The sequence below is a fragment of the Gastrolobium bilobum genome, unplaced genomic scaffold, assembly GCF_033153095.1.
Source record: "Gastrolobium bilobum isolate Gb01-03AN ecotype WA unplaced genomic scaffold, APGP_CSIRO_Gbil_v1 utg2525, whole genome shotgun sequence".
Taxonomy (NCBI): domain Eukaryota; kingdom Viridiplantae; phylum Streptophyta; class Magnoliopsida; order Fabales; family Fabaceae; genus Gastrolobium; species Gastrolobium bilobum.
Genome location: NW_026899536.1, coordinates 1 through 72,089, shown reverse-complemented (window position 1 = coordinate 72,089; position 72,089 = coordinate 1). Strand labels below are relative to the sequence as shown.

Genomic DNA, 72,089 nt, shown 5'->3' with positions numbered 1-72,089 from the left:
ACCCAAACTTTTAAGAATTGATTATATATGTTTATTATGGATATAATTTGATACGTATAGAAAATTATGAAATTACATAGCTAAGTCCGTAACGCCCGAAGAAAACTGTCTACTAGCCAGAGACACGATACATCCTATATACCCAATATATATACTTATGCAAGATCATGTTATAACACATCATTAACATACACCTCCAACCACTACCCCCGAGGGGCATGGTGGAGCACAAACGGGAATTAACCCCAGTACCAAAGGATTACCTTGTTGAAGCTCCCTCTTTAGGTAACTCCAATGCAAGGTACAACTGAGTTTGGTCCAACCAGAAATGCCTACACATAGGTCATTCACATATCAATTAGAACCACATACACTTGATTATTCAAGTATTCATGCAATTTGCCATAAACACTTACCACAATTCTTTTGGTCAATGACCAAAGGTAATCCACAAAGCTTACTGCTCAAAGCTCACGTCCGTGGGAGGCAACCTACAATGATCACACAAGGATCATCAACTCACTTGTAAAATATGTTGAATTACAAAGCAAACACACACACCCCCACACATATAGGTTCGGCCATTTGGTCCCAAATACCTAACCATGTTGTTAATTTTCTTTCATGGTTCCTATGGCTTCACAAGCTCAACACCACACTAATTCAAGCCCTTAATTTCATTCAATCACATCTTAGCACCATTTTCTCTAAAATTCCTCATTATGGCCGAAATTGCATACACACACAATCCAACGATTTTTCTTCCAATCCAAGTGCATCACACCAACACACAACCTATTTAAACTTAGCTCACAACCACACAACACCAATTACATGATTTTTGAATCATCCATCCTTTTTTCTCCTCACTTGGCCGAAATTCACATGCATGTATACCAAGGGATTTTTAATTCAATTCAACACTTCCACATATCATACAATCCTATAATTAACTGATACAATTACTCCACAACTCAATTATACAATCCCACAATAATTCCATTTCACAAAGTCTTGCATACTCATAAATTTTTTGCCTAAGTTATCAAACTTTTCATCAATAATTTTTATGAGCTCAATCAACATAAAACATCATATTAAGACACTTTTATCTAATACACATTTTCAATTTGAAGTCCTCAACCACATCAATTCATACAAGCATACTCTAGGGTTCATAAATCAAATCCAACAAATCAACCAATGAAATGTGTTGAAACTTACCCACAATCAAGGCTTAGGACTCCTCCACACAATACCCAAGCAATGGAGGATCAAACAACTCCAAGAACACCAACTTTTTCACACAAATTCGTGGCAATGGGTTAAGGTTTTCTCCCAATCTAGTGAGTTTCAAGGGTTAGAAATAGCATGGTTGGGTTTAGAATGCATTTTACTTGAAGTTTGGTGTGGTGGAACTTTGATTTTGGTTGAATTTTGATGGAGAAAATCAAAGGAGAAAAACTTGCACAAAGAATATGCAAGGCCGTGAGTTAGAGAGGAATGGAGGAGGGAAGGAGAGAGTGAATAGTGACTATGCACATGTGGCTTTGTCCACTTAACTGGGGTGGGTCCCACTGCCATCTCACGCGATCCAAATTAAATCAAATCTCCCACTTAATCCACTAAATGTCCATTAATTCCTAAAATATTTAGAAACTTCAAATTTTAACATTCACCAATATCCTTTAATTTCCCTTGATCAGATGAATCCATAATTTTTTTGTCGTTCGATGAAATCACAGTTTTAAGCTGTTATGTGCACCGTGAGCACGCTTCCCCAAAAGCCCTAATTTCCATCAATTTTCATCAAAAATCATAATTTCTAGTCCTATGTACCATTTATAACTTATTTTCAAACCTAGAGCTCAAAATTCATTCGGAACGTTTTTCGGTGCAATTGTACCGCTATATATTTTACCCCGTAAAAACATTATTAATCATTTTTTCCAGAAACTAGACTAACCACTTAATTTTTCGTTTTGAATCCATTTCCAGGGTTAGTTTTCTCATTTGAGGCCTTCTACTCATATTTCATTTCCTAGGGTTGCGTGTTTGGAAATTTACCGTTTTACCCTTTTTACGTATTTTGGTTATGAATTCAGGATTTTCACAAATCCTACCATTTAATCCATATTTTAATTATAATTATATATTTTAGAAATACGAGGTGTTATATTCACCCTTCTTTTTGAAATTTTGTCCGCAAAATTAAATCATACTTGTATGTTAACTCAAGATACTGCCCGAGAATCTCATCCTCCCGCTCCCAAGTAGCCTCCTCAGGTATGCGTCCTTCCCACTGAATCTTTAACATTGGAATTATGTTTCTTCTCAGCCTCTTTTCATTGCGGTCAAGTACCTCAATAAGATCTACAAGGGTCTTCAGGTTCTCTCGAATTTCAATATCATCCGGTATCACCACATGTGATTCATTCGGAACATAACACCGCAACTGTGATGCATGGAAAATGTCGTGTAGATTCGACAATTGTGGACGTAAGGCAAACTGATAGGCCACTAATCCCACTCTTTTCATAATCTGATACGGCCCAATAAACCGAGAACTCAGCTTCCTTACTCCTAATGCACAGCCAACACCCGTGACCGGAGACAACCGCACAAATACATGGTATCCTTCTTCAAATTCAAGCGGTCTATGTTTATTTTCATAATAACTTTTCTGCCGATTCTGTGCTTGTTTAAGTTTGTCTCTGATCATCTCAATCTACACTGTAGTCTCATGCACAAAATCCAGACCAAATATTTCTTTATCACCTACCTCAGTCCAACAAGTATGAGTCCGACATCTCTGTCCACATAATGCCTTATACGGTGCCATGCCCAGATGGGAATGAAAACTGTTATTATACGAGAATTCCACCAATGACAAGTACCTATCCCAAGCAGTACCCTGCTCTAGTGTGCAAGCTCTCAGCATATCCTCAAGTGTCTGTATGATCCTCTCAGTCTGACCATCAGTCTGCGACTGATACGCAGTGCTCAGCCTAAGCTGAGTGCCAAAAGCTTGTTGCAAGGCTCCCCAAAAGCGTGAAGTAAACTTCGGGTCCCGATCACTTACAATACTAACCGGAATCCCGTGAAGCCTTACAATCTCATTCATATAAAGTTTTGCTAATCTCTCCGTAGAGAAATCCACTCGAACTGGCAGAAAATGTGCAGACTTCATAAGTCTATCCACAATCACCCAAATAGAATCGTAACCAGCCTGAGTCCGAGGCAAACCAACAAAAAAATACATAGAGATGCTCTCCCATTTTCTCTCTGGTATATCCAGTGGCTGAAGTAAACCAGCAGGTTTCTGATGCTCTATCTTCACTTTCTGATAAACTAAACATTTGATACATACTCCACAATATCCTTTTTCATCCCAGGCCACAAGAATTTAACTTTTAGATCTTGATACATTTTTGTAGCACCGGATGAATAGCATACTGACCCTTATGGGCCTCAACCATAACCTCCTATGCTAACTCCTTGGGCACAACAATCCTGCCCTGATGCAACAATAACCCCTGTTTATTCACAGATATGCCACTCTGGCCTTTCAAATTTTAACACTATCATTCCCATTTGAGTTTCTTTAATTTTCTCATGCAACTCATTCTCAATCCGTGTCAATTCAATATCACAAACTCTACCTGCAAAGAAATTCGTTATTTTTAAATCCCTGAACTGCTCAATCACTTTATTATCCACATCATCGTATGAGACAAACTAACAGACTTCCTACTGAAAGCATCTGCCACCACATTAGCTTTACCCGGATGGTATTTTAGTTCAAAATCATAATCTTTTAAGAATTCAACCCACCTCCGCTATCTCATGTTCAGCTCTTTCTGATCAAACAAATATTTCATGTTTTTGTGATAACTGAACATAGCAAACTTTATCCCATATAGAAAATGCCTCCAGATTTTCAAGGCAAACACAATAGCAGCAAGCTCTAAGTCGTGCGTCGGATAATTTTCCTCGTGAGGCTTCAACTGCCTAGACGCATAAGTAACCACTCTCCTTTGTTGCATCAGAACACTCCCCGAACCTTTCTTGGAAGCATCACAATATAATTCAAACTCACCTTCCGGATCGGGAAGAGTCAACACAGGAGCAGTAGTCAATTTCTCTTTAAGAGTCAAAAAGCACTCCTCACATTCCTGGGTCCACACAAAAGGAGTATCCTTTCGTGTCAATCGGGTCAACGACAGTACCATTGCAGAAAATCCCTGTATAAACCTGCAATAATAACCAGCAAGATCCAGAAAGCTCCTGATCTCAGTCATAGTCTTAGGTCATTCCCAGTCACTTTCCACTTCAATCTTACTCGGATCCACAACAGCACCACTAGAAGAAATAACATGACCTAGAAATTGCACCTCAAATAGCCAGAATTCACATTTAAATGGCTTAGCATAAAACTTATTTTCTTTCAACACCTGCAACATAGTCCTCAGATGATCCGTATGCTCATCTTTACTCTTGGAATAGATTAAAATATCATCAATGAACACAGTAACGAACTGGTCCAGATATGGTTTAAAAATGCGATTCATATAGTCTATGAACACCGCCGGGCATTAGTAAGCCCAAAAGGAATCACCTGGTATTCAAAATGTCTGTATCTGGATCGGAACGCTGTTTTAGGAACATCCTCCAGCTTAATTCGGATCTGATGGTATCCGGACTGGAGATCAATCTTAGAGAACACACAAGCACCCCTCAACTAGTCCAGAAGATCATCAATTCGCGGCAAAGGGTACCTGTTCTTAAGCGTAACCTTATTCAACTGCCGGTAGTCAGTACACAATCTCATGCTACCATCCTTCTTCTTCACAAATATTACAGGTGCTCCCCATGGAGACACACTAGGTCTGATAAAATTCTTTGCAGATAGCTCTTCAATATGCTTCCTCAACTCAGCCAACTCTAGTGGTGACATCCGATATAGAGCCAAAGAGATAGGTCCCAAACCAGGCAACAAGTCTACGGAGAACTCAATCTCCCTCTCAGGTGGAAATTCTGGTATCTCATCAAGAAATACGTTCGCAAATTCATTAACCACCGGAATACATGAAATTTCTTCTTCTTTATCACCAACAAGTCCACCCAAGAATACATAACCCAGATCACCAGCCTTTAAGGTCTTAACAGTTTGACAGACAGACAGATAAGGAGACAAACAAACAGCGGGCTTCTCAGAAGATAATATCAACCTCTTTCCGCAGCAATTAATCATTGCGCAGTTTTGAGACAACCAGTCCATACCCAAAATCAGATTAACAGAGGCCAGGGGCAAGATAATCAAATCAATAGTATAACCCCTGCCTTCATATACAAATTCAACATCTCTACAAATAAAGGAGGAATCACTAACATCTCCTGTAGCAGTAGTAATATGCATGGGGGAATCATCTGTGTTACCTTTAAATTCAACCCCTTAGCCACATATTCCGCAACGAACGAGTGTGTCACTCCTGAATCAAACAAGATAGATAAATCAATGTTAGAAATAAAAATTATACCTTTAACCAGATTCGGTGCCTTCTCTGTCTGTTGTACATTGGTAGTATAAACACGTCCCACAATAGGAACAGATGGCAAGGCCTGCAGATTCGCAGCCTGCCCCGTATTGCTATAACATTCCCGAGAATAATGTCCAACCTTACCACACTTGAAACAAGAATTTGGAGCTGCAGTACAAGGACCCATGTGGTATCTCTTGCATTTTTCACACTGAGGAGCAGAATTCCTGTCATTGAATCCACCCCTCTGACCACCACCTCTCTTGTATTGACTAGGAGGCTACCTTACCTGCAACCCCCTATCTCTGTTATTATTATTATTATGACCACCTATGTATTTAGAACCAGAAAGACCAACCGTCATCTTAATCTCTTGATCATTAGAAGAATTATACTTAGGATACCTGCCATAGACAGTCTCAACCCTCTTACACTGGGTCACCAAGTCAGCAAAGATCTTCATCGCGGTGTTTGACATGCGTTTGGCAATTTTCTCGCTTAATCCCCTTTGAAACTTTTCAGATAGAAATTCAGAGTAGACAGAGTACCCCCATAATTATCAAATTTCACCAATTCATTAAACTTGGCCAAGTAAGCATCCACAGACATAGAACCCTGTACCAATTTATCAAACTCTCCCTGTTTAGCTTCCCGGACATTCCTTGAAAAATACTCTTTATGGAATAAGCTCTCAAATAAAGCCCAAGTAAGCTCTTCACCTTGAATAACAAAAGGGGCGAGATACATTGCACCACCACTCGTGGGCATCACCCTCTGGCATATATACAGAATACATCAACTTATGAGGATCCTGACACCTCATAACCTGAAATATTTTATCCATCCCCATCAGCCAGGTAGTAACAACCTTCGGGTCCTTTGACCCCTGAAATGCCGGAGGTTTATGTTTTCTAAAAGAAATAAGTCTCCGCTCATCAGTAGCACAAGCATCAAACTACTCAGCAACCCCAGAAGTCTGAGCAATAGAAGTAGGATCCGCAGTGGGCTGACTAGCCTCACCAGAATGATGACTAGCCCTACTCTCCTCCTGCTAGGGTGTAAAAGATGGCGTAGGTGTAGGAGTCACTGTAGCCATGTGAGGAGGAGAATAACCCCTCCAATGCTGATCCCTCTCAGCCCTCATCTCAGTTATGAAAGCCTGCATCATATCCTGATTATTTTTCATCATGTTCTCAGTCATTGTTCTATTTGCAGCCACTCCGCCTGCAGAGCATTCAGAACTGCAGTAATCAGATCAGGCGGTGGAGGATCTGCACCTCTTGTCCCACGGACGCCACGAATCCTCCTCATGATAACTGTACATATAACACAAAGGAATGAGCTGATCAGACACACACTAAGAAATCATATATACATTAATCATAAAGAGTTTACATACAGCTATGCAACATAAAATACATTCATACATAATCAGGGTTCCCTAGTAAACTGCTCTGATACCATAAAATGTAATAGCCCGTTGTACATCAGTATTGTTAACATTGATTATGATATTATGTGTAGTTACAATTGCAGCAGTTTATTTAAAATGCGAGTAAACTTTTTTCATTTCATTATATAAGCATTTAAAAACAACAAAAGAACGTAATGATAAAAGCTGCGATCATAACAGAAATCTAAATTCAGAATAATTAAAACAATTGTCTAACTATCATATAATGCTTCTCTTAAGTCACTAAGGGGTTCCCATAAACCCACTTAGCATAAATCTCAATATTTTATGGTTTTTACATAACCGAACATGGTTCAATCATCTAGACATTGCGAGAGGTTTAGTGGTTACAAGCCTCTCATATTTTATTATGTTATTCTAGACTCAATTACCTTTCCAACAAGGTATCACCTGCCCCATAAAGTTCTCATTTGCTCCGGTTATCACCGTTTGAAGTTGGACAAGCAAAGCTGTCAGCCAACCCCAAACAGGATACCAAACATACCTCACCATTTCTGCGATTCTGAACAAACTAATACACCAATTCCTCTCAAATTTTCATATAGTAAACTACCTTAAGATTAATTTGACATATCATGGGCCTAATTTGACTAAGAATTGAGGGAGAAATAAATTTTCCAAAACTTCCACCCGACAGCCCCCAAGTGCAGGGCATTCTGGACAATCCTCACTCAAACGCGTTTCCAGGTCTGCGCACAGGTCCAATGTCTACCAAATTTTAACACAACATAGTTGACATCTCAAGCTTAAAAATGGTGTATGGGACATCCCTCTTGGACATTAGTGAAGGAAAATATGCTCTCCCAAAGTTCACACAAAAACTGCCATTTTATATAAGTTTCGACGACACCTCCTTTGTTTATTCAACCTATTCCACTTTATCAAAAGTGTGTTATTATCATCAAATAGTACCTAATAGGCAAGGGTGGCACTCAAGGACCAAAAATTCCTTGGTGCTCTTACAACACACAACAATTTATGTCATTTTCCTTAATTTACAATTTAATACTTAACTTTGTCAAAACTTAAATCATTTCAATCACATTATTCCATTTGCATGCATTCTTTCAACATACACATAATCATCACCTAAAATAGGCCTATTGCCCTTTCATCACATACATGCTTTAAATATTACAAAAGGTCCATAATTTACAAATTTACAATCCTCCAAATGGTAAGCTTAAACACAATTAAATCCTCGAAGTGCAATATGATAAAACCTCAAAATACAACATGATAAATCAACAACTAGACTTAGCCAAAATAAGACATGAACAAAGATAACATGATACGTAATCATAATGCACTATACAATGTTCATACTCTAAGTCTAGCCTATGCCAAATGTGGCCTCAAAATACAAAAAGTCCTCTAATCTCCAAGTGCTCATCCTATGGGCCTCTTGCCCACAGTTCCAACCCCACTGCAACTCCCTGAAATCATGCCCCAAATGCGAGGTGAGATATACAAATATATCTCAGTAACCTAGAGGTTCAGGAGATCACTCCGCCAAATGCTCACTCAGATGTAAATCAACAATGCATCTTAACAATGAAAGAGGGATAAATCAAGGGATTTAGTGAAGTAGGGAATAATAGGGAGTAAACATATGATGAAGCTGGAATGGTCATTGCCAAAACCACGCAACATCCAGTCTATTAGCCTTGGCATATAGCCTACGGGTTCTTATCCAAGGAAGTGTTTCCATAACATCAACCAAGGCACCCACCACCAATACACCCGAGACATTCCTAGAGTGCTCCTCAACGGATAACAACTCCATAACCCCAAGTCAACTAGAACTCCCCCATGGAGACCTATCCAGTGGAAGTCCGTAACGCCCGAAGGCAATTACCTACTAGCCAGAGATACGGTACATCCTATGTACCCAATATATATACTTATGCTTGAGCATGGTATAACACATCATTAATATACACCTTTAACCACTACCCCCAAGGGGCATGGCACAAACGGAGATTAACCCCAGTGCCAAAGGATTACCTTGTTGAAGCTACCTCTCTAGGTAACTCCAACACAAGGTACAACCGAGCTTGGTCCAACCAGAAACGCCTACACACACGTCATTCCCATATCAATTAGAATCACATACACTTTATTATTCAAGTATTCATGCAATTTGCCATAAACACTTACCACAATTCTTTTGGTCAAGGACCAAAGGCAATCCACCAAGCTCACTGCTCAAAGCTCACATCCATGGGAGACAATCTACAACGATCACACAAGGATCATCAACTCACTTGTAAAATATGTTGAATTACAAAGCAAACACACACCCCCCACACACATAGGTTCGGCCATTTGGTCCCAAATACCTAACCATGTTGTTAATTTTCTTTTAAGGTTTCTATGGCTTCACAAGCTCAACACCACACTAATTCAAGCCCTTAATTTCATTCAATCATATCTTAGCACCATTTTCCCTAAAATTCCTCATTATGGCCGAAATTGCATACACACACAATCCAACGGTTTTGCTTCCAATCCAAGTGCATCACACCAACACACAACCTATTTAAACTTAGCTCACAACCAAACAACACCAATTACATGATTTTTGAATCATCCATCCTTATTTCTTCTCACTTGGCCGAAATTCACATGCATGTATACCAAGGGATTTTTAATTCAATTCAACACTTCCACACATCATACAATCCTATAATTAACTCATACAATTACTCCACAACTCAATTATACAATCCCACAATAATTCCATTTCACAAAGTCTTGCATACTCATCAAAATTTTGCCTAAGTTATCAAACTTTTCATCAATAATTTTTATGAGCTCAATCATCACAAAACATCATTCTAAGACAATTTTATCTAACACACATTTTCAATTTGAAGTCCCCAACCACATCAATCCATACAAGCATGGTCTAGGGTTCATAAATCAAATCCAACAAATAAACCAAATGGTGGTAGCTCAGTTGGCGCATGGGAGCTAAGCAGGTAGAAGTGAGAGCATGTGTTCGAATCTCCCCAGTACCACATTTGGGAGGGGTTTAAAGCCTTAATCCTGGGACCACTCCAAATCGGATTAGTTGCGAAGTAATGAACCGATTGGAATATTTTCAAAAAAAAAAAACAAATCAACCAATGAAAAGTGTTGAAACTTACCCACAATCAAAACCTAGGACTCCTCCACACAATACCTAAGCAATGGAGAATCAAACAACTCCAAGAACACTAGCTTTTCCACACAAAATCTGAAAGAAACTGACCTTGAAGGTCGAGGCATGTGAGAGGGAAAAACAAAATTTTTCGAGCGGAATAACACATACCATATCAAGAAACATGCTTTAGGGCATGGATGTTACCTTGTTTGCTTTCCAAAACTTGAGGATGATCTAGATGAGGCTTGAAGATGCAAGCCCTCTAATGTTGATCCACACCACCCTTTGTCAAGACGGAAGAACTCTTCTTCAAGGCCACCAACGAAAACACCAATGGAGGCAAGCTATGCGCCCAATGTGTGAAGGAGGAGGCTAGGTCAAGGTGTTTAGAAGAGTGAATATTCAGCAAGAATAGACTCAAAAGTGGCGCATGGTTTTACTTTGAAAAGGGCTAGGTTATTTCGAAACTCTCTTAAGAAAAACCTCAAAAGGAACCCACAAGAAGATGAGAGAATGAGTTAATTAAAAATCTTATTTTCTTCACTCAAATAAGGCCATATATATAGCGCACACTAGGGGGATGAATTGAGTTGTTGCAAAATTCAAATCTTGTCAACAACCTCCTCTCACATCCTCATGATATCAAGTGAATATCTCAACAAGAATCTGACTCAACAACCATCATATGGCCAGCCATATGGTGCGCCCCACTTGGCCTCATAACAGTCCAGATACGTTGAGCAGTTGCATTCAAACTTGAACCAACTGTCTCACTTATTCTCTCAACAAACCAAATCTGACTGGAGCTCATTTGGTTGATCCTATGACCATCATCAGATACCTAAATCAGCGCCCCATATCCTCACTAGAAGATTCTCAAAGATCTCCTCTTGATATTTGGAATTTATTCCAACAAGATCTTATCTTATCATTTTGTTATGAAACAACTTTTCATAGCCAATTCAAATTCGAATTCAAACATTTGAATTCAAACGTTCAAATATTTAAATTTTAAATTCAAATTCAAATTTCAAATTTCAAATTTCAAATTTCAAATTTCAAAATTCAAAATTCGAATTTCAAAATTCAAATTCAAAATTCAAATTTCAAATTTCAAATTCAAAATTCAAAATTTAAACATTTGATAATTAATTTAACTAATTAAATTAATTAGTAATGTCTTGGACCATCCAAGCCCATTAACTAACCATGCGCCCTTTTTTCCTTTTGGTGGGCTTCCAAACTTCTTCTTGGGCTAACAACCATTATTAGGCCCAATACCTTTAATGCTATATTGTCAGACAATAAAGTGTTAGTATGTGACCCATTAGGCCCAACATAGCCACTGACATAAATGGGCTTGGGCCCAATAAGCCCACAACCCATCTAATGACAACACAGAGCACTAGCAATGCTTTGTTGCCCCAGAGCTAGTTAGGTTAATGACATAATCATCCTATTACACATATTTGGTTGCCGTATGTATTTCCTTTCGTCTCGGTTACCTTCCCATAAAACCTAGGGTAAGGAAACGTATCAACCCTTGCGGTTTATGGTAAGGTTTATTCGAAATAGGGAATCTTCAATTTACTGACTCTAAAGGCATATCATCTCATGATCTCTTTTACTATGCATAGATTCCCGAGTCCCTGTAAATGTCATCCCGATTTCTCCGGTTTACAGATAACCTAATCTCTCACAGAGATTTGACGAATTCCTTCAGCTTATCACCCTAGCCCTGTGCTCTTTCAAGACAAGCCCAACAGTATACCTATGAGTCTCCATGTTTCAGGCAGACGAGGTATACAGTCAAAGTATGCCTTCTAGAACACAGTCTATGTAATAACTTCTGGTCTAAGGAAAGACATACCCAAATATAAAGAGACTACTCTAATGATACTCTCTGTGAGATTTCCTCATAGAGTCTCTTTTGTGGGTCTGTTCAGTGCGAACTATACCCTTATAGATCCACCCACGACTTTAGCTAAGACATCTCCATATCTGTAGCTCATGAGGTCTTTACCTTGCATCCGAATACAAGTAGATAAGTCGTGCTAGTCTTACCCGAGATCACTGATCCCCATTCTCAGTGTCTCTAAACTAGGAACATAAAATTAGGAATAAACATCCAGTATCCTTGAATCCTCATGATCGTGATCTCATCACAGATACTCAAGAGATACCTATTTTATTCCAAGGGGTTTATCCAGTTACTCATATATAATATTAACAGTAATATCGAGACAAAATATGAAACAGGATAAAGAATGCTTTTATTTATTTGCGACAATACAAAGGTCCACTTATGTCATAATCTAATCAAAAGATTGTCTCTAGGACATCCATATACTAACAAATTCGTGGAAATAGGTCAATGTTTTCTCCTAATCTAGTGAGTTTCAAGGGTTGGGAGTAGCATGGTTGAGTTTAAAATACATTTCACTTGAAGTTTGGTGTGGTGGAACTTTGATTTTGGTTGAGATTTGATGGAGAAAATCAAAGGAGAAAACTTGCACAAAGAACATGCAAGGCAGCGGGTTGGAGAGGAAGGGAGGAGGGAATGAGAGAATGAATAGTGACTATGCACGTGTGGCTTTGTCCACTTAAGTGGGGTGAGTCCCACTGCCACCTCACGCGATTCAAATTAATTCAAATCTCCTACTTAATTCACTAAACGTCTATTAATTTCTAGACTATTTAGAAACTTTAAATTTTAACATTCACCAATGTCCTTTAATTGCCCTTGATCAGATGAATTCAGAGTTTTCCGGTCGTTTGGTGAAATCACAGTTTTAAGTTGTTATGTGCACTGCGGGCATGCTTCCCCAAAAGCCCTAATTTCCATCAATTTTCATCAGAAATCATAATTCCTAGTCCTATGTACCATTTATAAATTATTTCCAAATCTAGAGCTCAAAATTCATTCGGCACGTTTTTCAGTGCAACTGTACTGTTGTATTTTTACCTGGTAAAAATACTATTCATAATTTTTCCTAAAACTTGCCTAACCACTCAATTTTTCATTCTGAATCCATTTCCAGGGTTATTTTTCTCATTTGAGGCCTTTTACTCACATTTCATTTCCTGGGTTGCGTGTTTGGAAATTTACTGTTTTACCCTTTTTATGTATTTTGGTTATGAATTCAGGATTTCCACTACCTTTAATCCATATTTTAATTTTATTTGTATGTTTTAGAAATACGAGGTGTTATACTATGCATGAAAAATTATGAAGACTAAGTATTTGTTGTAATGTCAAGATGAAATTAGAGTTATAAATTGGTTTATTGAAGGTTCAAGCAAAGAAAAATGTAAAGGATTGTGAAAGAAAATAAATGAAACATAAAAAGCCAAATCTGTCCTGTTTTTGAAAAATTCATATATGGAGTTATAAAACTCCAAATTGGGTGTGGTTTGTTTCAAATTAAATCTGCACGTTTCTCGTATAACACACTAAAAATTCATTGTAATCAAATAAGAAATGTATTTTTCGTGAATTAAATGGTACAGATTGTCGAGATTGGAAACTATGTTACTATTTTGACCATAATGAGTAAAAAGGGCTTGGAAGCTTGTTGGCTTATGTTTGATGCTAAATGAATGTGTTAGAAGGAAATGAATTATTTGATTCATTAATTGAAAGCATAGAATTGTTATTGACACTTTATGTGGTCATTTAGTTTAATAATGGAAAATAAAATTAAGAGTTGTTTTGAGTAGTTTTTAATGAAGAATGGAATGTATGAAATGTATCGTAACTTTACTAGTACCATTCAGCCACTATGTGGTCATGTGACCTAGGTATGGTTTTTAATTTAATTAAGTGCTTGGTTGAATAAATAAAGTAAAATCAAATGTAGGTTATGTATGATGAAAGTGTGAAAATCTAAGTTAACCTATATGTTAAGTGAATTAGGTTATGTGTTAATATATAAGACTTTAAGTATATGTCTAAGTTTGAGTATTGACTTGTGAATGGATATGAATTGGCATGAATTGGTACGTAAGAATATGTTAAGAATTATGTGAACTAACATGAAGAAGAATTTTGAAATATGCATGTAAGAGGATTCTTCAAGTGTAAGTAATTATGTATTGACATAAAGATCGTGTTTGAATAAGTGATCTTGACAGTTATGGATATACGGATAACTTTAGTGACGTACGAGCAGGGTTTATAGAAAAATTAGTTTCAGGTAAGCTCTTGGTTTCAGAATTTTCTCTGGTATGTTGTTCGACCATAGTCCGTTTGGATGATGGTTCATATAGGACTGTATAGATGATGTTATATTGAAAAATAAAATTATGCACGACGATATGTAAAGATAAATTAAAAGAAAAAAATTAAGTCACTTTGTTACTCGGTGTAACGGTGATACTTTTACGTTAAGTCTTCCGCTAAAATAATTAATTATGACAAGTTTTGTAACCATATGTATGTTAACAAACCGGCTGCAGACGAGGTGTTACATCTCACTTGCTCAGCTCCTATGCGGCAACCGATCTACCATCGTTAAGTTTCTTCTATTTTTTCTGTTCTTATTCTATTTTCTTTTCTTTTCTTATTTTGACACATTTGATTTTTTCATTATTTTTTTTTAGTCTTTTATTAAGTGTTCTAAATTTTCATAACGTCTTATTTTTTATATTTTTTTAAGAAGAGTAAAAGAGATATACTTAATTAATTTTTTAATAATATTAAGGAGAGGTGTGGAATGAAAAATATGGGAAATTAAGTGATAAAAAAAAACACAGTGGAAATAATTCAAAACAATACAACAGGCATTTTTTAATTTTTCCCCTAATTTATATATACATTAAGGGGGCGTTTGGTACAGGAGAAATTTTTATTTATCCGGAAATCTCGATTTTCAAAAATATAATTTTTACATTCAGTTTATGATAATATTTAAAAATTTAAAATTTAAAAAAATTCAGTTTCCCGGTAATCTTCAAAATCCCGCGTACCAAACGATCCTGAGATTAATCCTAATCCTAATATTAAATATTTATTCATATAAACCTAATCCTTGGTCCAACAATGTCAATTTTCCTAGGAGAGATCGAGGTAGAAGAAGGATGAGCAAAACAGCGCTTTCACCAGCAAACCATTGGCAACAACCCACAACGCAATCACACAGTAGACACAGTGACAGGTTCATCCCTACGAACCCAATTCAATTCCTTCCATTCCACAAGGGAAGGCACAAGCAGAATCACAAGCTTCCAATTCTGTGTTTCTCAGCAAACCCATCATCACAACCACCGTTGGTGGTGGTTGGATCCGCCAATGCAGACATCTACGTGGAGATCGAGCGGTTGCCGATGGAGGGTGAGACGGTGATAGCCAAGACCGGCCAGACCCTCGCCGGTGGGAAGGGTGCCAACCAGGCTGTGTGTGGTGCCAAGCTTTCATACCCAACCTACTTTGTGGGTCAAGTTGGGGATGATGCTAATGGGAAGCTCATAGTAGATGCTCTTAAGAATGGTGGGGTTTGTGTTGATAGTGTCAATGTTGTTGGGTCTGTTCCATCTGGGCATGCTGTGGTGATGCTTCAGTCTGATGGGCAGAACTCCATCATCGTTGTTGGAGGTACCAACATGAGTTCTTGGCCTCACACTCTTCCTCATGAGAATTTGGAGCTTGTGAGCTCTGCTGGGATCGTTTTGTTACAGAGGGAGATACCTGACTCTGTCAATGTTCAAGTAGCAAAGGTTGGGCTTTTACAATTATATATATTTTTTTAAATGATGATATCTTTCTTCATTTAGCATTGACTCTTGAGCATTGCTTTGAAGTCCTAATCTGGCATTCATGTGGGTAGATGTTAAGAATCCCCATAGTTCAGAAAGTTGAAGGTGATTGCAATGTCAAGGATTATTTATTTTTTTCTTGGAGTGCTAAAAATGATTTAAAAGTTTTAACCTAAGTGTGAATGACATTGCCACAATTTGAACCCAGATATGACTGACGCTCTAAACTCCAACTATGTATGTTTACATATCCTGTTCCAAGTCAGAATAAAGGAGGAGGGTTGCGTCATGCCTAGTGAGCCGATTGTTAAAAAGAGCTATATTTTTGCGATGAACCCATATGATATTTCAGTAGAGCGTTCTCTTCTTAGCAATGTGTTACATTGGCACCCCGGTGTAGCAAAAACTGAGCACAATGGTCCTTTCACCAAGATAGGTGGGTGTTTTGGGGGGCGGTGTAAGGAAGCTAGCCTCGAGCCATCATTCCCAAGTGATGCGCCACATCAGTGCTAGTATGTGGTGAGAAGTAAGCAAGGGTCCTCACACTTTCATGGGCGAGTGTGTAGGGCAAGAAAGCTCATCCAGGGTGTAGGGACTCACTTGGATATTTGAAACATAAGAACTTTAATAGGTAAGTTGAGGGAGTTAGCAAATATTCTAATAAACATGTCAATCTTCAGAGCAATCCCTACTGGAATTCTAAAGAATAGAAGAAGCAGAGATAAACAAGCTTGAGTCAGCATTATTTGACTCCTTAATGAGAAAAAAGGGTGCCTTTCCAATTAACCTTTTGGTCAGAGATCTTTTGAATAATTGAATCACAGGGTCGAGGGTTCCAAAATGAACCTTCAGGATCCCCCTAGGAGACCCCTTGATAAAGTAAAAGGCCATTTGGACCTAGATTATTTGTTAACTGGTGGCAGTGTTATCAATAAATTTGTACTATGTTTGCTTCAGATATCAATGCCAGAGCATTGGTTAGCTGGTCATTTTCTTATGTTGTTTGATTGCAATCTAGCGGAGATACTTATCTGTTATGTACCTTGTCCTTATGATATTGTTGTCATGGTTCTTGTGAACATGGCATGAATATCTTCTCCATCCATAAGATTCTTAACTAGTCAATTTTTTATTTAGTTTTTCCTTTTCTCTTCTTCCTTTCTTCAAGTTTCTAGTGAGAGACTTTGGTTAAACATTACTTGTTTCCTGGATATTCCATTATGTATTATGCTCTTGCATACAGGCTGCAAAGAGTGCTGGTGTCCCAGTAATATTGGACGCCGGGGGCATGGATGCACCAATTCCGCAAGAATTACTGAATTTTGTTGATATTCTGAGCCCTAATGAAACTGAACTTGGTCGCCTTACAGGAATGCCAACTGAAAGTTTTGAAGAAATTACACAGGCTGCTATAAAATGCCATAAATTGGTGAGTTCAACAAGTACCTTAGGAATAGCAATGAAATGCTTTGAACATTATGCTACTTGAATTCCATATTCATTACCTAAGGATATCTTAAGAATTAACAAATTTTTAAATATAATATTTGAAAATCTTATGTAACTTTGAGATTTTCTGTTTTTAATAATCCTTCAAATTATAGCATGTACATGCATACATAAATGACATCAATAGTGTCAGTGCAGAAAGTAATGAACATCATGTAGATATTCATTTGAGATCCTTCTACCGAATTGTCATATATTCTAATACCACCGGTTATCTGTGTCTCACTGCCTTTCTTTGGTGGCCTTATCTCCTAAACTAGGTTTTGAACTTTTAGTCCTTTATATTGAGGCAAATGGAACTGTTTAATCTTCTTGATGTTTACAACCTGCCTGGGAAAAATATAAAAAAAGGGGGGAGGGGGTGGTTATAATTTTTATTTGCTTCTCTTTTCCTTAAATCCAATTAAATGTACCATAAGGGGGGAACATGGGGAAAAAAAGCCCATTTATGACCAATAAATTATTGAATTTGCTACTTGTTCTTTTTTTTTTCTCTTTATTGTCTCTCAATAACTTGATCGTGCAATGGATTTGAAATTGTCTTAGAATTTATCTTCAAATGTCTTGGTTGAAACCTGAAGGCTGATAGATGAATGATTGCTTTTGTCACCGTGCCATTACAAGAGTCTCAGTGTTTCTAGTTATGGTGTTTATTTATATTCCTTAAATTTCAGGGAGTTAAGCAAGTTCTTGTGAAACTTGGGGCAAAAGGATCTGCCCTTTTCGTAGAAGGAGAAGAACCAATTCAGCAACCTGCCATATTTGCTAAAACAGTCATTGATTCAACTGGAGCTGGTGATACTTTTACTGCTGCTTTTGCTGTGGCCTTAGTTGAGGGCAAGTCCAAAAATGAATGCCTCCGATTTTCTGGTATGTATGGCAGAATGCATTTCCTTTTTCTTCTCGGAATTTGTTCTTCGGAGACATGTGCCTAACTATTCTATGATAATCTTACCACAACAGCTGCTGCAGCTTCTCTTTGTGTTCAAGTGAAGGGAGCCATTCCCAGCATGCCTGATAGGAAATCTGTTCAGGATCTTCTTAATTACTGTTGAGAATACTTCATAAGGTCAATTTTTGCTTAACACTTTTTCTTTGTTTCGTTCTTTGGATCTACTCCTTTGTTCTTGTTTAGTAAAGAAGAACCGTAATTTAGACTTCTCCAGAGAAAGTGCATGGTGTCAGTATCTTTATATGCTATTGAACTGTTGTTTTCCTTGCTATTCGGAATCAATTTTCTAATGTTCCTGACTGTAAATATTAAATAATGGTCTACATTCATTCCATTTTCCTGCATGATTCTCAATTAAATAATTGTTAGTAAATTTCTTTAGATGCACTCCTTGTATAATTCACATGTCCATTTATTAAAAATTTCTTTAGTCCATTGATCGTGGTTTGTGATCTTAGTTGTTTCAATCAGACACACGAAATGTGCTGCTAGTGCTTGTATAAGAGAATCCTGTTATTTCTTTTTCCTATAATTAATTGTTAGGTACGAATCAGTGAAAATTTTGAAACATAAAATTGGTTTCAATGACTAACAATAGTGCACCTTATGGTTGTCAAAGGTCAGGAACAGAGTAACTGTGTATGGCGGAGGGAATGACCCTTGAAAATGGCAACAAGGAAAGCAAAACTTTTGTGAAGGAGCATTTCTGCAAGATGGACTCTTCAGCATAATAATATTTTGTCAATGTAATAAGATTAGGCTAGACACTTGGGCTAAATAACAATTGTCATAGGCTCATAGCACTGAATCGCCTAATCCTAGCTGATAGCATACTAGCATTGGGGTTTCTATGCCCGGAGCAGTAACTCTTTTACTTTAGTTGTGTTTCTTTTGGGCCATGGACCTCGTTTTGTACCCACACAAAAAATTATCATAGTAGAAATTACAGAAAAAGGTTGGTTTGTGGGGTTTAAAATTGATATGCATGCAACTATGTTAAAGAGGAAACTCTTTTTGTATCCTTTATTTTCATGAGTAGTATCAGTATTCTCAAGAATTGGTGGTAACTATTTAGTCAAGTGTCTCATTTCCTTCAAATATAAATAAAATAAATTACTTGATGTGTTTATATTCGAAGGGGGATACATGGATAAATATTAACCACAAAAAGTTAAAGAGGTATTGGTACACCCACACAAAAAAAATGGCAGAGTCGAGAAACTTCCTTAAAATATTGTACACCTTGTCTGGTTGGGATGGAGCTGATTTTCTTATCTCGTCAGGTACAAGAAGCAAATATATATTTAGAGTAGGCCAATGATACATATTGAATAAGTCAATGTAATAGATCAACAGGGTCACTTTCCAGAAGGAGATAGCAAAGTTTTTTTCCGCTGATTAATTTTTTTTTACCAGACACAATGCATGCGTTGTCTTTGGATATCAGTATATCTTTCCCAATTCAGACAATGTTCAAAATGGAGACGATGCAGTTACTGTACTCTATCATTGTAAATTATCTTCTAATCAGATGACAAATATAAACCTCAATTTCAATAATTTCTACAAGCAAAAACATAATCCTTTCAAAAGGCAAAATACAATAACTGGGGTTCTGCTTATGTTTTGAATCAAATTTGCAATATATACATTAAGCAAGAAGTAAGCGTCTTTCATATTCGACTAGTGTTCAATTCTGTTTCAATACAAGTTAGTCAAGTTTTGCAAGAATATCTATGCCATACACCTAGGAAAAACACCCCATATAATTTGGTGACATTACAGCGGTGTAATGGAAAAATTTCAGTACTCCCATATATATACTCCACTTAAATTAGAAACAAATGACCCATTTAACTGAATTTACTCCTTACACTTCCATTTTTTATGCCATGTGATTCCATGTGTTCATAATTTTAAGTGGATGAAGTATACACAACAGGAGTACTGTAAATTACTCTGTGCAAGGAAAGTTAACTGAAATAGGACAAACAAAGCAGGCATAAAAAACTTAAACCAATTATCCAATTGTTCTCCCACTGTCTAAAAACAAGAACCCCCCAAATTGTAGAAAAATACTTATATACCCTAGTAAACAGATAAGATTTAGTCTTCAAACTTTATCCAATGGCATGTTTGGTATATTTTTATGTTTTTAATGACTGGTTTAGTACTCTCGCACCATATGAATTTCTCCTTTTTGTATAGTTTAAAACATGTGCTTTCCCTTAAATTGCCGTCACTTATTCTTTTTCACTAAACTTCCATGTCTACCTCTTTCGTGAAACAAAAACTATGAATTTTTCTCCATGGTTTCTAATAATTCTTCTAGTATCCCATTTCTTCCCATATTCAAGCTTGTACATGAGAACAGTGATTCATCAAGTCACCGAAGCAGCAAAAGATCATCAAGACATGGTGAGTATACAATCTTATTTTTCATATGATGTATAATCAATTAATCACTGCTAAGTCCTTCTTATCATTTTTTTTCTCATGTCAGTCAAGAGGAGCTGAGAGAGATCATGTTCAAAGAAAAGCATTGCATGAAGTACATTCAGGGCCTAATCCTATCGGTAACTCAATTCCACAGCGAAAGTTGAAATCAGATATACAAGGAAATCGTTGAGTTTTCCTTTGGATGTTAAGTTTTCCATTCTATGTTTGTGAATTGATGTCATAATCCATTGAAAAATCAATCTTAAAAGGACTTAGAATAAGATTAAATATTCTACTCACACTGTTCCTAACAGAGAACATTATTCAAGTAAGCCTTGGCGTATTTGAGCATTTTCCTGGACACGTGAAACAGAAATGTTAGAGAAGGAGTTTATGTTTTAGTTCCTTCAGCACATCATGAAATTGGAATAGAACTTTATTCCCAGTACCAGTAGTTCATAAGAAACAGTAGGATTGATCTCTCGTTACTGCTTTAATATCATGTAATTAATATATGACAAAATGATTTCTGCAGCCGCTGCACCTACAGCTAGTCAGGATCCGCGTCCGAATTCTAGGATACGGCGCTGGATCCTTGTTTTCTTTTTAAAAACGGCGTGGGGTCCACTTTTCTGTGTCAGCTGTAGAGAGTGTTATTTACGGCGGCTGCAGAAATGTTAAGCGCTTAATATATTAATAAGATATCCATCCCTGAATGATAGTATGATATAGTTTATATACTTTAACTAGCTTGCTTACCTCACAATATATTATTTATTTGTTTGGCTTGGAAGCCTATATGCACAACTTTTATTAGCATGTTGAACCTTTTCAGTGGATCTAGATAACATTGATTTGAAACATACTTTTGTAAAGTTATATAACATTTAACATAGTGTTTTATGGATTCTAAGGAGTACTATTAGCACAAGAAAGAAAGCGATCTGAAATTATCATGTCATTGCTTTTTATACCTAACAAGTCAAATTAGCTAGTTTGAGCACGTGATTGGATGGAAATATCAGACATGAAGGGCTTGTTTCATTTCAATTATAGATAACAATTTTACGCTCTCAAGAATATGGAAGCAGGAAATAAAACCTGTTTGGGTATCTATTTTCTAGGGTGGCAATACAAGTATTACCCGCGGGTTGACCCGTGACTCGATCCGTCAAAATGTGTGCCGTGTCAACCCACGGGTAGGAACGGGTCGTGTACGGGTTGCATAAATGTGACACATTTTTATTCGTGACGGGTCACGGGTCAATCCGCGGATTCGCGTGTCAACCCGTACATGGTTATTTTTGTAATTTTAATTATTTTTATTCATTTATATATTGTTATATATAGTCATTATTATTTATATATTTTTATTTTTATTCATTTATTTTTGTAATTTTCTCAAAAAAACAGAAGCTAGTTTATTTTTGTTATTTTTTTAAATTTATTTATTTTTTAAAAAATCTCACTTTTTTTTAAATTTCAAATTTTGCGAGTCGTGTCGTGTCGACCCGTGACCTGCAACGGGCCGTGTCCGGATTCGTATTTTTTGACCCATTTACAAAACGTGTCGTGTCGAATAGTGTACGTGTCCTGTCGGGTTGACCCGTATTGCCACCCCTATTATTTTCTATCTGAATGTTAAAACTTGTTTTTAGAATAAAAATAAAATAAGAGCACATTTTAGCTGTTTTTGTTTTATTATTTTTAGTGGATTCTCTAGTCCCACTTTAAGGTTTTATTGTTTTTAGCTACCATCACCATGGTTAGCACCAGAGCATACTCAAGTTTTCAACACTTATTCCCAAAATAAAATAAATGAAAGAATTTTTTTTTTCTATTTTTATTTTGTAAAATAATTCTAAATTTTTTTATTAACTTTTTTTATTTTATTTTTCAAAAAGAAAAGAAAAGAACAGAATCAAACAATCTCGAATCATTCTGGAATTTCCACCGATCAATTTTCTAGAAATCCTTAACATAAAATAAAATTAATTGTCAAGACAACTACGTCCGTTAGTAGACTGAAAAGTGATATGACCTCGGAAAAAGAAAAAGAGAAAAAGAAAAGAGTATCTGATTCTAGTCCTTATAATTGAACATCTTCACATACCAAGTTTGGCATCTTGCAGAGTGTAGGGCAAAAGAACATTGATTAACTTTGAAGTCTTTTGAAATGTTAACGCACCAAAAGATTGCATTGATCCAATTAATGATCAGCCAAAAGTGAAAAAGGAAGACAATATTGGGGCACCATAAAAAGCATAATTGTACAATTTTGAGCTGAAAAAAATTAAAGGTGATTGATTATTCGGTTTTCAGCTGTTATACCTACAGAAAAAAGGATAGGGTAACTAAGCTGTTTGTATTACTGGAAAGGATTGTCATGGAAGACTGAACATGCTGTTGGAATAGACTCTTTGACACAACACACAAATTGAAAACAGAAAAGCGTAGGACCCAATTGGCTTCTTGTCGACTCCGTCAATAAAGATAATCATCTAAATATGAAGTATGAGTCATACTCAACACATTTGGCTGAATGACAGATATAGAATCATGCACTATCACAACTAGCAATACACATGAACATGATATCAGTATGACATAGCTTATGCTCATAATTAATGCCTCTTTCTGGTGCAGTTCATAACCATTTTTCATCCAAGTTCAAATATATTCTACTGCTTGAATTGACAACTTGTTAAAACGAATTCAAATGAAATTCTCCCAATTATTTTTAATATTTTCTACACACCTTTGTATTCGTGGTTGCCTAATGGTGTTGTCACAAGACCAATAATTGGTTACAAATAATTGAACTTCACCTTCTTGTGGTAATAGTAATTTTTATTATCTTCATGGATGGGACGACAATTCTCACGTGAATTACCATATATTTGAAACAAAAAGTTAATAGAACTTTGTCTAGCAATTGGCTTAGGCTTTTTGATCCTTCTGATAAAAAATGCAAATATATCATTAGTTTAATTATTTTGATAAATTATTTATATATCTAATGCGAGTGAAATACGTATCGGGAGTATGCATGATTAAGTGGCGCGTCACTTCCATGCGCGACTTATGCAAAAATTAGCGCAATATAATATGTGCATCCTTGCGATGCGCATTCAAGTTGGGCACGTACCTCGTACGCATCTTGTAGAGTGCGACATGTGGCATGCATGTTTTGGCTTTTGCATAAAATGTGCATATACTTCTTATGTGTGTTTCATTCGCATTAAATTGGTAAATAATTGATAAATAATTTGATAAAAGAATTAAATTGGTAATATGTCTTAACATAGGGCACACCAAACCTCTAACTTCTATGCTTATAGAAAAGTTAGAGCGAAAATATGGAATGTGATTTAACATGGCTTATTCTGCATTTGCTTGTAATGGATGCCTTGTTCGATTATATGTGGTTGAGTTATGGTAGCCTTGCAATCTTGTGATCCAATGCTGCAATTGCGGTGGCATGTAGAAAGGTAGAGGGCATTAGGTAGAATGTGGGAAGTACATAGTAGTGCAATGTTGAGAATCAATGTGATAATAGTCTATAAATGGCTATTTGGTGATTGATTTTGGTTATGTAAATGGCCATTGCGTAAGTAACAATTATATAATTCAATTGTGTTATGAGCATGTTATGTACAACTGACCATTGTCCAATTTTATATGATGATAAAGGGACCTAATTACAAATGAAATCAAAATAAGGGACTAAATTGAAAACGAATTAAAAAGGGGCCAAATACAAACATAAAACAAGAGTAAAGAACAAAAATAGAAAGCGGAAGGTAAGGGACCAAATGGCTTAAATTAGATAACTAACAAGTATAACTTGAAAATGATCTGTCAAACAAAATTGGTAATGCCATATTTCATTTACTCCAAATTGAGTGTTATAAAATGGCTGCTACCAATATACAATTTGTCCAACATTATTTCAACAAAATCATTTTGCTGCCTACACAATTTACGATTTCTATTGAGACCAAAATGACAATACCCTAAAAAAGCACCATAAAAATATATTAGGTTTTTTTTGCCATCACAATTTTACTAGCTGCGTAGTGAAAAGGAAAGGGTTCGATTCTCAAATGCCACCTTTAGGAGGGGCTTAAATATTTTTATCCTGACTCATCCCGCATTCCGAATTAGTCTCATAGCCGGCTAGAAGAGTCAAAATTTGTGGAGATACTGGGGAAAGCCGACTACCTTAAAGAGGTAATTATGGTCGGGTAACTAAAAAAAAACATTACCATTAACATGTCACTATCTCCATTGACGAATCCAAAACGACAAAAAATAAGTTATTATCTCTTGTGAAATTTCAGCAGGTTGAGTACTCTATTGACCATATTTTACTGTATCTCTAACGATTTCTTCTGGTTCTTTCTATTGGTGGTTGTCAACTTGTATTTTATTGAGCATATATGTAACACCATGTTACGTACCAGTGTGTTATCATTACGTATAATATTAAGTGCAGTTACAATCACAACAATTCAATTAAAAGTACAGCTAAACTTTTTCTTTTTAAACATTGAACGTTCCATTTAAAATACGTATTCAAAATAATCTGAAATTGCAATTGTAGCACAATGACTTTGCGAAATAATTAAATTTAGCTTAAACATATCATACTAGTCTTGTTAGACACAACTATAGGGTTCCCATACACCCCATAACACTATTTTCATTTTTATCAAACCGGGCAGCTCGCTGAAGTGAGCTCCTCAGCGAGCAATTTGCTTCAGCTCACTACATTGCTCGCTGAAACAAGCATTGCAGCGAGAAATTTAATTCCCCAGGTAGTAGCTACTGCCCAGGTACTTTGTTTCATTGTAGCCATGCTCGCTGAAGCGAGGTCAACAGCGAGCTTGCTCGCTCAACAGCTCACTCAAGCGAGCACTATAGCGAGAAATCCCCTGCTTCGAATCAGCTTCTGTCTCCAATTTAATTAGCTCACTATCCTCCTCGCTAAAGCAAGCACGCCAGTGAGCATAGCCCAATTTTTTACATAATCCATCTGTTTCAAGGATTTTTCCTCATGTACTTGGCACACCACTTGGGTACCTAATAGAAATGGAAAGGAAACCCATAGCCCAACAAACTAGGGTGCTCTAACATCATCAACAATTTACACTAATTCATGACACTTTCTTGTCTTTACTTGGTTTACAAGTTATGTATCCTTAACTTAATCTACAAGACTCATTGATAATCATGCATAATTCATATACATTGTCAACAAGATAATAGTTAGGTACATATGTAATGGACCTCTAAACATGCAAAATAGGCATCCATGCCCTTCCATTATATATGCATATAGTCAATGATTATATAATGTCCAAGTACATCAAACAACTCAAATATACATATTAGAACTTAGCTACACAAAATAACTATGATCAAGGTCCTTGGCTCCATCCAACAATATGAGGATGCTAAAGGAGAATGATCATAGGCTAAGTCCACCAAAATACATCATGATATATCAATGAGCTACAAAATGTAAATCTTATACATGTTCATCTAACATATACATAGGATATCTCAAAATATATCATCATGCAATCTACTGTGGCCTATTGCCAATAGATGCTCCAATATCATTCGTACCTGAAAGGGGGTCGCAAAACGCGGGGTGAGATAAACATATCAGCAAACTAAAGGTCCTTGAAGGATTCCTCCACCCCCAAAGTTCACTTCAGGAAATAAACAATAAACAATATAATCATGTATGTATATATGCATGCAAAATGTGTAAAAGAACTGTCTAATATTTCTGCTAGTGCCTCACATCATCCTCAGAATACAAACGATAGCATCCTAGCAATCCCTCCTGGTAAACATATCGTCGACGGGACGCTCTAGACAAATAATCCTAAGGTCAAAAAACAGTGTATGAATTACATAACATGCAACATATAGTATCGCAAAGTCTGCCTTGCCACATACCCATGTAAGAATACCTCTTACAACACACAACAAACATTATATAACATGCATTACATTACATTCAATTCATTGCATTTACATCAACCATATAAACCAACACCTACACGGTCTTGGTGGAACAATCAAGGGATAAATCTCAAGGTTCAAAAGTTACCTCCAAAGCCTCAAACCAAATGCTTGCTTCAAGCACCAAAATTCCTTACACAAGAAATTCCCTTCAATCCTTTGTTTAATATCCAATGTACAACAAAACAATTTGCTATGAACAATACTTGTTCACATGGTAAGTTTGAAATTAATCAAAATGCAAACACTCGAATATATCTATATCCACCACAACATAGGCAATTCACAACCAATCATAAAAGTCGTGAACTTACCTATACTTGAACTCATTCAAGTAACCAAATCAAGCTCTATTGGCTCCTCCAATGCTTGATCAATCAAATGCCCACTTGTTTCCAACCTAAAAACACACATGAACATATTCAATATCCACACATCCAACATTACTTGAAACAAAAGTAATCATAGTGCCTATGGCATGAAATTCCAAAATCACGTAATTGGTTCAAATAACTTTTTCAATACATTTCTACTGTTTAAATCATCTCCCAAGCATTTTTTCCAACACTAGTTAAGCCTAATTCATAAAGATCATCATTCAAGTCACATTTCCAAATAAAAACCTAGAAATTCAAATGTCTTGAAACTTAAAGAGAATGAGAAGGCCTTACCATAAATGTTCCCAGAATACACCTAGGAATGCCTTTCAAGCTCCAATGCAAGCGAAATTCTCCTCCAAGTTCATGAATGCCCAAAATTTTGCCACTTTCCCATGTGGATTTCTCCCTACACAATGGTTTTTGATAGGGTTTCTTTGGTGGGTTAAGTTCTCCAAGTGATTCCAAACATATCTGAAGTTGGAACTAAGTTGATTCATCCACTCTAGCTCACTTTAGGTTTTTCTAGGTTATTCCCTTCCCTAAAAATGGCTGCCTCAGTTTGTTGGGGAAGATGATACAATAACATGTCTTATTTCATCCAATTTTAACAAAACACGCGTCTGCTCGCTTGGGTCCTTGCTTCAGCGAGATACACCAGCGAGCAATTCCAACGCTTGCTTCAGCGAACACATCAATGATGAGTGGCTGACAAGTATTTTTAACATATTTTTCATTTTCTCACTTGCCCACACTTAACCTCTCTAATTGAGTATCTTCCTTCATAAGTCTCACTTCACATTTATTTCATTTAATTAGGCCTCTCTCACTTAATTAATCTTCATTATGCATGCTTAAATAATTAATCCAATGCAATTTCATATTTTAGAATTTAGGGTTATTATAATATAGGGTGGGTGCCCATAGGTGGTTACCATTCTTTTTTGGCTACATATCTTGGCCTTCTTATTGGAAGCATTTAAGACCACAAAAATATAAATAAATAAATAAATACATAAATAATCAGCACCATCAATAAACATAATTAATATACCAAACGTTAATAAGTCAACCCCAACCATAACAATAAACACAATAAACCAACCTTACTCCTTTCTTGGATGGTATTAGCCATAGATTGGCACAATGAGGCCTATAGAGCATTATAATTAGTTGAATCAGCTAAGAGGTTTGAGATGGCTGAGTGTTATTGTTAGGCTATACAAGTGGCTCAGAGTTAATTAGAGAAGAGATAAAGGAAGTAACAGAATGTAATAAAAGAATATTAAGGGTATAAGTAGGAACAATACGTGGAAGATAGGAAAAAAGGAAAGAACTCAGTAGTGGAAATTAGGGGAAAGAGAAATTGTTGGAGATCCTCTCGGTTGTAAATTGTAGTGTAATTTTGAAGGTTGTCTTCAGCCTTTGTTTTGTGATTTTTCTATTATTTGGTAGTTGTGAGGAGCTTGTCTACATTTTCCATTTCTGTTAATTCAAGTTTCATAAATTGGGTTCCCTCAATTTGGTATTAGAGCATCTTTAATCTGGAGGAATAAATCTTTGGTGCTACTATTGTACCAAAGATTCAATGCATCCCATCAATAGAAATATTACATGTCAGTTAAAATTCTCTCTCCTCTGCCAAGTTCTCTCTTTCTCCCGTGATGTGTAATGCTTCCATTGGTGGGATGCACTGAATCTAGGTGCAACAGTAGCACCAAATATTTATTCAATCTAGAGGTGCTTACTGGTCCAAATTTGTGAAGAAATGACAATCATGGGAGAGAATCTTAAAGCTTGGGAGAAGGCAAACACATTAAAGTTCAAGGAGTTTATGCAAAAAATGATAAGGATTATAGATGCGTGGGAAGAGAAGAAAGGGGCTCTAACTTTATAAGCCAAGAAAAAGCATGACGGTGATGACAATACTTAATCAAGGAACGATCAAGAAGAGGTAAGGGATGAAGAAGATGAAGCAAATGCAAAAGTAGAAATAAAAGCTGTAGTAAAAGAAGAAGGAGAAGAAAAGATAGAAGCAGACGTAGAGGAAGAAAAAGGAAAAAAAAGAGGAAGAGGAAGAAAAAATAGAAGAAGAAAGAGGGGGAGGAAGAAGAAGAATAGAAGAAATCAAGGGAGAAGAAGCAAATTAGCGTTAACGACGACATGAAAGGGAGAGGAAGAAATTAGAGGCAGAATGGGTATTACAAAAAATGCTGGGTCAATTTTTTAACCCAATGGGCCCAGACCAAAGAAATGTGTGTTAGGAAAAAAACAAGATGGGTTCTATCCAACCTATTAAGATAACTCTACCAATTCCGTTGGACCAAGGCCCAAAGCTTGAAGTGATTAAATTTGAGTTGGTGCTAAAAATAAACCACATGGGGAACAATCAGTGGATCAACTAAAAGGGATACAACATGAGTGAAATTTTCCTCCATATGGCTGAAACACATCAAGGTTAATGGAGCCTCCAATAGACTCTATTTTGTAGGTAGAAATGCCACTGAAAACAAAGTATTATCCTTCATGCAATGGGACCCAGATGACAAGTTATCTCACACTCAATTATGGTCTATTTCTTCCCCTTAAGGACAAGGTGAGCCTTAAAGGGGGAGTTGTTGGGCTATGACAAGTAGGCCAAATGTTAGTTAGAGGAGAGATAAAGCGAGTAACAAAATATAATAACAAAATATCAAGGGTAAAAGTAGCAACATTACGTGGAAGATAGGAATGAGGAAAGAACTCAGTAGTAGAAATTAGGGGAAAGAGGAATTGTTGGAGGTCCTTTGGGTTACCAATTGTAGTGTAATTTGGATAATGATTTCAATCATAAGAAATTTTGATAATAAAATCCTACAAGATCTTCTCTGACCCGCGAGACAAATTATGAGACTGATATACTTTTTTTATTTCTTGTTGTTCTTCTTCTTCAACCTTTGTTTTTTCTTCTTTTTTGTATTTCTCATATTCTTTAGTTTCTGCCTCTTCTTGATGCTTCTCTGCCAGAACATTGCTATTGGAAATGTGCTTCTTTTTTACTTAAACGTTTGGAGTCTCATTCTTTACTAATGCATATAAGATTTTCAACATTTTTCATATCATTGTTGTGACCTCAGACATGCTAACTTTCTCTAAAGCTCTAAGATCTCCTATGGTTTTCACTTCCTTAAAGATCTGAATTAGAAACTTCCCTTGATTCGGAAGTGCTCTGATACCAAATTGATGAAACCAATATCTCAATTCACAACAAACCACTCACACAATGACAAAATATTGAAACAAAGATAACAAAGACAATAATAATCATTCTATAAACAGAAATAACAATTACAACTAGATATGACACTATAGAATTGATGAACTACGAAGCAAAATAAAATATTAAACAAGACACTAAAAGACCCTCCCAAGCTCACTCTTTAGAACCAACAACCTAAGTTCTTAAGAGATCCCAAATACCCACTTAGAAAATGGCTTCATTCGTGCGTCCTTACCCCCTTTCTTTTTTTATGCTATATAACCACCTCAATATTCAATTCAACTACCTCCCACTATTCCTTCCCAACTCAGCATTCAATTATGTTTTATATTTCATTATTTCCTATTTTGTCCTTCCCAATCCATCAACTAAGTAACAGTTCTAGATGGTTGAAAATCATTAAGAGGTCCCTTACATGTTGACTTAGTGTGCCTTGCTTTGCCATATTTCCTACACTTGAGAATGAAGCCTTTTTTTCTTATCTTACCCTACTTCGTAGGATTCTCTTTAACCTTAGTATGTAGTTTCTTATTAAATCACTTGGAACTCGTCTTTGTAATCTTTATTATTTGTTATATGAATACTTGTTCATCAGCTTCCTCAACTACCAAGTGTCCTCATTGGATGCCTTTTAGCGAAGGTATCCTATTTAAATCCTTTTTTGCATACAATCCATATCCTTCTTTCCTCATTCTTCCTAAACTTATTTTCTCCTTGAGTGTGTTGAATAATTTCTTATGACATATTTTAAGTCTTGTTTGGTTACAAACAAGGTCCCTAGTGCGTACTTATAGTCTACCATAAACTTTGGCATTTAGAAGGTTGCATCTTCACACCATCCTCATATTTTTGACTATCTATACTCTTAAGGGAATCAGATTCGTACTCTTCATCAAATAATTCCCCATTTATCCCTTTCTTCTGGTTCCTCTATTGATTGCTTCCACCCTTGCATTGGTCAAGCTGCATTGAGTCAGTTTCACTTTCCTCACTAACATGAAATTCAGGCTCATTAATAACTAAAACACTAATTTTCTTTCTTGGTCCCTTTTTCGCTCTTAGCGTTGAATTAGTTTGCACCTTTTTTCCCTTTATAGATTTATCATAATGTGTTCTTTTTTCCTTATGAGATTTCAATTTTCAAAGATAAACTTTAGCATCAAACTCATGTTGATGGGTTGTGACTAGCTCAATAGAAATTTAAACTCATGTGAACTTCTGCAAAGTCTCAAAATCTGATCTCATCAATATTTATCAGCTTCTTTCTTCGCATCCACCTATGCAAATTTATTATCATTTCCCTCATAGTTATCATTGTGAGTATTAACCCCATACAACTCCACTAGGCCATGCTTCATGCCTATTTATTCCATCTCGATCCATAACAACTCCATCATCTCTCAACTGCATAGGGCCATCCTTCAAAGACATGTCATTCACCTTATACCATAATGCCTCACAAGTCTATTGTAAAGAATCAATTCAACCCAAAAGCTTAAGTTGTTAAGTGAAGACCCATCAATGGTTTATGTACTTCTCTAACATGCCCCCTCACATGAGAGTCCACTGGACATAAAGGATGGATAATACATAGGCCCACCTACCTATGCTAAGAAATTACACAAGAGAAACTGGGGGGCAGTGAGGATCGAACCTGAGACACGAGGCTCTGATACCCTGTAAAAAATCAATTCAACCCAAAAGCTTAAGCTATTAGGTGAGGCTACATTAATGGTTTTATATTTCTCTAACAGGTCCTCTCATAAGAGAGCCCATTGGGCTTGAAAGATGGATGATGTATCAGGCCTAGCCTACCTGTACTAAAAAATTCCACAAAGAAAATAGGAGGCAGCAAGGATCAAACCCCGGACACCGAGGCTTTGATACCATATGTAAAGAACCAATTTAACCCAATAGTTCAATTTAATGTGTGAGGCTACATTCATGCCCTCTCACACAAGAGTCCATTGGGCTTAAAGGATGGATGATGTATCAGCCTCAGCCTACCTGTGCTAAGAAACTCCACAAGAGAAAGTGGGGGCGGTGAATATTGAACCCGTGACACCGAGGCTCTAATACCATGTAAAGAACCAATTCAACCCAAAAGCTTAAGCTGTTAGCTGAGAGCCTCTTTAACGGTTTATATAATACTCTAACACACCCTCTCACACAAAAGTCTGTTGAGTTTAAAGGGTGGATGATGCATCAGGTCAAGTCTACCTGTGCTAAGAAATTCACAGAAAATGGGGATAGAGAGGATCGAACTCGGGACATGAGGCTCTGATACTATGTAAAGAACCAATTTAACCCAAAAACTTAAGTTATTAAATGAAGGTCCATCAGTGGTTTATGTACTTCTCTAACATCTATACAACTTGTCATATTCACACCTCCTGTATAGCTTTATAAAATGGAAATAAGAGGCAGGGCCACAAACCTTATCTATACCTTACACTAAACAAACATGCATAACTTTTATGGGTTATGTTTATCTCATTTTACATGAGATAAACAACTTTCCTACACACACAAAAGAGTTGAGTCTCATCACTCTTTTTTCTTTCTCCTCTTACCTGTAGGTCCCATTTATACTTTTATTTCTACAACATGAAATAATTTTTTTCCTACAACATAAAAAAAATATATCCCAACTTTTATAAATAAAAACCAACCGTTATGGATAGCACATACGTACCTGAAACACTAAGTGTACCCTACCACCATGTTAAAACTCCAAGTGAACCCTCTCTTTAAATGGTAAACTCATAATGCATACCTATATGTAACACATACCCTAAACCCAAATGAATGTGGAAAGCAACATATCTTCAATTTGTTGCCAATGTTCCACAAAGAAAATGACACTACAAGAAAAAAGTTTATTTGTGACGAAATTTTTTCGTCACAAATATTGTCACAAATGATAATTTTCGACACAAATAATCAAATTTCGTCACAAATACATTTGCGACACAGAAATTTGTGACGAAATTTACTTGTGACGTAGGAATTAGTGACGAAATTTCATAAAATTTTGTCACTGATAAGATTTTTTCTTGTAGTGTGAAGAGATTTATCCAGACCCTCAAGACATACATGTTTCTCATCCTAATTTCTTGGATTAATTTTTCGTCAATGATATATTCCTCCCCACCCTTCCCCCAATCTTAAAATATACCTTTACTATTGCGTTCACTATTAGTGATAAAGGAATTGCTAACGATAACTGCATTGGTTAGTGATTCTCACTTAAAGGACCAAATTGATATATAGTTTAGGGAGCAAAGTACCCTTTTATCATAAAATTAGTATATAGTTTGTCTCATTATGATCTCGAACAATAATGCTTCACATAAGATGTTAATTTTACATGTTGCATTATGTCTTATAGTTTTTCTTCTCAAAAAAACAAAACAAAACAAAACTACATGGAAAATTAGGTTAGTTCGTATCAAAACTTCAAGTATTTCCCAAATGTGAAGAATCTAGCCACCAATTTTGTAGCAAAATAAAAAAAAAATTACCTTAGAAAGTTAATGAAAAGTTTATTTTTCTAAAGTTTAAAATATTTTTCTTGATAGAGGAGGAAATGTAAAAGCATTCAAATAAAAGCCTTATAATTTATTGTTAGGTAAGTCTATTCATAAATATGTCACTTCCATTTGGGCTTCGACCCACTTTTGTCGATCAATTGGAGCATTTGGGCTTTGTCATTTTAGAACTTTAACGTTTCAAGAATAATCATTTGATTTATTTTTTTATTTTTTTTTAATCTTTTTGTATTCAAAAACTCATTTGATTTTTAAATTCGAATATATTCTACTCTTTCTGCAAACATAACTCAAGTTTGTGAAATAATCCGTTGTTATGTTGTCATCCTAGCAAATATAGAGGTTGTAATGTGAACAGCGAAGCATGCTGTGCCACCATATAATAGAACATAATCAAGTGGTCCAACGAATCGTAATAATCAAAACTTGAAGCTCTGCATCAATAGAAAAATAGAGATTTATATGCATAGGACAACTGGTTGTAGTTGCCCCAAATTTGATATGGTTAGAGATACCAAATGACTTGGGATCACAACACAAGCACAAGTGCATAAAGGAGATGACAATGAAAGGCATGCCAATTGATTGTAAATTTGAAAGGTTACTGAAAGGGATAGTAAGTTACCCTTTCGTTTCCAACTAACCAGAAAGAGAGAGAGAGAGGGAGAGAAAATGTAGGATAATTTTATTTGCAAAATTTGTCTGTTTATTTCTTAAGATTGTGTTAAAGTATGCACTAGTTTAGTTCATTGTCTTCATCTTTGTCTATTATTCTAAATATAGAAATGATCACTATTGGAATCATACCCTAAATGTTCCCAAGAAAAAGAATCCCAAACTTTTTCTTCTTTTGTCCTTTTAGCATGTGATGATACAATATAGTGAAATAATTGCTTACCATTTATTTGATGTAAAAAAATTTCTCACGTCAAGTTAATGATGCTTTTCTACTGCACTGGTGCGAGTTATTATTTATAACTAGTGTCAGAATTTTTTTTAATATATATTTTTAAAATATTATATTTAAAAATGCTTTTAATATTATTATTATTTCATAAAAAAAGACATACATGTCAAATACGACTTAAAGTGAGTCATATTTCATACGTAAGACTTACCTTTTTTATTATTTTTTAAAATAAGTAATATTTTAATTCTTGGTTTTAGGTTGTTTGGTTCGGGAAAAGAAAAACATAAGTAGTCTTTTATGCCGACACTTTGAATTTGAAATGAATGACGAACCATAGCTATGACCATGGACTACAATATTCTCTTGCCCGTCGCAAGGAGTATCATCTCATATCTCGAATCAATTCAAGATAATTAATAAAAGCTACCACATTAAAGTAATAAAGTGTGTGGATATATATACATATATATAATATAAAATAATATTAATGGGAAAACCATATTTCTTATCGTTCCACTTTCTTGAAACAAAAATCATATAAATGTGGACCGATAAGAAAAATGATTTTTCATTAATGTTATTCTATGTATTTTCTCAGAAATTTTCATTTCTTATAGGGTTTAATGTCTTTTATGTTATAGTAGGTAATTTTATTTTTTACATACATAAAAGTATATAGGTCCATATTTTTTTTCCTTTTTTATATGATCTCATGAGCCCACACACATAAAGTATGTGTAATAGATCTCCCATGACATAAGAAACATCAAACTCTTTCTTTTATTAGGGGTTTACATTTCTGCAGCTGATGTATGTGCAACAATCAAACACTTGTCATATATATACTTGAAAACATTAAATGTGAGAAATCATAACCATACAAAAAATGAAAATATTAAATGTGGAGAATCATAATCATACGCATGTCATTGTTGTACGTAAAGCGGCTGCAGAAATGATTTTACCCTTTTATTATTTGTTTTTATAACAATGAAATATAATATCTACTATAAATTACTCAAAATTCAATTGCAATAATAATCGAAAGACAAACTACATTTTGGAATAAAAGAAAAGTTTTGTTTAAATTTTTTTTATATTTTTTATGTTATAGGAGATAAATTTTCTTTTATATACATAAAAGTGTAGTGAATTATTTTTCTCTTTTCTCCTAATATGACTCCACATGAACTCACATATTTTTTATATGTGTAGGAGATAATCTCTTTAAACATAAAAAATATTAAATCCTTAATATATTAAATACTTAATATATATATATATATATATATATATATATATATATGGGGAATGATCCGTTTACAAATTTTTTTTATAAATTATACTAAGTATAATCGGTCATACACTCTTGATTGAAATATAACCAGTCATATTTAGTGTAGTTTGTAAATATAATATTATATATATATATATATATATATATATATATATATATATATATATATATCAATCTTCTAATCATTAAGAATCTTGAAAATGAGAATTCAACGGTGAGGAAGCCATGTAGGAGACCTATGTCCACTGATTTAACATTATTCAATGTGTATATGCCATTCCCCTAAATTCTTCGTATTAAGACAAAAATTTATTTGATAACAGTAATTGTAATAGTAATAGTACATATAAGAATGATATATTCACTAACACAAAAGTTTATCATCTTTATAATCAATTTAATCACCGTTAATTTTTATTAATTAAACGATTATAATTTATTGAAAATTATTAGATAATATTTTTTAATTAATAATTAATTTTAAACAAATTTAATAAATTATAACTGTTATATTGATGAAAATTAATTATGATTAAATTAATTATGAAAATAATAAATATTTTTGATAATAAATATATCATGCTCCTTAATATATAAAATTAAATATAATAACCTCCTTTTCATATATACGGAACATGATGAACATTGAAAGTAACCCCCACTAAACTAGTGTGCAGGTTAATTATTGAAATAGGAAAAAATGTTTTCCTTCCTTTTGATAGATTGAAATGTGAGCCATCTTTATTTTTATTTTTTTAAAGGATTTGTTTTTTCTAAAGTTACTTTAGATAACTTAATCTAATATCGAAACGACGTCATTTTGAGACGGAAATCATGGTATTTTTATAATTTTAATTTATTTCAGGGTTATAATAGTCTTTATCATTCTAATTTTTTTAATTTTTCAACTCCAAAACAACGTCGTTTCGATGAACGTTAGACAAAATTGTCTAAAGTAACACCAGAAACTTTTTTTTTCCCGTGGGACTCACGTATGTCTGTGTCAGCAAGAATCATGATTTATCAGCAATAACATAAGAAAACTAATGCCAATTTTTTTTTTAACTATTCTGCCCAAAAAATCAAAATATGAAAAGTTGGAGTGAGTATGGTAATTAAAATATCAATTTATTATTATGATTTTATATTTTTATGATTTTTTTTCCTTAAAACAATTTTACTAATATTCCAAATATTTCTATATTTTTACGATTTTTTTACGTTACAATTGTTTTATAATTTTTTCTTCCCCTTCCGATTTAAAATCTTAATTTTAACTACTTTGGAATATTGGAAAATAAAAAAGAAATAAAAGGAACATGTTTATAAAAAAAAAGGAACATGCAAAGAAAGTGTAAAGTATAGTTGTTTTAATTAAATTTATATTTTAAATTAATTAACTGTGCATAAATCTTTCCTTAATTGGCTGTTTATGTTTTGAATTTTTAATCTATTGATAAGGGTGCGGAGAAGACTTAATTTTAACTTTTTTAAATTTTCATAAAAGATAAAATTGATATCATATTCTTAATTATATTCATTATAACTGTATATATAAAATACAGGGCTGTATTTCAAGGACAAGTTGACTTAAGGAGGTTGAACCAAGATACTTCCGAATTTATACCCAAAAAAATATAAAGTGCAAGCAGACGATGACACAGGACAAAGAAAGTTAGGTGCTTATGATTATATAGACTTATATAGTAAATGGAGTGTGAGTGCGACTAAGAGCGCATAACTTAGCATAATATATTCTATACTAATTCATTGTCTCATTGACACTTGTATTATATATGGCCTGCGGGAAGTAGGGATGTCACTCATGAGTTATGACTATGTTAGATACTTAGATTCCCCCCTTTTTTTTTCGTTTACTATAATGACTTTATTTTTTTTATTAAAAATGATATTTTTAGTTCAAAATTATAAAATAAATAATTAATTTCATAAATAATTTTTAATGAAATTTATCGGCATTCTTTAATCGCAAAACTGATTCATATTTAAGATTTGAAATTTATTTTATCATTATCATTATTATTATTCAATTTTTTTAAAAATAAACTATTAAAGTGAGTATTTGGAAAAGTTTCCAAGGGCAAATTAAGTTATAATTTTATTAACTAAAGTGATTTGAAAAATTCTAATACATTAGCTTATAAAATTAATTTTGCTATCAATTATTAAAACGTTATAGTGCACCGAGAGAAAGCTTAAGACTCGAGATTTTTTTTTTGATTAGTTAACTTAAAAACATTACTGGGTAAAATACATATAATATCACTAGATAAGTGTGTATTTATATAACTTATTTTATATTTTGATAAATCTAAACCTAAATCTTGTAAAAACTATTTTTTTTTATTTGAAAGCTCTTTTTACATAAAATTAAGCAAAATGAAACATTTTTCAAAGGCATTATTAATGGATTTTACACTTAAGATTTATAAAATAGAACATTCTATTCAATAAAACATGGATAAAAATATTAACAATCACAAGCCGTGACCGTGATACTTTTTAATAATTTATATTTCTGAACTATAATTCTATACTAAAATTTTAAATATATATATATATATATATATATATATATATATATATGAAAATGTTATACTTAATTTATTGTAAATTAATAATTAATTAATAAATATGATCCCATAAATTACAACCATTAGATTGACGGAAATCAACATTTAAGATTTAGTAGTAACAAGTAGTAAGAAAAATAGGTAGTAAGAAAAATAGGTAGTAAGTATAACTTCTCCCATATATATATATATATATATATATATATATATATATATATATACTGAGTTTTTTTAAAGTTACTTTAAATAACTTTTTCTAATGTTCATAGAAATGACATTATTTTGGAGCGAAAATCATGATGTATTTGTAATTTTAATTTATTTCAGAGTTATAATAGTCTTTATCATTTTAATTTTTTAATTTTTGAACCCAAAACGACGTCGTTTCAGTGAACATTAGACAAAGTTATCTAAAGTAACGTTAGATACTTTTTTGCCCATATATAATATTAATGAGTTCGATTTTTCTACAGTCAATGTAGATAACTTATCTACATTGAGCCCAAAACGACGTCGTTTTAAGGCGAAAAATCAAGATATTTTTGTAATTATAATTTATTTCAAGGTTATAATAGTCTTTTTCATTATAATTTTTTAATTTTTAACCTAAAATGACGTAATTTTGGGAGCGAATGTAGATAACTTATCTACATTCACTGTAGAAACATTAAAGCCAATATTAATTATACAATATGTAAAAGTAATATAATTGTAAAGAGTCATTTCAACCCAAAACCTTAATACGTTGGGACTGAAGTTACATTAATGATTTTGTAAAGAACAATTTTAACCCAAAATCATTTTTTTGTTCTACCTTGTGCTACACAGCACACACTCATTTTTGGTTTACCTTATACTTATTTAATTTCACCAAAAAGTAGGGGGGATCGAACTCGTGACCAGTTTTTTACTTTAGCTCAGTAAAAAACCACTAGAGATATAAAATTATTAATGTAGCCTCACCCAACGCCTTAAGATTTTGGATTGAATTGATTTTTTACATGGTATCGGAGCCGAATTGGGCTCGAGCTAGTTTGGTGCTTGGCTAGAGGCGAGTTGAGTGCTGGGACCTTGAGGTACTCGGTTGAAGGAAAGCATATCAATTTTGAGTTTCACACTTTAGAAAAATATTGTTGGGATATTCAAGTGTGATGAAGTCTAATATCTTAAGGTTTTGGGTTGAATTGACTAAGTGGTAATAAGCTAAGTGAAGTGCATATAAGTAGATGGACACATGAATTCATTGCCTTAAGGTTTTTGGTTGAAATGGTTCTTTATATGATATTAGAGCTGGAGTGACCAAGTGGTCACGAGTTCAATCTTCACCGCCCCACTATGTACTGTAATTATAAGTAAGCACAAGGTAAACAAAAAAAAAATGGGCATGTGCAATATATTAACGCTTCAAGCACAAATGACTCTTGCGTAAATGATTGTGTTAGAGAAATATAAAATCATTAGCATAGTCTCACCAAATACCTTAAGATTTTGGATTGAATTGGTTCTTTACAATAATATTAATTTTTAGGGTTCGTCTTTTCTACAATTAATGTAGATAAGTTATCTATATTGAACCCAAAATGACGTCGTTTTGGGACGGAAATCAAGGTATTTTTGTAATTATAATTTATTTCAGGGTTATAATAGTCTTTCTTATTATAATTTTTTAATTTTTAACTCAAAATGACGTCGTTTTGGGAGTGAATGTAGATAACATATCTACATTCACTGTAGAAATATTAAAGCCCAAGTTTTAATAGTCTTAATGATAAAAATTTAAAACTCATTCTTTTAAATGATCATTAATTTATGAGTACAGTGGATGTCCTTTTAAAGGACACAATTTGTGTTCTTTTAGTGTCTTACACTATATTTTACCAGTAAGACATAATTATAATACGAAAAATTGCTTCTTCTTTTTCACTTTACACATCAACTGATGTGACTGAGAAGAGAAAAAAATAACTTTTTGTATTAACATTATGTCTTACCAATAAGACATAGTGTAAACATACTAAAATGATACAAGTTGTATCCTATAAAAGAACACACCTTTTTTCCTTAATTTATATATTACTTATGGGTTCGCTTTTTTCTGCAGTTACTGCAGATAAGTTATCTGGAGTAAGACCAATACAACGTCATTTTGGGCAAAAATCATGGTGTTTTTGTAATTTTAATTTATTTCAGGGTTATAATAGTCTTTATATTTATAATTTTTTAAGATTTCAATACCAAAACGACGTCCTTTTGGGAATAAATGCAGATAACTTATCTGCATTAACTGCAGAAATATTTTTCCCATTACTTATATGGGAAATGTACTTCTCCTCTTATGAGAGAAGAAATTTTTTGCAGCAACGAATTACAACTATGTCTTAAAGGTAAGATATAGTTGTAATTTTAAAAGCTATTTTTTTCTCTCCTCAGAAGGCTATTGGCTGACGTGACGGAGAGAGAGAAAATAATTTTAATATTATAATTATGTCTTACTGGTAAGACATAGTTGTAATTGGTTGTTTTATATATGAGGTAAGATCTTTTGATACCAGTGTCAAATTTTAAATTTGACACCTCATCTGATAGCCATTAGATTAAAAAAATCAATGGTGTTACATGCTTACAAATCAGAGTCGTTGATTTTTTTTGATCTAATGGCTCTCAGATGAGGTGTCAAATTTGAAATTTGACACTAGTGTAAAAGGATCCTACCTCTTTATATATATATATATATATATATATATATATATATATATATATATATATATATATATATATATATATATATTGTGATGTAACTTTTTAATTCATTGAAGTGTGTAATGTTTTCGTGCCTTGACACTTGAAAGAAAGTATGATAGTATTATACACTTTTCATAAGATTATAATTTTTCGAGCTAGGATATTCTAACTACTTATTTTTTTTACTACCACTCTAATCACCATTTGATTAAAGGAAAAGTTGAATGAAGAGAGAAAAAAAAAATAACTTTTGAATCCAATGGTGATTAAAGTGGTAGTGGAGTGGTAGTAGAAAAAATAGGTAGTAAGAATATCCTACCTCTAATTTTTCTTCCTAAATTTGTAATATTTTTACAGACTCACGAAAAAAAATCATAAACTTATGAATAAATGAGGCCACTTATTTAAAAAGATATCTTATTTTCTTCTAAAACTAATGTAAAAGATGTGTTTTTGACACTATTCTCAATATTTATGTTTTTATACTATCCTTTCATACTCAAGTCACCTTGATTCTCAAAAGCATAATGCCAAAAGATCAATTGAATTTTAAATTAATACGGTATAACTCAAGCTCTTTTTTTATTTTTTGGAGAATATAACTCATAAGCTCTTGGTAGCCGATTTAGCTATTTCCACGACTCTTGTTATTTTTAACATAAACACAAAACGTTTTGTTTTATTTTTTATAAAAATAGTGTTGTGAGATTTAATAAAACTATTGGTGTGCCTTCACCAACAACTTTAGTTTCTAGTAGTAGAGTTAATTACGTGACAAATAATTTCAAGACAAAGTATCTATTCTTGTTTTTTAAGAACAAGAATTTGCACTCAAGATAAACTGCATTTAGAATTAAGAATATAATTTTGGACCCGCAACTATTACAATATACATTTATTTCTTTTATAAATAATAGTTTTTAGTTTAAGTAATAATAGATTCTTTTCTGTTTTGACAGCTCATCAAGTTTGTTGTAACGGCATTCTGTTTTGCCTTACTTTTTGCCTTTCCTTTGCTTTGCTGATTTTTGGCATTGCCTTATATATGACACATTGTACATGACGTTTCTAGTAGTACAGAATCAATGAAAGAATTATTCAGATTTAGATTTTGTTTTTATCTTTTGTAATATGGTATCAGATGAATTTTAATGGCTCGAGGTTCTACTAATACCTCCGGCTCTTCTACTAATGTCACTCCTTCTCCCATGGAGGATTCTTCCTCTCCCTATTTCCTCACCACCGGTGATCATCCCGGTCTCATTCTTGTTGCCCACCCTCTCACCGGCGCGAACTTCAATTCCTGGAGTCGTGCCATGACTATTGCTCTCACAGCCAAAAACAAGCTTTGCTTCGTGGATTCGTCGATCCTTCGACCCATCTCTACTGCTCTTCTTTTTTGTTCCTGGAACCGTTGTAATTCAATGGTTATCTCATGGATCCTCAACTCCATTTCCAAGGAAATTGCAGATAGTCTTATGTATTTCTCTAATGCATATGAAATTTGGTCTGATTTACGCAATCGGTTTCTCCAGGCTAATGGCCCTCGTCTCTTCCGATTGAAGCTTCAGATCTCCTCTCTTCATCAGGGATCCATGGATGTGAATTCTTACTATACGAAAATGAAGATCCCATGGGATGAACTGCCTGATTTTTCCCCGCCGGCAGCCTGTACGTGTGGTGCTTTTCGCACTGTACTTGACACTGTGCAACAGGATCAAACCATGCAATTTCTCATGGGTCTCAATGAATCCTTTGCTTCCATCAGAGCTCAGATCTTATTGATGGCTCCTCTTCCGGCACTATCGCGCGTCTTTTCCTTGTTCTCCAGGAGGAACGCCAACGTCAGATTTCTCATGGTTTTCCTGCTACACCTGACACTCCCTTGTTGGGCTCGGTCACGACTTTTGTTGATTCTATTTTAGCGCCGCCGTCTTCAGCCTCCATGGTCGCCGCCGTTGCTCCTCGACGATCACGCCCATTTTGCACCCATTGCCAGATCCATGGCCATATTAAGGAGCGTTGTTTTAAGCTCCATGGCTTTCCACCTGGATATAAGCCCAGATCCCCTAGGCCCAACCCTTCTATGCACCAGGCCCAATCCCATGCGGCCCTTTCCTTTCCCCCACTCCCAGATCAGTCCAACCCACCCCCTTTGACCCACACTCAATATTCCCAGCTCATCAGCCTTCTACACACCAACCCACCTAACTTTTCTCCTTCACCGACACCACCGTCACCATCAGCTTCATCTTCAACATTTACACCGCCTTCCGTCGCGAGTTTTAGTGGTGAGGCTTCTCCTTCTTCTCTTCCATCTTCTTGCTGGGTTCTTGATACAGGTGCTACGCACCATATTTCTTGTTTTTCTTCAATTTTTTCTTCTACTTCCAAATCCTCTTCTCCTTCGATTTGTCTTCCTAATGGTGTTTCTATTTCTGTTTCTTTTATGGGTTCTGTACCTCTTCTTTCTTCCCTTACTTTGATCAATGTCCTGCATGTTCCTACTTTTTCTTTTAATCTCCTTTCTATTGGTGCCATGACCCATGATTCTCCAATTGTTGCTCACTTCTCACAATTTTCTTGTCATCTACAGGATCGTCTCACGGGCAAGCTGATTAGGATTGCTAATCGCTTGGGAAATCTTTATGTCTTTAATTCTGTTGTTCCCTTTCCCCCTGAACTTGTTCCCCCACCCCCCTGTTTCACCGCTTCTGTTGGTGATTTTACTTTATGGCACTCACGTTTAGGACATTTATCTTTTTCTGTTTTGAAATCAATGAAACCTGCTTTGCATTTTACTGATTCCTCTCTTTCTGATTCTCCTTGTATGATTTGTCCTTTGGCTGAACAAAAACGTTTACCTTTCATTTTGCATCCTCATATGTCTTCTCATGCATTTGACCTCATTCATTGTGATATATGGGGTCCTTTTAACCCCACTGATGTTTCTGGGTCCAAATATTTTTTAACCCTTGTGGATGATGCTACACGCTTCACCTGGGTTTATTTCCTCACTCAGAAATCCGATTTTGCAACTGTTTTCCCTCATTTTTTTAATCTGATGCTCAATCAATACCATTGTTCAATCAAGGCACTCCGTTGTGATAATGCACCGGAACTGCATTTGAGTTCTTATTTTTTAGAAAAGGGAATCCAAGTTTTCCACTCTTGTGTGGATCGTCCACAACAAAATTCAGTCGTTGAGCGAAAGCATCAACATATTTTGAACGTTGCTCGTGCTCTTCATTTTCAGTCTCATCTTCCCCTTGCATACTGGTCCGAGTGTGTGCTCACTGCTGTCTATTTAATTAACAGAACACCCTCTCCACTTTTACAGGGTAAGACTCCATTTGAGCTTCTTTCACACAGAGCTCCTAATTACTCTCATCTTCGTGTCTTTGGTTGTCTCTATTTCAGCTCTACACTTCCCAAGTCTCGTCACAAATTTTCTTCTTGCGCTACCCCTTGTGTCTTCCTCGGTTACCCTCCTGGTCACAAAGCTTACAAGCTTCTTGCTATTGATTCCAATCAAATTTTTATTTCTCGTGATGTAACATTCCATGAGACTGTATTCCCTTTTGCTACTTCCTCTTCTTCTACTTCTCCTCTTACTTCCATTCCTAGTCCTTCTCTCACCACTACAACTCCTTCGGCATCACAACCACAGCCTTGCCATCGTACCCGTAAACCACCTCCTCACCTGCAAGACTACGTCTGCCTTACTTCTACTCAACACCCATTATCTTCTCACATTTCTTCTGCTCGGCTTTCCCATTCTCACAAAGCTTTTATAAATGCCATCTCTACATATTATGAACCTCCTTCATACAGTGAGGCCTCTCAACTACCTGAATGGTGTGATGCCATGGCTGCTGAACTCCTTGCGCTGGAGCAGAATCACACATGGGTTATTGTTTCCTTGCCGCCAGGTAAGCATCCAATTGGTTGTAAGTGGGTGTACCGTGTTAAACTTCGCTCTGATGGATCCCTTGAACGTTACAAAGCAAGGCTGGTTGCTCAAGGGTATAACCAACAAGAGGGCATTGATTTCACTGAAACTTTTTCTCCCGTGGCAAAAATCACGACTGTTCGTTTATTGCTTGCTCTTGCCGCCATCCATAATTGGCATTTGATCCAATTGGATGTCAACAACGCTTTCCTTCACGGAGAACTGAATGAGGAAGTGTACATGCGTCTTCCACTCGGATATACACCACAAGGAGAATCTCTACCTTCTGATGCAGTGTGTCGATTGACCAAATCCCTTTATGGTTTAAAACAGGCTTCTCGTCAGTGGTTTTCTAAATTTTCTTCTACTCTTCTTGATCTTGGTTTTTCCCAATCTCATGCGGATCATTCTCTTTTTACCCGTGGCTCTTCTGATTTTTTTATAGCTATTTTGGTCTATGTGGATGATATTTTGGTTGCTTCTAATAACATGAATCAGGTCCAGCAACTGACTATTACTTTGGACAGTATTTTTAAGCTCAAAAACTTGGGTTCTTTGAAGTATTTTCTAGGACTTGAAGTTGCTCGATCCCCTACTGGTATTGCTCTTTGTCAAAGGCAGTATACACTCTCTCTGCTTCAAGATTCCGGGTACATTGGATGCAAGCCTCGTTCCACTCCCATGGAACCGAACATCCATTTGTCTGCTAATGATGGTTCTCTTCTGGAAGATCCTACTGTTTATCGTAGGCTGATCGGTCGTTTACTTTATCTCACCATCACACGCCCAGATATTTGTTTTGCTGTGAATCATTTGAGTCAATTTCTTTCAGCTCCTCGGCAGCCTCATCTTCAGGCAGTATATCGCATTCTTGGTTATCTTAAGTCTACAATTGGCCAAGGCATATTCTTTTCTGCTAAATCTTCTCTTCAATTGCATGCTTTTTGTGATTCGGATTGGGCTTCATGTCCTGATAGCCGTCGTTCAGTATCTGGTCTTTGTGTCTTTCTTGGGCAATCCTTGATCTCTTGGAAGTCTAAGAAGCAAACCACTGTCGCTCGCTCCTCCGCTGAGGCTGAATATAGATCGATGGCTAATGCTACATGTGAACTTTTATGGCTTTTTTCTTTGCTGACTGCCTTTCAGGTTCCTACCTCATCTCCAGCTCATCTATTTTGTGACAACCATGGTGCTCTCTATATTGCAGCCAATCCTGTCTTTCACGAAAGAACGAAGCATATTGATATTGATTGCCACATAGTTCGTGATCAGCTCACTCAAGGCCGTCTCCTCACTTTTCCAATCCCTAGTTCTCAACAGCTTGCAGACTTGCTCACTAAACCTCTGCATCCTGCTCCTTTTCATCAGCTTTTGTCCAAGATGGGAGTTCTCAATATACACTCTCCATCTTGAGGGGGAGTATTACAATATATATTTATTTCTTTTATAAATAATAGTTTTTAGTTTAAATAATAATAGATTCTTTTCTGTTTTGCCAGCTCATCAAGTTTGTTGTAACGGCATTCTGTTTTGCCTTACTTTTTGCCTTTGCTTTGCTTTGCTGATTTTTGGCATTGCCTTATATATGACACACTGTACATGACATTTCTAGTAGTACAGAATCAATGAAAGAATTATTCATATTCAGATTTTGTTTTTATCTTTTGTAATAGCAACTTCTGCGAACCAGTGGTTATACAAGTCTAACAAATCTTTTTAGACTGCATTTTTGGGGCACGATATGGTAGCTGCCCTACACGTGCTTCCAAAGTTAGAAGAAAAACACAAATGAAATGGTTGAGTGGATTGAATCTAACCAATGTTAATATTAATAGTTTACTGTCAAACATCTAGATGTTGACCAGGTGAGGTTGTTTGCTGAACAAATAACTTGCATAACTAATTAATACCAGCTGAGATATTCTAACTACCTATTTTTTTTACTACCACTCCACTACTACTCTAATCACCGTTTGATTAAAGGAAAAGTTGAATGAAGAAAAAGAGAAAAAAATAGCTTTTGAATTCAATTGTGATTAAAGTGGTAGTGAAGTGGTAGTAGAAAAAATAAGTAGTAGGAATATCCCACCTCAATTAATATTATTATTATTTTACCAAACTTCTTTAGCACAGGTGATAAGGAGACTGAGTCCCTTAATCAGAGGTTTCGAGTTCGAGCCATGGAAATAGAAAAAAAGGATTTGAGAGAGCCGCTCCCGAAAGGATCCGACAGTGCTCGAGTGAGGATTAATCTTAGATTATGGCTGGAGGATAACCTTGAGATTACTCAAAAAAAATATTATTATTATTTTTTGGATTTTATGATTTTAATTACCCTTTTCGGGTGATTTAGGTTTCCCATATCCCTCGACCCAAACAAGAAAAGTGGTTCGCACAAACATGTGATTAATTCGAATCGAGCGACATAATAATTAAACGTTCTGGAATTCATATGGTTACCTCAGCCAACCCTCAAAATTAATTAAATATTTTCTTAATATTTATGTGTAAAACATAGAAAAAAATTTGAGCCCTAGAAGCGTTGTAAATATTTGCGAGCCTATGATTTTCAATTTTGATAAGTAGGAATTTGATACTCTATTCTCCGTTTAGAGATATATATACTTTTTCTATTCGATTGTAGATGATATATAAATTAAAATTGTAATTGAATTTTAACATAAAAATTAGGGGTTTCTTCTACTACAATATATAAAATTATCTTCAACAGCTCCAAAATGATATAATTTTGGGTATAGAAAAAATACAAGATATTTTAATATAATTCATAATATATGAGAAAATAAATTTTTTAAAATATCATGCATTTTTTTTCTTAAACTCCAAAATGAAGTTATTTTGGAATTTTGAAAATAATTTTGTTTCTTATTGTATGAGAAACATTTTTCGTCGAAAATTAATATTTTGAAAATCAAATTGGATTGGCAAGTTGAATCAGTCTAATCGCAAATAGGTTATTTTTTTAAACAACATTTGATTTAATCATAATATGACTATAAGTTTATTCTGATAAATTAATTAAATAATAATTTATATGTTTTCCAAGTTTAATCTATAATTCTATGTTTAAAACAACAGAAAAATATTTTTGCAGTTAATACAGATAAATTATCTGCATTTATTTTCAAAACTACGTCGTTTTGGGATTGAAAGATTTAAAAATTATAATCATATAGACTATAATAACCCTGAAATAAATTAAAATTACAAAAATACCATGATTTTCACCTCAAAATGACGTCGTATTGAACTTACTGCAGATAACTTATATACAGCAGAAAAAACAAACCCTTAAAACAATGCAAAAGATTTATCCTATCTTTATAATTAAATTTAAGATCACCATTATTAAACTGAATTATTTATAGAAGCCCATCTTATACAAAAGAATTTAAATACAATATTTGCACAACTTTGTAATCATAAACTTTTGTAGGTAGTTCAAGTACATCTATTAAAAGAAAAAACTCAATTAAAACAATTTATGAACTCACAAGAGGTAGCGTAAGTAAGTTTAAGTTCGGTGGATAAGGTTTCGGGTTCACGGGAAAGAATTTGATACTAATGTTTATATTTTATAATTAAGAAATAAAATTATCTCTTACATAAATATAAAAATGTGTAACATCTATGTGAGCTTATATGAAGAGAAGAGAGAGAAAGAAAATAATATAGATTCCATATATTTTTATATGTATGTAAATGATAAAATTATTTCTTATAATATATAAAACACTAATTTCAAAAGAATTTATAATGAAAGAGAATCTTTATATTTTGAATGAGGAATCTCACAATATAAAAAATGTAAAAAAAAAAAATTACACGAGAGAAAAAATTGACATAAAAGATAATGGCTTAATTTTATAAAACTTTAATTAAAAAAATTAAGAAATGAGACATAAGAACTCAAGTGATTTGAAAACTAAAAAAAGAGTTTCATACTTAAAATGTATAAAAATATAATGTAAGAAAAATATATATATATTTTTTTATATGATATTTTTATATATTTTAAGTATGAAACTCACATAGATAGGGTGTGTGTGTGTAATATCATGTAAGAAAAAAAAAACCCATCCACTAGGGCTAGCCTAGTGGTGTGGGTGTGTGTGAGTGTGTGGTTGTGTGTTATATTCCCTGTAACCTACAAAAAAAAAAAACCCTTAGGGGGCGTTTGGTTCAGGAATTTTTTTTGAAATAGTAGGGAAATGAGAAAGATAGAGAAATGATTGGAAAGATAGATAAAGTGAGATAGGTAGAAAAATGTAAAAAAAAAGTTGTTTGGGGGAAAAATTTTTACTGAGAAAATTAGGTAACTTTATGAAATCAACAGTGCATTAAAAGCCAGATAACCGGTTTTCCGAAAAATCCCACCTTCAAATTGGGTTTCTAAACAGTGCGGATATCTATGTTTCTCATAAATCCAGACAAATTGGATATATGAGTTTTTGGTGAAAAACGTTGAAACAAACTTGGTGTTTCTAAAAGCCATACTTGAAAAAGATAGATATCCGCTGAAAAGCTTCCAACCAAACACCACCTTAGAACCGAGCATTTTACTATATGATTTTTTTTTGAGATATTTTAATCGGTTCATCCTTTCGCGATTAGTTCGATTTGAGATAGGTCTCAAGATTAAAGTTTTAAGCTCCTTCTAAAAATGATACTAAAAGGTAGGGGTGTTCATCAACCGATCCAAACCGATTCAAACCGCGGTGACCAAACCAAAAAACCGATAACCGAATAAATCAAAAAATCAAAAACTGAAAAAAAACCGTAAATTTTAATTGGATTGGATCGGTTTTTGGATGGGTTGATGAAAACCGATCCAATCCAAACCGATCCAATATATTAATTCCCCTTTACCTAGTTGGGTCTTTCCCCAATCATAGTCCAAAAATTTCTAAACCCAAAACCCATTAACCCATGAACTAAGCCCAAGAAAAAATCTAGTCACATCTAATCAACAAAATTTTATCTTTGTAGAGCTTCATATTTCATTGCTCCCCATAAATAAACTATCTTATAGTTTATTAATGCTTTTGTATTTAAAAAAAAAAAATTACAAAGCCAATATATACAAAATATGTTATTTGTATAATAATCATGAAATAAATTTTAGGATTTTCAAAAAATCGAAAACCGATCCAATCCAAACCGAAAAAAATTGGATTGGATCAGATCGGATTTGAAAAAAATTCCAAACCGAATGGAAGATTATATAATCAAACATAAGAGATTGGATCAGATGATTTTTACTTCCAAAACTGATCCAATCCAGACTACGAACACCCCTACTGAAAAGAATCAAACATATATTTTCACGCCTATCTGCCCAATTTCGTACCATCATTTCATCTATATGATTTTATATATGTAAATACAAAAAAATACAAAAATTATTTAATTATTATATACACGTAGTACATAATCTCACAATTGGATATGTAGAAGAATCATAATATACAAGATAAAAAAATTACATATGTCTAAGGTGAAGTAGGTGGTGATAATTTTATTTCAACGATGTATGGGGGCATATACTATGCTATTACTGAAAAAGTATACATATAAATTGTATTATACTTGCAATAATTTTTTTGGAAAGTACTTCTTATGTGACTGCAGAAGAGAAAATTTGCAGCAACACAGGATACGCGTCCGAATCCTGGATTTTTTTTGTTTTTTTTTGTTTTGATAAGATCCGCACGCACGTGTATCCTAGTGTTAAAAATTTGCTGCAACATTTCTCATCAGCAGCAACATGAGAACCGACTGACCCTAATTTTTTACAAGAAAAAGACAATTAAATAAATATATAATCAGAAAATTTGACCCACCTTCACAATTGTCCTTCTCTCCTGCTCCTTTGGATCTCTCTCTCTCTCTCTCTCCCCGTCCTCTGAGCTCAGATCCTCTGAAGTGAAGGTTTTCTTCTTCTGCTACAACCCCATCTTCTTGTTGTTCTTCATCTCCATTGGAACACCAATTTCGGAGCTTTGAATTGCTGGTTAAACGGTCTATTTTTTATTTTTGTTTGCTGAATTTTGAAGTTGGAGCTTGATCTTCGATCTGGTCGGTGAGGGAAGTGTATGACACAGTAGGTAGCTGGTGACACTGCTTTCTGTTTGATCTATTGCCAGAAAGAAGAAAAAAAGAAAGAAAGAAAGAAACAAAGGAAAACAAGATGCAGCAAGATCAGCTCAAGAAGGTTGTTTCTTTATCCGATCTCAGGATTGACCCTTTTGTCTGCAGAGTTTGTTACAGTGCTATGAACTCACTTGGAGTTGGAAAGGGTGAAAAAAAAAATGGAAAATTGGAAACTGGGGTGGCAGAGAAAGGGAAAAAAAATTATAATTTGAAAGGGATAATGAATGTAACAGTCAAACACTGAGTATGCTGAGGCATTTGTTGTCAAAATTGTTCCTTTACGTTTTCATACTAGTTCATTGACGTTGAGTAGAGGGTTTTCTGTTTCATACTTTTTGTTGCTCGTGGTTCTTATGTGATTTTAGTTTGGAGGTTTCAATTTTGATTGAGCGTCACTGTTGGATTGATTTCATTTAATCCAAAATTTGTTGATTAATGGTGGATGTTATGGCTGGATATTGTTCAGTTGCCGTTGAATTTTCTGTGAATTTGATTATTTTTTTTCCCGTCTTTGTTAGAATTTTTGCACATTGTGGAGTCCATTTGAATCTTTTTATTTATTTTTTTAAATAATTATTTCTAGTTTTTATGATTCAATGTTAATCATGGCATCTTGCTTGGAGTGATGATTTGTGAAATAATGATGGTCAAACTGCCTTGTGTCTAGCTCTGTAAAGCTGCAAGATTTGGTTAAAATTTATACTTATACTTACTTTGATTCGGTTCCTTTATATATGTTTTCCAGTTGATTGTGGTTATTTTCAATTATTGGTAATAAGTTTTTCAGGACATGAAATTTGGCATAATTTATTAATGTGCAGGATATTAAGGAGTTAGAGTTTTTCACTGAGTATGGGGATGCCAACAGATACAAGATTCTTGAAGTTATTGGGAAGGGTAGCTATGGAGTTGTTTGTGCAGCAATTGACACACACACCGGGGGAAAAGTTGCAATAAAGAAGATTCATGACATTTTTGAACATATCTCTGATGCCATTAGAATCCTCCGTGAAGTCAAGTTGCTAAGACTTTTAAGACACCCTGATATTGTTGAGATTAAGCGGATCATGTTGCCACCTTCAAAGAGGGAGTTCAAAGATATTTATGTAGTGTTTGAGCTCATGGAGTCTGATCTCCATCAAGTCATCAAAGCTAATGATGACTTGACTCGTGAACACCATCAGTTTTTTCTTTATCAGATGCTACGTGCATTGAAATATATGCATACAGGTATTTTCTCTTTCATATTTTGGCCTTTATATGCATTCTTGTTACGCCTTGTTGTATTTCATAAAATATGGTGCCCAATTGCTTCTAAAGGATCTTATGCATGTTTGCAGCAAGTGTATATCACAGAGATCTGAAGCCCAAGAATATACTGGCAAATGCAAACTGCAAACTCAAAATTTGTGATTTTGGACTGGCAAGAGTTGCATTCAATGATGCCCCAACAACAATATTTTGGACGGTAATGTGGTTTATTTAATTTGAATTGCATATAGAGCATATGAAATTTATGACTGTTTTGGTACATTCAGTTAGTTGCATTGAGGTTTTTTAATGCTTTCTTTTGGTGCATTTTGCAGGATTATGTCGCTACAAGATGGTATAGAGCACCAGAACTTTGTGGGTCTTTCTCTTCTAAGGTATAGTTTGGCCAAAACTTTGTGATGACCTATCTGCTATGGGGGCAACTTTGTTTATGTTTAACAAGAAGTTATTGTATTGACATTATTATTGAGACATGTTTGAATGAATAATAATTTTCCCTACATTGTCGTTGCATATTAAAAATCTTCATTGGCTTTCTGTGACTAGTTTGCTTTTCTGAGGCTCAAATATTCGATTTAATGTTCTCATGATAGGGTGATTTCCCTCTAAATTTTAATCTGAAAGAGGAAATCTGATGGTACCCTGCAATGTAACAGTAAACAATCACAAAGAATTAGCAAGAAAATACTTCTATTGATGCAATTAGTCAATGGAGACAACTCCTTTACAAACACAGCGATAATGGTGAATACAGAAACAAAACAACACTGACTCTTCACCCTAATTACAGACTCCAACATACAGTAGCACACCATTATTGAACACTAATACAAGACATAGAATTAAGACTCCAACACTAATGATAATATAGAAATAATAATAGTAATCAGAACTCCCTCAACAAGGCAATGGACCACCTCCTTCCCTTTCCAACCCCACTATTGCAATATTCTCAGATATCCCCCACGTTTCCTTCTCTCTCCCTTATAACTAACTCTCCATTCTCTACACCACCCACATTTTCCTCTCCATTCAGAGCCAGCCACGTGTCATCCTTTCTTGTAACAAACTCTTTCTTTTCTTTCCCTGTTGTATCCTTTCTTTCAGCCACTACATGCTCTTCATTGGAATGGGGCTGTTGATTAGTCTTTTCATTGGTCTTGGGCTGTCCATGTTGGTTTTGGGCTGACTTATTGTTGAGATATATAATTGGTTCTTTACACTTATCTATCTTCCTCTACTTCTTGCGTCTATATACCAAAGCTAGTGGTCCATCAACACTCCCCCCTTTAACATTCACCTTATCCTCAAGGTGAAAAGATGGAAACAACTGTTGCAACTCGTTCATATCTTCCCACGACCACTCACATACAGGAAGGCCATCCCATTGCACCAACACCTTAATGCGACCATTCAATAATCTACACTCATTCACAATTGCTGCTGGTTGGACCTATAACTCCAACCATTCTGATAAACACTTTGGCAATTGCAGGACAAGTACATTTGGGTTAACAACCTTCTTCTATAAGGACACATGGAACACTGGGTGCACCTTGGAATAACTAGGGAGTTTTAACTTGTAAGCTACTGGCCTCACTCCCTCCTCTACCTCAAATGGACCATAGGACCTAGGATTCAACTTCTGGTTTAAGTGTTTGGCCAATGACCTCAACTTGTAGGGCTGTATTTTTAGATAAACCATTTCTCCAACATCATGGACAACCTCCCTTCGACCAATATTAGCCTGCTTCTTCATTCTCTCTTGGGATTTGCAGAGATTCAGTCTCAGATCTACCAATACTGAATCTCGAGCCTCTGCGTTTGATCCTCTACTGCTACCGAAGCTGTCCTTTTATCAAATTTGACAATGGAAGGAGGATCTCTGCCATACATAGCCTTGAAAGGAGTCATTTGGGTAGAACGGTTGTAAGTGCTGTTGAACCAAAATTCATCCCATGGAATCCATTTGGCCTAACTCTTAGGATGCCCACTTGCAACGCAACGTAGATACGTTTCTAAGGTTCGGTTCACCACCTCCGTTTGACCATCCGTTTGGGGATGGTAAGTGGAACTGAATTTCAATTTTGTTCCCGACAATTTGAATAGTTCGCTCCAAAATTTGCTGACAAATACTCTGTCACGGTCAGAAACAATAGACTTGGGAAACCCATGCAGCCTAATTATGTCCTTAATAAACAGCAAGGCCATATCTTCTGCCGTGAATGGATGAGTGAGAGTAATGAAGTGAGCATATTTAGTGAGACGGTCCACCACCACCATAATTGTGTCTGCACCTTTGGATTTTGGTAAACCAGCCTCAAAATCCATCGATAAATCCTCCCAAACCTGATCAGGTATAGGCAAGGGTTGCAGCAACCCCGCAGGCATCAAACCTTGATATTTTTGTTGTTGGCAAACTCCACATTCTTGCACAAACTTCTCAACATCTTTTCGCATCCCTTTCCAATTAAAAATAGTTGCCAATCTCTTATACGTTCTCATTCCTCCTGAATGTCCGCCCCATGGTGTTGAGTAAACTCAAACAAAATCTTCAGAATTTGTGGTGATGCTCGCGGAATCACTAGCCTATCTTTGAACCATAGGCATCCCTTGGCCACTCTATAACCTGGACGAGAGCTAGAAATTTGCATGACATCGGTCATAATGAACTTGGTTTATGGATCTGACAATGCCTCCTCATCCAGAAGTTGCAAAATTAGGCTAGAGATGACAAATAATTCATTATACTCCATTACTCTAGACAAGGCGTCTACTGCCTTGTTCTCATTACCAGGTTCATATTGCACCTTAAAGTCAAACCCCATAAGCTTCGCCATCCATTGTTGATGCCCTTCCACCAATAACTGTTGTTCCATTAAATATTTCAAGCTCTGCTGATCTGTCCTCACTATAAAATGACGCCCCAGCAAGTAATGAAGCCATTTTTGCACCGTAAAGATAATGGCTTTAAGTTCTCTCGTATACTGACACCCTCTTAACATGGTCTGTAAAAGGTTGACTCAGAAAGGCTATGGGGCGTCCCTTCTGCATCAAAACAACACCCATTCCCACTCCAGATGCATATGTCTCCACTATAAAAATTTCAACAAAGTCAGGTAGAGCTGAGTCTGGTAACTTCATTATTGCTGCCTTCAGGTTATTAAAAGCTTGCATCTCTGCGTCATCCCAAATGAAGTTATCTTTTTTAAGCAATTGGGTTAAAGACTTAGCTATGTGTCCATACTACGAACAAACCTTTGATAATACCCCGTTAAGCCTAAAAATCCCCTTAATGCTTTAAGAGTGTTGGTTGTGGCCAATTTTTAATGGCCTCTACCTTGGAGGGGTCTGCTTGAACACTAGTCCCACTGATAATATGACCAAGATATTCTAATTCAATCTTGACAAAATTGCACTTTTTAAGGTTTGCACAAAAATGATTCTTCTCAAGAATTTCCAACACCTGTTGCAACTGAGTAAGATATTGTTGCTCATCCTTGCTGTAAATGAGGATGTCGTCAAAGAAAACCAGAATATATTTGCGCATAGAAGGCCTAAAGACTTCATTCATCAAGGATTGGAACGTTGAAGGGGCGTTCCGCAACCCAAATGGCATTACTAAGTATTCATAATGGCCTTCATGAGTCCGAAAAGCCATCTTCTCAATATCCTCTGGTCTCATTCTTATCTGATGATACCAGACTTTAGATCCAGCTTTGAAAAAATTGCAGCATCCCCAAGTTCGTCCAGAAGCTCATCAATTACCGGCAATGGGAACTTATCCAAAATTGTAACATGGTTCAGTGCCTTATAGTCAACACAGAAACGCCAACTCCCATCTTTCTTTCTAACCAGTACTAGAGTACTGGAATAGGGGTTGGTACTGGGACGGATCCACCCTGCTGCTAACATATCCCTCACAAATTTCTCAATTTCTTCCTTATGATAATAAGGATAACGATAAGGTCGTATGTTAGGGACATTAGTTCCTTCTTATAGGAGTATGCGATGATCACAGTGTCTAGTGGGAGGCAGACCCGAAGGTGTTTTAAAAACTTTCGGGTATTGCTGTAGAATTTTTGTACAGCTTCTGAGAGATTGGGTGTGCCGTCATCAGCCATAGATATAAATCCCAACTCCAAATAATATTTCTCAGCCTCTTTTCTTGTAGCTTTCCCCAACCCCTTGAAAGAAATTTTTCCTCTAGACAGAGCGGGGTCCTCTTTTATTTCTACCATTGTTCCCTCTCTTGGCATCCTCAACATGAGCTCCTTAAAATCTGCCCTTATCTCTCCCAACCCTTCCAGCCAAGCATAACCCAAGATGACTTCCTCCTCACCCAAACTAAGTAGGAAGAAATCCTGAACAATCGACATACCTGGTAGCTCCAATTTGACTCCGTGACATTTCCCTGGACTGCTGACCTGGTACCCATCTCCCACTACTACGTTGTGTGCACATGCCTTGTTGACTGGGATGCCCAACTCCAAAGCTAAGTGATCCGCCAAGACGTTGTGTGATGCACCCACGCACCCGAATTGATCAACACCATTTTTTTGCCACATATTTCACCCCACAACTTGAGCAACTTGCTAGAAGTCAGAGCCGTGATGCTATGTACGCTCAATTGGAGCGCCTCCCTTGTCTCTGGCCCATTTTCTGTAACAATAGCTTCTACCCCTTTGATGTCAGATTCACCAACCCCCAACAACGTCACGTTAAGATTGGTGTTCTGACAGATATGATCCAGCAAATATGGTGCATCTCAACGATAACACAAGTTCCGACGTCTCTTATCGATGAGCTCTTCAGGTGACATGCGTCTATATCGAGCTCGCTCTGCTTCCTCCATTGGCGTTAGGGTTTCGATTCACAGAAGCCCCATTACTTGTTGTATTAGACGCTGCACTTTCATTGTTTGCTGTTTGAGGAGAGCCCACCTCAGTGGTTCGGTTCGTTTGGGTCATGATACGCGGCCCACCTCCTACAGGCCTAATTCGTCCTTTACCATTTGTTGTATTAGACCTATTTTCAGCACCAACGGCTCTATTGGGCAATGTTGTCCGTGTATAATGGGCTTCATTTGGCCCAAGCCCATTACCAGCCTTTCCCATCGTCGTCCCTAACCTCTCCAACACTATCTCCCTCTCTTCGACTCTGTTGCTAGAGTCATTCCTATTTTAGGTCGCGCAAGTTATGCAGACGGATCTCCACTCGTATCTCCTCCTTCAATCCATTAAGGAAAGCCGCTTGCAAATTTCTTCATCGGCGTGGTGGAGCGGTGCCGATAACAGTTGAAAATTTTCTCGATATTCTGCAACGGACCCATTTTGTCGAAGGCACATGAGAGCCTCATATGGGTTTCCAGAAAAAGATGAGTGGAATCGTTGCAAAACTACAAAGCGAAAATCGTCCCATTTAATGGTCAGGTTTTGAGGTTCCCACCATTGTAACCAATTCAGGGCCCTACCTTTCAGGAAAATCAAAGTCGTCTCTATCTGTTCTTCCTCCGAAATCCGGTTTATTCGGAAATAACGCTCCGTTTTGTAAATCCATCTATATTGATCATCCCCAGCAAAGTACGGAACCTCCACTCTTCTCATTCTCTCTTCGTCTCCGGTGTTCGTCACGGTACCTCCACCGCCAGCATCTACTCCGTTCCCCCTTGCTCCACCGCTGTTGTGCTGAACACGTTCATTCATATTCAAACGTTGCTGCATTCGATCCATAAATTGCATTGGTGTCACGTTAAATTGCTAAATCGAATTTTCTACTCCCACCAGACGCTTATCAGTCCCACCAATGCGTTGCTCATTTTACCCCAACCTCTGTTCGATTTTCTTCTACTCTAGCTTCCATGCGTGACCTTACCATTCACAACTCTTTCAGGATCAAAAGCTTTGATACCAATTTGATGGTACCCAACAATGTAACAGTAAACAATCACCGGGAATTAGGAAGAAAATACTTCTATTGATGCAATGAGTCAATGGAGATAACTCCTTTACAAACACAGCGATAATGGTGAATACATAAACAGAACAACACTGACTCTTCACCCTAATTACAAACTCCAACATACAGTAGCACACCACTATTGAACACTAATACAGGACATAAAATTAAGACTCCAACACTAATGACAATATAGAAATGATAACAGTAATCAGAACTCCCTCAACAAGGCAATCCACCACCTCATTGAGCTTCCCTTTCCAACCCCACTATTGCAATATTCTCAGATATCCTCCACGTTTCCTTCTCTCCCCCTTATAACTAACTCTCCATTCTCTACACCACCCACATTTTCCTTCCCATTCAGAGCCAGCCACATGTCATCCTTTCTTGTAACAAACTCTTTCTTTTCTTTCCCTGTTGTATCCTTCCTTTCAGCCACTACACGCTCTTCATTGGAATTGGGCTGTTGATTAGTCTCTTCATTGGTCTTGGTCTGTCCATGTTGGTTTTGGGCTGACTTATCTCTCTTCCTCCACTTTTTGCGTCTATATCAGAGCTAGTGGTCCATCAAAATCTAACCACATTTTGTGGTTTTAGTGTAGGTTAGAGCTATGGAGTTTTGAGTATCATCTTCATGTTAGATGTCTGGCATGGAATATAAAATTTGAGTAATTGTTGTTGAAGGAAAATTTAGTACAACCTTTCCAGATACCTGTAAGTAGGTATTTGGAGGAAATTAGAGTTGGGAAGCTGGGAATAGAATGGTGTGCAACTTAATACAATTTTATGTCAACACTATGGTATACTTATTGTTGTTTGTCACTTTCTTCCCACTATGTTACATAACAAGGTCAATTATGCTCAATCCAGAAAGGAGAAATTGAAAATGTATTTTGCTTGCTTGACTTGTAAGGACGTTGCACTTATTTCTGTATGAAATGCTTTCTGTGTGTTTTATAGTAAACAGTAATGCCTAGATTATAATAATTCTTGTTCAGGGAGGACTATTGATCTCTCCTGGAAGTTGAATTTATCTGTCTTTCAGGTAATTGTGTCAGTTTGTCTGTTTCCCTGAAGTGGTTTGGTTGGAATGTGTAATTTTCCTTCTATAATATTCTGATTTTGTTGGTATTCTTTTTTTGCAGTATACACAAGCAATTGATATATGGAGCATTGGATGCATTTTTGCAGAGGTGTTGACAGGAAAGCCATTGTTTCCTGGTAAAAGTGTTGTGCATCAATTAGATTTGATTACTGATCTTCTTGGGACACCATCACCTGAAACTATTACAGGAGTATGGACCATTGTTTTTTGTTTCTCTTTCACTTAAATTGTATTCTTATTTGCTTGTTATTGTTGCTTCTTTCGTAAAAACTATTTAAGAAGTATTTGGCTATTAAATTTATGCAGGTTCGAAATGACAAGGCAAGGAAGTACCTTATGGAAATGCGGAAGAAACCTCTTGTGCCATTTGAACAGAAATTTCCAAATGCTGATCCGTTGGCACTTCGCCTAATGCAAAGGCTTTTAGCATTTGATCCAAAGGATAGGCCAACTGCTCAAGAGGTATCTGTTTATCCATTATGTCATATGTTATGCCCCATCTAGGGAGTTACAGTGAAGTGTGTTTCAGGATCTTTGTATTGATGTTGTCTTTTTTTCGTTCAACATAAATCTGAAAAAAACCATTCTGCGTGTTTGGTAAAACAGGCACTAGCTGATCCTTTCTTTAAGGGTTTGGCCAAAGTTGAGAGAGAACCTTCTTCTCAACCAATTTCAAAAATGGAATTTGAGTTTGAGAGGAGACGGGTGACAAAGGAGGATGTTAGGGAACTAATATATCGGGAAATACTGGAATATCATCCTCAGCTGCTTAAAGATTACATGAATGGAACTGAAGGCACAAACTTCCTCTACCCTAGGTCAAAACTTAATACCCATTGCTTATTTTACTATTCTAACATAGATGCACATATCACTTATAAATATATGCAATGCTTATTATTTACGGAGATAAGTTCCTTGCAGTGCAATAGATCAATTCCGAAAGCAATTTGCTTATCTTGAGGAAAATCATGGTAAAAATGGCCCAGTGATTCCTCCAGAAAGGAAGCATGTCTCCCTTCCAAGGTAAGACTAACACGTGCTAACCATGGAAGGCTTTGTAGTTACTGTGTTTAATTTCTCGCTATTGAATGGTGGTTCGCGTGTTGAGTTTGGTTGATTTTTTTAACTAAATATTCTCTGATGGATATGTTAATATTCTCTGAAGGTCCACTGTTCACTCTAGTACAATTCCTCCAAGTACACAGCCATCTTTTTCTCCTTATGAGAACAAGCAAATCAAAGAAGACGCATCAAAGATTTCCAGAGCAGCAGAATCAAATTCTGGCAGTCAATTAAGGGGTTCACGACCTCCACCAAGGGTGCCAGCAGGTATACACTATATGATTAATGTGGTGCTTGGCTTAATTTTTTTTTGGGAGGGTATAAATGAATTTGTTAGAATTTAGAAGCTGGAAAGGTACAGAGGAGGACAAGATAACAGTAAAAGAAACAAAAATGAATAACATTAGCTCGGGAAAACTATTCAACCCTTATCTATTTCTATTATATCATTAACCATTTTTTCTTTCCTTGCCACAGCTAGACCAGGTCGAGTTGTAGGGCCAGTTCCACGCTATGACAACGGGAGAAACATAGAAGATACTTATGACTCAAGGATCTACCGAAATACACTTCCTCAAGCAGTCTCTCCGCACTGTTTCCATAGGATGCACCCCGCTAACACAAGATCTATATCAGAAACACACAAGGATATTTCACAAGGCAATCATCAGCTCCCATCCCAGCAGTATAACATGTCAGCCAGACCAGTACCTATTGATCTTAATACCAACCCATATTACCAGCAGGGCAATAATGATCACTTAAATGATCCTGTCACTACTATTGATGCAAAACTGCTACAGGCACAATCTCAATTTGGTGCAGTTGGTGCTGCAGCAGTAGCTGTTGCCGCTCACAGGCATTCAGGGGACTTTCAGGTTGGATTGTCATAAGTTGGGAAGTCTTAAGAGAGACATGATGCTCTATGCTAATATGGATGGAGTTGGAGGGAAGGAAGTTGATTAAATTTTAGACGGGTTTAGATTTGATTTTCCACTTTTGCTTTCAGATTACCATCCTTGTAATTATATGTACATCATTTAATTGATTAATAAAAAAAAATTGATTGTTTCTCTCCATCTTGATGCAAAAATTATTTAAGGTGGAGGAGAACTTGGAATTGTAAATGATTTCTGTGTAGCCAATGTTGTGATAGAAGTGCCTTATAGAACGGGACCTTCTGCTGTAAACGAGGTAACATTACTTTGCCACAGTAGATTACCGTAAGAAATAGTAAAATCTCACAAGTTAGCTATAAAACAGCAGTATTGCTGAGTAAAACATATGAGAGGGTTTTATAAGTAGACATTTTGTTATATTGAAATTTCATTAATCATGTTTTGGGATGATAATATCAAAGTTCCTAACTGTCCATTCTGCTAGTTGGCCAACATCACTTATGTATATTTCAGTCCCGAAGTCAATTGATGGCCAGTGCTTCTCCACACTCAGGTTTAGTACCTGAATCCTGCATTAAATATGTTAAACAACAAATACTAAGTATTTCTATCACTTGTTATTAATAATCATGCCAAAATTGATAAATGAGCTCATAATTAAAGTTGTTATATTCATAGGATTGCTTTTAGGGTAAGAGATTTCTCCGGTCAATGGAGATAAGTTATTTCCAGTGAATCCAAAACGACGTCGTTTTAGGACGGAAATTAAAGTATTTTTGTAATTATAATATATTGCAGGGTTATATTAGTCTTTATCATTATAATTTTTTAATCTTATAATACCAAAACGACGTCATTTTAAGCTCACAGAGATAATTTTATTTCCGGTGACTGGAGAAATACTTTTCCCTTGTTTTTAAGACAAAAAACATTAAACTTGCCTGATAAAAATAGAGTGATTGAGAGAGCCTTCCAGCATCAAGCTCCCATGTTCTTGGATCACCAACCCATCCTTCACCTTTCTTTGTCGGGTACCCGTATTTGCCCCAAACCGAGTGGGGCAAAATTTGGAGTATATCTTGAGGCTGTGGGTTGCTATACGGGTCAGAGGTCTTTACTGGTTTCTCCAAGTGAATGGCATTACCTGGAGCATGGCGGTGTCGGTCCGGTGAACCCATAAGGAGGACATTGTTGAAGCTGGTTGGGTTTGCACCGTGGTTAAATTTTCGGGTTAATGATCATTTCACTATATCTGGTAACATCAGAGGTGACATCCCCATTGCATGGTTCCCCATTGTTCTTCCAACAACTTCTATGTCCATAGGGTAGAATCGGCTTTTTGGACCCCCTCCCCTCTTGATATCAAGGGTGAATCTTACCTTAAAATGTGGAGACTTTGGTAGGTATATATACATAAATTTTCATATTATGATGACTTAGGAAGCATATAAGGGAAATGCTAATAAGTTTCTAAATAGAGTGAAACAAACTCACTATTTTTGACATGCCTCTTGTTTCATAGTGGTATCCACCAGATAATCCTGTTATAGCATCTGATCTCAAATAGAGCATTAGCCATGGATATTTAGAAGATGTCTTCAACACATGGTGAAAGATCCAGCTTCCTTTATTGACTTCCTTCTCCCAAGTCAGAGAGTAATAACAGGTGTCATTCATATAAGCTAATGTTGCAGCAGCATCATTCAAGTCCCATGAGCCATAGAAACTTACCCTCATGATCTTCCTTTCCTTTTGATACACTTTGGTATAGCTGTGGTGCATTGAAGGCATATTCATACACCCTTTTCCAAAGCATGGAAACTCGGGCAGCTGTGGGAAGGGCTTTGCTTTGAAGCCATTTTTTGGGCATACTGCAGCTAAGGTGTCCATGTTACCACTCTTGAGCATTATCATCCAGAACTGCCATGGCCTTGGAGTATCTAAAACTTCACATTTTGTAAAGAACCTTGGGATACACCACCCCAAAAGTTAGCTCAAAGGGTGGGAGTGCCCAAGGCCTTATAAACTCCACATTGGTTGCACATACAACCAATGTGGGACTATATATCTCAACACGCCCCCTCACACAAGAGCCCATTGGGCTTGAAGAGTGGACAATGCAACAGGCCCAGCCTACCTGTGCTGAGAAACGCCACAAGAGAAAGTGGGGGGCGGCGAGGCTCTGATACCATGTAAAGAACCTTCCTCACCGCCCCCCACCTTAAAGTGGAAGCACAAAAAAGGTAAATCAAAGATTGGGCCTGTTGCATAATCCACGCTTCAAGCCAAGAGGGCTCTTGCGTGAGGGGGCGTGTTGAGATATACAGTCCCACATTGGTTGAAGAGCAACTAATGTGGAGTTTATAAGGCCTTGGACACTCTCACCCCTTGAGCTAGCTTTTGGGGTGGTGTATCCCAAGGTTCTTTACATGTTGAGATATATAAAACCATTAATGTAGCCTCACCCAACAGCTTAAGCTTTTGGGTTGAATTGGTTCTTTACATGGTATCAGAGCCTCGGTGTACCGGGTTCGATCCTCGCCGCCCCCTACTTTCTTTCAAGTGGAATTTCTTTGTTCGCACAGGCAGGTGGGCCTGTGCATTGTCCACCCTTCAAGCCCAGTGGGCTCTCGTGTGAGGGGGCGTGTTGAGATATATAAAACCATTAATGTAGCCTCACCCAACAGCTTAAGCTTTTGGGTTGAATTGTCTCACCCTTAGAGCTAGCTTTTGGGGTGGTGTATGCCAAGGTTCTTTACATGGTATCAAGAGCGGGTTCGTTCCTACCCTAATTCAAATATGAAATAACCATCCAAACACTTCCATCACCGTCAAACACCTCCTAAACACCTCCTTGAATCTGTCCAACACAGAAACCTAGTCTACTGACCTCCGATCAAGAACGTGAGGTGACCATCCGACTCAGAAGGATCCAACGAGTCGACCGCCGCTGGACCCATCGCCGTCAACCGCCGCACGCGTCGCCACGCGCCGTCACACGCGCGGCCAGTCTCCGGGGCGTGAGCTCCACGCGCCGCCTTCCCAACGTCTTTTTCCGCCGCGACTTGCACAGACCTTCTCGCCGGCTTCTTCCCTTCCTGTTCCAGAGGTCAGATCAAAAATTTACAAACCTTGATTTTTCATCAACGGTCAACCCTTCTCTTTCTATTCATGGCTTCCTCAAAACACTCATGGTGCACCCACTGCAATAAAATTGGTCATACCCGTGAGAAATGTTGGGAAATCCACGGGAAACCTGCAAATTGGAAGCCCAAAGGACAAAATAAAGGTCGTGCATATCAGGTCTCTACTGATGACAAGGTTGATGAGCCTCATGCACCCTCTAACTCTTATGGTGTCTTTCTTAGCAAGACTCAGTTTGAACAAGTTCAGAGACTTTTGACTCAACCTCCTAAGGCCACTAGTCATGTGGTCCAGCAAGGTACAGCTTTCCATGTTGATAGTCAAAATCATTGGATCCTTGATTCTGGAGCCTCTGATCATATATGACAGGTAATCTTGGCTTGTTTTGTTCATACACTCCATATTCTGAACCTTCTCGGGTCAAGATCGCCGATGGCAGTTTTTCCCAGATTGCGGGACACAGAACCATTAAACTTTCTGAACTGATTACTTTGACATCAGTTCTTTATGTTCCTTCTCTGACTTGTAATCTCATTTCCATTAGCAAGCTCACCTCTGAGTTGCATTGCTTTGCTAAATTCTTTCCACATGGTTGTGTTTTTCAGGAACAGGACTCAGAAAGGATGATTGGCAGTGCTAGAGAGGATGGTGGACTTTTACTACTTTGAGGAGGATGTGACTCATGAAGCTATTTTCGTAGAAAAAAACTCTATGTTTCCTTTTGATTCATGTAATGATGTTATGCTGTGGCATCGTAGGTGTAACACCCCTAGAACCGGTTTGTTAACATCGCATTATGATATTAAGCGCAGTTACAATCACATGGGTTCAATTAAAATCCGGATAAATTTTTCATTTTAAAACATACCGAATTTATAATACCCAATTTCGTGATCATAACCGTATTACCTTGCGGAATCAGATAAATTAAGCTTAACATCATTTTCTTATTCCATTTGTAAATCATTAATTTACTTCCTATTTATTTCACAACTTCTACTATATTGTAGATCTCTTCATTAACTACGCGTGGCTTCAAACCGCGCTCAAATCGGAGCACCGTAGCCCAAGTTAGGACAATTTGAAGCAACACAAGAGAGTGTTGGTCACAGGCCCCGCGCGCTTCAGCGCGCTACCAGGCGCTCAAGCGCGCGCTATCGGGCGCTACAGCATCCACCTTGGCGCTTAAGCGCACGGAGGCAGGAAGCATCAGGTATTTCAGTGTGAATGGGCGCTTAAGCGCGCATCAGGGCGCTCAAGCGCGCTATCCTGGGCGCTCAAGCTCCCATTGAGACGTTTTAGCGCGCAGAGACAGAAGCATCTCCTCCTTCAGTGGCTAAGGGCGCTCAAGCGCGCAACCCTGGGCGCTTAAGCCCCACTCTGGGCGCTAAAACACGAGGGGACAGTAAGCATCCCATCTTTCTGCAGCGAAGGGCGCTTAAGCTCGAGCCAGGGCGCTCCCCTCGCAATCCTGGGCGCTTAAGCCCCCACTTGGGCGCTCCAGCGCGAGGAGGCCGAATGCATTGGCACTCACAGGGGCAGCAGGGCGCTTGGGCGTGCTCCTGGGCGCTTAAGCGCGCTGCCAGGGAATTCCAATCCCCACATTTTTAAAGTCCAAGTCTAGGGGAAGATGCATCCCCATACCAAACCCCAATTGTCCATGCCCCAAAACTAAATCCTAGCACTCATCCAACCTCTCCTCATGAGATTTAGCTAGGATTTGGGGCAGCATAACCTTTGTTTTCTCAGCGTTTCCCAATTTAAACAAAAGGTACCTAATTGATTCTCAGCCCAACCAATTCAATAACTCAATACATAACAAGCATGCATATGTTGAATTTCAAGTAGGCATCATTTACATTACATATCCTTTACAACTCATGGAACTTAGCTTACAAAACACTATGATCATTCCCTTGGCTCCCATCAACAAAAGAGATGACCAAAGGCATGAGCATAGGCTAAGTTCATTCCAATATACAAATCATAAATCTAGCATTGCCTATTCATTACAATTCTATACACGTGAGCTACAAAACAACATGTATAATCTCAAAAGAAATGCCACATTTCATGCATAATCCAGATATGGCCACTTGCCACCAGAGGCTCCTGCAGCATCCTTACCTGAAAGGGGGTCCCCACAACACAGGGTGAGATATACGAATATATCCAGTAAACCAGGGGTCCTTGGAGCATCTCTCCACCCCACAGTTCCATATCAGTGTAATAGCAATAACAATAATAATGCAGTAAATACATATCTATGCAAAGTGCAATAACATCTCCAGGAGAAATCCCTCGAGCTCTCAAGCTGTCCTAAGGAAACTCAGATGCAAATAGTCCTACTGGCCAGCTAACTACCAAGTATGATTTACGCATCGTCATGCAACATACCAACATAGGGAAACACCATCCTATGCCACACCAAATGCATACACATACGTATAACAAAGCATTACACTATTTTATTGCATTTATATACACAATCACAACCTCTACCCTTTCAGGGCTTGGTAGAACAGTCAAGGGAATTACACCCAAGGTCCGAAGGCTTACCTCTAGCTTCAATTCGACCTTTGTTCACCACCAATGTCAACAATACTCTACTCCAAAACCAACACCTACACATGGTGTAATGCAATCAACACATTGCATCCAAGAGTATTTCACAATCAACCATCAACTACTCAATTCAAAACACTACACAAGTATGAGCTTATCAATTCCAATGAGCTACTCAAGCTCCATAGCTTGCTCAAGCGGTTGATCACTCACGGTCGGTCCAAATGTCTCAATCCTAGACATTACAAGGACACAATCAATCATTCAACTAAGTAATTGTTCAACATGCTAGAATACTAACCAATCCAAGCATGAATTTTCCAATATTATGAACAATTATCAAATGACTATCTAGGCTCATTTCCACCAATTAAATGTCATCCTTAGCACTTTTCTCAACATGTGCTAAATCCCAATTCTACCACAACATAGCCAATTTACTCAAATTCTCACAAAACCCATAACACTATTCATTCAAAACCCTATATCATGAAATTTCCAAGAAAACATGGTTCAAGGGTTAGAATCTTACCACCAATGGTCACACAACCAAGGATTGATGGCTCCTCAAGCTTCAATGGAGGTAGAAACTCTCAAAACCCCAATTTTCACCAAAGGGCCGAATTTTTGAGAGCCAATATCTCACCACACAAAGCTCCCCACTTAAAACTAAGCTTGGATTATGAAAGAGGGCGAGATTCTAAGCGATTTAGGCTTTTGAATCACCCAAAACGGTCAAGGTTTGATCTCTCTCTCTCTTCCTCCCCTCCTTCTCCCTCCTTTCTCCTTCTTCTTCTTCTTCTTTCTGTTCTCTTTCTCGACGGGTTGCTGGGGGGAATTGGGTTCCTTTGGCTTTTAGTCACTTAACATAGGTTAAGTGGCTTTAAGCGGGTATTGGTTCGTCTATCTATTCAACTCCAATAATTACCAAACTTTACCCAAAAGTCTGGAATATTATTCTAGGAATATTACTATTTTTATTTTTATATTTTGGGCACTTTCACCAGTACCCATTTATACCCCTTAATTTTCACTGAGTACACTTTTTAACTCCAAAGTGACTCAGATTCATTTAATTAAGCATTATACTTAATTTTACCCAGTAAAACATGTTTAATTAATTAATTACACTAGATTTACTAATTAATTAAGTTGGGCTATTATAGTAGGCTAGGCCATCCAAATTTTATTTATCTTCAGAAGTTGTTGCCAAACTTATTTATTAATAAAAGTCCAAGTTTGTTTTCTTGTGATATTTGTCAACTTGCCAAGCATACTCGTGCTCATTATCCTTCTAAAGTTCACCATGACTCTTTCCCATTTTCCTTAATTCTTAGTGACATATGGGGTCCAGCCCGTGTTAAAAATATTTCAGGTACTCGATGGTTCATTACCTTCATTGATGACCATTCTCGAGTCTGTTGGGTGTATCTTCTAAAGGATAAGTCCGATGCTGCATCCGTGTTTAAAAAATTTCATGCCATGGTTCAAACCCAATTCTAAGTTGCTATACAAATTCTTCGTACAGATAATGGCAAAGAGTATTTTAACTCTATTCTTGGAGAATATCTTTCCCAACATGGCATCCTTCACCAAAGCTCGTGTCCTGACACACCCCAACAAAACCGAGTTGCGGAAAGAAAAAACCGACATCTCCTTGAAGTTGCTCGGGCTCTTATGTTTACCACGAGTGTTCCTAAATATCTTTGGGGAGAGGCAGTTCTCACTGCCTCGTATCTGATAAATCGAATGCCATCTCGCATTCTGAAATTTCAGTCTCCTCTTTCTAGTCTTGTTCGTATCTTCCCTTCCTTCCGAGGTGTCTCCTCCTTACCTCTCAAGTTATTTGGTTGCGTTGTATTTGTCCATTCCCTTCCATCAACGGTCTAAGCTTGATCCTAAGTCTCTTCAGTGTGTCTTTATTGGTTATTCTCCTACTCAACGTGGCTATAAATGTTATTCATCCTCTCTTCGTAAGGTCTTTGTCTCTATGGATGTCACTTTTTCTGAGAATGACCCTTTCTTCCCCTCGACTTCTCTTCAGGGGGAGTCTATAGGAGTAGATGAAGATCAGTCATGGGAACCTACTGATGCCACAGTATTACCTCTACTTTTGGAAACAGGGGGAGCTACAGAATCCTCACCATCAGGAGCCTCCTCAAAATGGGGACAAGTTTATAGCAGGCGAAAGCCTCCTCAAAGTGTGAATAACCCAGAGCCTCTACACTGCCAGGATTCTGAACCATGTTCTAGTTTCAGCACCCCAATACTTGAGTGTCATGGTGAAAATGATCTACACTTGCCCATTGCTCTCAGAAAAGGTACTCGATCTTGTACTACTCATCCTATTTCTAATCATATTTCATATGGAAAGTTGTCCCCAGGGTTTCGTGCTTTCAATACTATGTTGGATAGTACAAAGATACCGAGAAATATACATGAGGCTCTCAATGATAAAAAATGGAGGGATGCTGTCTTTGAAGAAATGAATGCTTTAGAAAGAAATGGAACTTGGGAGATAGTGACCCTACCCAAAGGAAAACAGGCAGTAGGATGCAAATGGGTGTTTACAATAAAATTCAATGCAGATAATACATCAACAGATACAAGGCAAGATTGGTTGCAAAGGGTTTCACTCAGACTCATGGGATAGATTATCATGAGACTTTTGCTCCGGTTGCTAAAGTCAATACCATCCGAGTTCTTTTATCTCTTGCTGCCAATCTAGATTGGCCTCTGCAACAGTTAGATGTGAAGAATCTGCAACAGTTAGATGTGAAGAATGCATTCTTAAATGGTGACTTACATGAAGAAGTCTATATGGATCCTCCACTTGGTTTTGAAAAGGGAAATGGATTAGTGTGTAAACTAAAAAAGTCTCTATATGGATTGAAACAATCTCCTAGAGAATGGTTCGACAAATTCACAAAAGCTAGCTCAAAGGGTGGGAGTGCCCAAGGCCTTATAAACTCCACATTGGTTGCACATACAACCAATGTGAGACTATATATCTCAACACATTTGCTACCCAAGTATAACTCCTTCCTAGCTGCATACCTGTTGGCAGTCTCGGTCCACAAAGAAGGTATGGATTGTTTGATATGCCTAGCCTGTTCTGCCATTCATGCATTTTGGGATCGAAGTCCACCTCTTCTGCTAGCGATCATCCAAATATGACTTTGGTCAAATTTTAAGAATTAAACTAGAGTTTTAGGGATAGGAAGAAATAAGATTGAAATACAAAATGATACTAGGGATAAGGATAAGGATTAAAGGTAAGGAAAAGTTTATGAAAATTACATCTCATCATATTGAGGATATGTAATTCTGATTTTGACTCAATATACAAATGACTCGATCATATTGTTGATGAATATCACATGCAATAGGCAAGAAACCAAATGAGTGGGGCGTGTGCATAGGGTAGTAAAAGACTGGGGTTTTATTGGTTCAAATCCTAGGTAAAGTAACTTGATTAAATCCTATGCAAAGTAATTTGGGACTAGCGACAAAATTTTTTACACTCTATGCCACGAGGGAATTAGTTTCATCCAAATGGATGAGGATATTCCTCGAAAACCAAAAAAGAATAGTATTTCAAAAGTGTATACATGTGACATTTAACCTTTTATAGAGAAGATTTAGGAAAGTTTAGGTAAGAATATGATATACATTTTTTATTGGATAAGGCCGATTATTTATGATTTGTATTTCAAATCAAGATTGGTTTGGACTTGTATCTTATAGAGGTGTGTAATTTATTATATGGGTTCAGAACAATTGTAAAATATATATTTTTTATTTCCCAAATTATATATTTATTATCCCCGTAGGGGGAGTATTATGAATAAAAGATAAAGATATAAAAATTACATTATATTATATCATGGAAATGAACATGGGATTCTAACTTATTATAAAAATTGCACCCTTTATTTGGTATATGCACCTTAGAGTAAGGAAAGATATACAATATCATTCCTATACTTCAAATGAATTGAGTTGTTGGTCAAGATTAATTTTATATACATACACTGAGCATTCATAGACTATATTATTTAAAGATGGGCCACTTACTTTGACGTTCACAATATCTGACATCAAAGCAATATTCTGCCATTCTTAGGCTTCCCGTGTTTGGTGCTTCTTTCCCAATCTCATTGCATTGATTCCACAATTCAATAGCAACTCTAAGACTATCTCTTCTCATGGCAGGATCGCCAATGACTGATATATAATTGTGATCATTCCATGCTTCATAGACTTCAAACAACAAAAAAGCACACGCAGCTGCAGCTAGAGTTGAACAATGTTGAAGCATCCTTTGCTCCATACTAGAGTAACAAAAAGAGTGTGAACTGAGATGC

At 36.2% G+C, this 72,089-nt stretch overlaps 2 protein-coding genes and 1 pseudogene across 4 annotated transcripts; 2 read left to right on the top strand and 1 right to left on the bottom strand.

The window, feature by feature from the left end:
- Window positions 1-15,215: 15,215 nt before the first annotated feature.
- LOC133291144 (ribokinase) lies at window positions 15,216-19,412 on the top strand. Of its 2 annotated transcripts, none has more exons than XM_061489344.1 (5): window positions 15,216-15,877; window positions 17,160-17,345; window positions 18,100-18,295; window positions 18,389-18,494; window positions 19,002-19,412. In XM_061489344.1, exons 1-4 carry the CDS (start codon window positions 15,242-15,244, stop codon window positions 18,478-18,480), a joined length of 1,110 nt encoding a protein of 369 aa, XP_061345328.1. In that variant the 5' UTR covers window positions 15,216-15,241; the 3' UTR covers window positions 18,481-18,494; window positions 19,002-19,412. The 2 variants fall into 2 exon arrangements, with proteins under 2 accessions (XP_061345328.1, XP_061345327.1); XM_061489343.1 differs by having other exon boundaries at window positions 18,997-19,412.
- Window positions 19,413-51,429: 32,017 nt separating this feature from the next.
- On the top strand, window positions 51,430-62,210 carry LOC133291147 (mitogen-activated protein kinase 19-like). 2 transcript variants are annotated; one of them, XM_061489347.1, is made up of 10 exons: window positions 51,430-51,772; window positions 52,533-52,941; window positions 53,052-53,179; window positions 53,298-53,357; window positions 60,090-60,239; window positions 60,356-60,511; window positions 60,656-60,867; window positions 60,974-61,075; window positions 61,218-61,381; window positions 61,592-62,210. In XM_061489347.1, exons 1-10 carry the CDS (start codon window positions 51,749-51,751, stop codon window positions 62,005-62,007), a joined length of 1,821 nt encoding a protein of 606 aa, XP_061345331.1. In that variant the 5' UTR covers window positions 51,430-51,748; the 3' UTR covers window positions 62,008-62,210. The 2 variants fall into 2 exon arrangements, with proteins under 2 accessions (XP_061345331.1, XP_061345333.1); XM_061489349.1 differs by having other exon boundaries at window positions 51,760-51,772; window positions 52,580-52,941.
- Window positions 62,211-62,443: 233 nt separating this feature from the next.
- Window positions 62,444-72,055, bottom strand: LOC133291143 (uncharacterized; annotated as a pseudogene).
- Between the last annotated feature and the right edge of the window lie 34 nt (window positions 72,056-72,089).

Bases quoted from the DNA above. Each gene is read 5' to 3' on its own strand.
- LOC133291144 (XM_061489344.1), top strand. From the start codon at position 15,242: ATGAGCAAAACAGCGCTTTCACCAGCAAACCATTGGCAACAACCCACA. The intron at 15,878-17,159 runs GTTGGGCTTTTA...TCTTGCATACAG, and splicing joins TCAATGTTCAAGTAGCAAAG to GCTGCAAAGAGTGCTGGTGT. The intron at 17,346-18,099 runs GTGAGTTCAACA...CTTAAATTTCAG, and splicing joins CTATAAAATGCCATAAATTG to GGAGTTAAGCAAGTTCTTGT.
- LOC133291147 (XM_061489347.1), top strand. From the start codon at position 51,749: ATGCAGCAAGATCAGCTCAAGAAG. The intron at 51,773-52,532 runs GTTGTTTCTTTA...ATTAATGTGCAG, and splicing joins AGCAAGATCAGCTCAAGAAG to GATATTAAGGAGTTAGAGTT. The intron at 61,076-61,217 runs GTAAGACTAACA...TATTCTCTGAAG, and splicing joins AAGCATGTCTCCCTTCCAAG to GTCCACTGTTCACTCTAGTA.